General features: G+C 37.5%; 1 protein-coding gene, 2 non-coding genes and 1 pseudogene across 5 annotated transcripts; 2 read left to right on the plus strand and 2 right to left on the minus strand.

Annotated features, from left to right (window-relative positions):
- Positions 1-14,585: 14,585 nt before the first annotated feature.
- LOC148864689 (multicopper oxidase LPR1 homolog 1-like) lies at positions 14,586-17,348 on the plus strand (annotated as a pseudogene).
- A 4,795-nt stretch (positions 17,349-22,143) lies between these two features.
- ELF9 (RNA binding (RRM/RBD/RNP motifs) family protein) lies at positions 22,144-51,884 on the minus strand. 3 transcript variants are annotated; one of them, XM_088977980.1, is made up of 14 exons: positions 51,633-51,884; positions 45,010-45,120; positions 39,077-39,205; positions 38,763-39,007; positions 38,450-38,638; positions 38,036-38,128; positions 37,812-37,850; positions 28,851-28,940; positions 28,655-28,757; positions 28,389-28,469; positions 25,331-25,407; positions 25,094-25,174; positions 23,917-24,008; positions 22,144-22,413 (listed from the first exon to the last, which is right to left on the minus strand). In XM_088977980.1, the coding sequence occupies exons 1-14, from the start codon at positions 51,676-51,678 to the stop codon at positions 22,290-22,292; spliced, it is 1,500 nt and encodes a 499-aa protein (XP_088834106.1). In that variant the 5' UTR covers positions 51,679-51,884; the 3' UTR covers positions 22,144-22,289. The 3 variants fall into 3 exon arrangements, with proteins under 3 accessions (XP_088834106.1, XP_088834107.1, XP_088834108.1); XM_088977981.1 differs by having other exon boundaries at positions 45,010-45,114; positions 51,633-51,881; XM_088977982.1 differs by having other exon boundaries at positions 51,574-51,743.
- Positions 51,885-58,110: 6,226 nt separating this feature from the next.
- Positions 58,111-58,193, plus strand: LOC148864691 (small nucleolar RNA snoR27). The gene has a single exon (XR_016111758.1). It is a non-coding gene; the product is annotated as a small nucleolar RNA snoR27 (small nucleolar RNA).
- Positions 58,194-62,093: 3,900 nt separating this feature from the next.
- On the minus strand, positions 62,094-62,164 carry TRNAG-GCC (transfer RNA glycine (anticodon GCC)). Its single transcript has one exon. It is a non-coding gene; the product is annotated as a tRNA-Gly (tRNA).
- Positions 62,165-72,089: the final 9,925 nt, after the last annotated feature.

Here is a 72,089-nt window from a genome sequence, read left to right on the forward strand (position 1 = left end):
GAACCAAAATCCCATTGATCAACTTTCCCTCCTCTCAAAATCCATAAAAAGAATGCCCCCTAACAGTAATCTTTATTATATATAGAAAATGATTGGGTCCGTTCATCAAGTTTGGCCCATGATATCATAAATGAAATAATACAATATGAAAATTAATAAAGTCTAAAAATACAAATATATCAGCCATTTGTTTGATATCATATATTCAATATTAAACAACTCCTCAGCGGTCTTTATAACTCTTGTAAATTTTCAGAAATGGTCTTTATACCTCCAAAAAAATAATAATAATAATATCTCTGTGTTCTTTATAACTCGCTCAGAACCAATTCAAATATGGATATAGTGTAGGGCTAGATCTTGGGTCAACCCAATCGATTACATGCCCTAATTAAAGCACTCCACATTAATATATATACACATATCTTGACCAGAATACAAATATGAGAAATATGTTCTTTTATGATTTGATATACGACACTATGTACAGCAATAATCAAGAGTATACGTCCTCAAACTGTCTAGTACAATTATCTTAATTCTAGGAGGTGTTAATGAGTTGGATGGACTGGGCTTATAGCACCTAGTATAAAGAGCTTAAACTAGGCCTAGTAGGCCTAGCCTTGTTTGCACCCTAGGTCTGAATTATAGGTCTAGGCCTGGCCCAGGATTCCAAGTATTGGTAACACATGTAAACCTAAGAGGAAGAGGTAGAGGGATAGCAGAGGAAGACGGTCGGGTTAGTCGAAGTCTGTTCAAAGAGTTTGTCTTTTGGTTTTCAGGTCTGGTTGGTGAGGCAAGTCGGATTTTGTTTGACTGGGGCACTCATGCGTGGAAAGGTCTAGGTGTGAAGTGGGGCGTGTCTCAGGTGACTCTGGATCTCCTGTCCAGTCTACCAATATATTACCCCCATGAATTGGGAACATCTCATGCGTAATACTATGTAGGAGGATGAGATGTTCTTCATGTGTGGCTGCAATGTTATGTAGGTAGACGTGGGTGGGAGATCCGGACTCGTCTCAGGCATAGAAGTCGAGTAGGTGTGCAAGAAATTCTCATTTCCATCCCGGACCTATGTAGTATTTCTGTAATCTTTTCATCTTTTTCCTTTTTAGTAACTTTTTTTCAGCTTATTTATCAAAACAAAGAAGAGCCAAAGACTGTTCAGTTGGTCTCAATCAGTTGCTCCAATGTAGAAACAATAATTATTTTAAAAGAACAAAAGGATGAAACTATCCTTACAAGAGAAGATAAAATACATTGATGTACAATGTTGTATAATGTACACAATAATAATAGTATACAATTAGAATCAAATAGACAAAATTAATCATCCTCTTTACACTCCCTCTCAAATTGTTATTGGGGAACAAGCATCAATTTGTCTATAAGAAATATGTGTTTGGCCTGAGTTTTGGTGAATAGATCTTCAAGCTGCATGCCAAAAGAAACGTGGGGAAGAGAAATATGGCCAATAAGGAGAAGATCTCTCACGAAATGATTATCTACTTCTATATTGTTGATATGTTCATGAAAATTTGGTTTGGATGCTATCTTAATTGCACTCATATTGTCAGTAAAGATAGGAATGGAAGAAGAATGACCAATGTCCATATCATGAAGTGGAGTTTTGAGCCAAAATATTTCACTAAAAATAGAGGGCATTGTTTCATACCCTATTTCACTAGATGATTTGGACATAATTTGCTACTTCTTACATTGATGGAATTGCCAAGGAAGCCATACCAACCAGTAATAGAGCAAAATGTGTCAGGAGAACTAGCCCAATTTGCATCAACACATGCTCTAAGTAGAGGAGAATGAGAAAAACAAACCATTAGAGATAATCCCCCTTACATATATAACAAATGGTCCTAAGAACAACAAAAACAACGGGTCAATGAGAAGCTGCAACAAATTGGCTAACAAGCCAAACAACGCAAAAGATATCCAACCCAGTTATAGTTAAATAGATTAGACTACCAACAAGTTGCCGATGCAAAGTAGAATTCGGGAGCAAATCATCATCATCCTAATTTAAGATTGAGTGTTGTCCTACTTAAAATCAGTAAGACAGGCCCATAGTGTCAAGGCCCATAGATTAGACTACCAACAAGTTTCCTCTTTTTCTTCTCATGAATATGTTAGAATATGTTGATTTTCTTTAATTTAACATGAACTTTATGCTTTTCTTATGGAAATTATGGATATTTATTAAAAAAATATGATTATGGAACCTAGGGAACTACCCTAGGATACATGTTTTTACTTGAAAAAAATCCATCACCTAGGTGTCACCTAGGCGACTGTCGCCTAACCTCACCTTGGCGCCCTGAAAACTATGGACAGGCCATTTTTACTAGATTTTGTTGGTTGAAAAAAAAAAAAAAAAAACCTATAAAGAACTTTTACTTTTGAGTTCCAAAAAATAAGCAACTGGACCAAGATCTTTCATTTTAAAATAGCTACAAAGAAGAAGTTATAGATTTGCAACGTCATATTAATCATCCCCTGTGATCAATATATCATCAATATACACCAAAGAGAGTTAATTCTTAGGCTCACTTGAGAGTAAAAGAGAATAGTTAGAAGTACTTCATTGAAAACTAGCTTCAAAATCACTAACTGGAAACCGGCCAATGGAAGATTACGACAATGCCAACGCTGGGAAGGAGAGCACGTCATTTAAATTTGGGCGGAACTTGGCGGGCACTGTCATATGAGAGTCAATAACTCAATATACCTCAATTTGAGGGAGACAAGGGAAGTGGAGCCCACACAGGTTAATCTCTCGCCCATTCCCTTTCCTTAATTCCTATCTCAATTTCAAAATTTGACTTAAAAAATCGAGGTGGAAGGGACGTACGAGTTAGGTGTCAGAAGTGAGTCGTTCTACTAGGCTCATGGGTCACACTCATCAGAGAGGTATGATCTTGTTTTGACAGGCCCGTTAGGGTCGTGGACTCTTGGAACTCCAGTGGGGGCAGGGAAATGGCTATTCGAGAAAGAGAGAAGGCCGGACTCAGAGGGGTGCTTAGTCCTGGTTCCACCAGTTTGGTATCGACTGAAAATGGCCATTGCACCTACATGAGCCAAGTCGCATTCCATTTTAGCTAGAAATTTGAAAACTTAATCATAACTACATGGAATGTGAAGAAAGCTAGGTTAAAGTTAATTTGTAAGACAAATGATGATAGAAGAGTGTGGTACTCGGTGGAAATAGAGAGAAAATTCCTTAGTCCTCAAGAAATGAACACCTTCCCAATTCTAGAAGAGGGAGAATTGGAGCTGATTGTGTTTATTTCAGTGGGGGACAAAAAGGAAAGAACAGTTGAAGGTATAGTGGACGAGGTGTCTAGAACTGTTGAAGCCCGAGTGGAGAAGGACGCTCAGGTGGCAAAGTCTCTGGTCTACATCTCTGGGCAGGGAGAAGTCCACTAGAGTGGTTTTTCAAAAATTTAACGAAGAAGCTGGGAAGACAAGAAAGAGAAGAAGAGCAGATAGCGACGAAGAAGACTTCTGTGGAGGGAGTGAGGGATTCAGGTTTGGGGGAATCCCCGGGAGTAGAAAGTTGCGAAGACTTGTAGATTTTTATGTGGATTCAGCAGTGGTAGCAGATCTAAGAGGAAAAAAGGGATAAAGGGAAAGGAGGAAGAGGTAAGGACAGATGCTAGTCGCGCATAGGCTTGGTTGTTATTTGATCTCTTCAGTTGTTGAGCTTTCAGCCTTTCAGGATGTTTGGAGTTTTTTTTCCTTGAGATTGGTTGGAGTAAGGTGTTCCTGTGTGGCTATAGAGTTTTTTAGTTTTTTGTGCTTGACTCCATTTTAAATCTTTTAAGCCATCCTATTGGCTAGTCTCATTGTATTTTTTTTATCTTTTTATTTTAATAATTTTTTCTTTATCCCTAAAAAAATCACTATACAAAAAGGTTCAAACTAAGACTAAAGAAATTTCTTTAATTTGTACACCAATAGAGATCATCACAATATCACTATACAAAAAGGAAGACATTTTTGACATCAAATAGTAGTAATAGCTAAAAGTAAGTGAACAATAATCATCTTGGAAACATTTACAAATGTCTTATCATAGTCAATTCCATATTCTTATTTGAAACTATGTGTTGCTAATTGTGCCTTATGTTTATCAAGGCTGCCATCTAACTTTAATTCCATTGAATAGACCCAATGGCTTCCAATGATAGAAACATTCAGAGGATGTCAGACAAGGTCCCAAGTGTCATTTTCTAGTAGGGCCTAAATTTTTTAGTCCATGGCCTCTTTTCAATGTTTAACTACTATGGCATGGTGGTAAGAGCAAGCTGTGTTTGTAGAAGATAATACAACAAAGAGAGAGCTATGGTTAGAGAAAACCCATAGTGGTCAGGAAAATGAAAAATATGAGGGGAACGATGTAAGGGAGTAGATGCAGGTGAGATAACAGGGAGGAGAGCTTCCAATGGAGGTGAGTGAAAAAAGATGACCAGTCTTTAGTGTTAAAGGAAGAGCTGTAGGTGTTAAATGAACTAGATTATTCCTGTAATAAACTTATAGTTGTTGACTAAGAGGAAGAGAGGTTGGGCGAACTGAGCTACTTCTAAAAGACCTGCAATGCCATAAATCCCTGAGGGTGAGGTGTGTTCCTGAGGAAGAACTCTCCAATACTTAAGTCGATAAATGGATGGAGAGACAAGGAGGATGGATTGTCGAGGAAAGTGAAAGGACAAGGTGATGGTTGAAAGGGTTCTACAAAATATACATGTACCTTATTCGCAGTGTCTCGTTTACTTAGCGTTTGTTTGGAACTGTTGCTGTTGTTCCAGAAAACAACGCCACATTATCAGCATCATGTAGAAAAAAATAGTGCTTCATGAAATAGCCTTTTGTTTGGAACCATTTTTTCATAGAAATGGTGTTATAAGCCATGCCTTACAAATCGGGAAGGCATGTCTTGGAGCAATGCCAAATTTGACATTTCTTGGAGTTGCAGCTCATTGCTGCCAACAAGGCAGTGATGTGGCAGTGGATAATGGGTAGAAGTACAAAAAACGTTTCTTTGAGCATTGGTACCAAATAGAAAAAGTTGTTGCTTCAGGAAATATTCTACTTTGCAGCAACGATTTCAAACAAAAAAAAATGCATGGTGCTCCAAGCCATATGATGAGGAGTAATTTGGCACAACCTAGTAAATAAAAGTCACGTGAACGCGATTTGCACGTAAGATGACAACTCAGCAAGGGGAGCCTAGTCAGCGCTATGCGGAGCTCGACGTAAAGTCACTAAGGTAATAGCTCACCTTGGCTGCTAATCGAGTATAATAAGAACACATTGGCCTTTTTGTCATTGGAAACCGGCAATAGATAAGAGTAGAGAAAATTGGGAGCTTGACAAGCTAAGGAGAGGTTGGGCGAACTGAGCTACTTCTAAAAGACCTGCAATGCCATAAATCCCTGAGGGTGAGGTGTGTTCCTGAGGAAGAACTCTCCAATACTTAAGTCGATAAATGGATGGAGAGACAAGGAGGATGGATTGTCGAGGAAAGTGAAAGGACAAGGTGATGGTTGAAAGAGTTCTACAAAATATACATGTACCTTATTCGCAGTGTCTCGTTTACTTAGCATTTGTTTGGAACTGTTGTTGTTGTTCCAGAAAACAATGCCACATTATCAGCATCATGTAGAAAAAAATAGTGCTTCAGGAAATAGCCTTTTGTTTGGAACCATTTTTTCATAGAAATGGTGTTATAAGCCATGCCTTACAAATCGGGAAGGCATGTCTTGGAGCAACGCCAAATTTGACATTTCTTGGAGTTGCAACTCATTGCTGCCAACAGGGCAGTGATGTGGCAGTGGATAATGGGTAGAAGTACAGAAAATGTTTCTTTGAGCATTGGTACCAAATAAAAAAAGTTGTTGCTTCAGGAAATATTCTACTTTGCAGCAACGATTTCAAACAAAAAAAAAGGCATGGTGCTCCAAGCCATATGATGAGGAGTAATTTGGCACGACCTGGTAAATAAAAGTCACGTGAACGCGATTTGCACGTAAGATGACAACTCAGCAAGGGGAGCCTAGTCAGCGCTATGCGAAGCTCGACGTAAAGTCACTTCGGTAATAGCTCACCTCGGCTACTAATCGAGTTCGGGGCTTAGGAACCGAAGTGACACATAATAAATCCCAGTAGCTTCTCAACAAACTTCGGATATTGCGGGATCATACCGCATAATGCCAAGACTTATCATCTCCCCGTCCGAATTGGGCGGCGATAATGAAGTTCATTGACTGATACGTTACTCCCCGACTAAAGCGGGAACGGATCTCACCCATTCAGGTTGCAGATCTCGGAATTGTTCCGGAAAACCCGCAATAACTCGGCTATATAAAGGCGACAACTCCTCCATGGTCCAGGTACACACAATTATTTGCATCCAAGCTCTCTAGCACTCAGATTCTAGCTCACAATCACAACATAGTACTAACTTAAGCATCAGAGCGACCTCGCCGGGTTAACCACCCTGGGTGCTCTAATCCTCTATCTTGCAACTTGGTCCAGCTTGCTACATGACTAAGGTCCAGATCATCCTCTATCTAGGAGCTTTCAGATCGTGCACCATCAATTGGCGTCGTCTGTGGGAACACAATCAAAAGGTCATCACAATCTCTTTACAGTTTCAAACTCAGTCCCAACCTCAATGGCATCTTCGAGCCACAACGATAAAGGTAACATGAACATCACATGGGGGCAAGAGTAGCAAATAGTCGCTCCCCAAGGACCCTAGGTGACAAACGGCCAGTTCACCATTCCTCTTACCATATCTGGAGTCCCATCACTATTAGCACCCCACGCTGCCCAACAAGTGAGTGTCCCTCTCCCCCAAGTGAGCACCACATTCTCGGAGCCTTCCGTGATTCCCCTTGGGATTGGATACTCCTAGTTCAGCGACCTCGTCCAGAGTGTCCGAATGATGCAGATTCAAATGCAGCAAATTCATCAGTTCTAGCAATATTACTTTTATCACCAGCATCAGCAGTAGTTCCCACCACTACAACCAAACCAACCGGCGAACAACCAGTGCTAGTCTCCACCTCGCAGGGAGAGAACTTCGCAAGTATTGGCCCCCAATTCGAAATGTACCCCGCCCCGGGGTGTTGTAGGTGACTGACATACCCCCTGCCTCTCGAAGAGAAAGCCCGAGGAATAGACCCGAACCTAGCCAGCCCGAGAGGTGCTATCGGCAAATTTTCCATGTTGAGCACCGATCCGAGGTCCGAGGTGCGGGCTCTAGGAGAGAGCCCTCGGTTCCTCACAGCAACCAGCATCGAACGCATGATGAAGAGGAGGCAGCGAGAAGAATCTCCGAATCAGCTTGCCCTACTATTCGAAGTAAGATCGAAATGCCTAACAACACGGAGGCTGGCAGTACAAATGTCGCTCCACCAAAGAAGCAGCAATGGCGACGTCGCAAGACTCGCCGTTCATCATCAAGAAATGATCCAGCAGCAAAGCCCAACCATCCGGTTAACCAAGGTCGGGAAAGAGAGGAGGTGAGCTCGGTGGCCACAAGAACAATGCCTGCTCTTTTGAGTCAGCCTTCTCCCCTAACACTCGAGCTCCTAGCAGCCCCCATGCCGACAGATTTCAAGGCCCCACCACTAGACAAGTATGATGGGTCAATCGATCCCAATGATCATTTGGACACGTTCCAGTCCCAAATGCACCTCGCCGGGGCCGATGAGGCTTGTATGTGCATGGCTTTCTCCACCACATTCAAAGGAGTAGCTCAGACCTGGTACAAAAACCTGGTGTCGGGTTCCATTGGAAGTTGGGCGCAGTTCGCAAACATGTTCACAACCCACTTCATCACTAGTAAGAAGTGCCCGAAGTCATAGGAGAGCCTTCTGAACGTGGTGCAGAGGGAGAGAGAGTCAATCCACATCTATATCAAACACTTTAACGACACATGCCTACAGATACTGGACCTTGACCCAGCAGTACATCTTACCGCAGCATGCAAAGGCATCACCCATAAAGAATTCAAGTGGCACGTTGTAGCCAACAAACCAAAAAATATCACTGAGTTCCTCTAGTTGGCAGACCAGTTTATCATCACTGAAAAGGAAATAAACTAGAAAATTGACAACCAACTAGGAGAAAAAAGGAAGAGGGAAGAAGAGGGGACGAGCAACAAGAAAAGAAAGAAAAGTAAGTCCCCCAAGCGAAGAAGCAAATCCCCTTCACGAAGTTACAGGTTGGGTCGGCGTTCCAGGACCCCTCTAGTGGAGAGGACGAACTACACCCTTTGAACACAAAGCAAGGAGAGATCCTAATGGCAATAAAGGTTTCCCCTATCATCAGATGGCCACCTAGACTTCGCGGAGACCCAACGACCAAGAACCCGAACGTCTATTGTCACTTTCATTGGGACCACGGTTAAACACAGAAAACTGTAGAAACCTCCGCGATGAAATTGAAGAGTTGATTCGTCATGGATACTTGAAAAAGCACATTCTACACGAAGAAAATGAATGGAGGAACCGACAAGGAGAACGAAAAAAAGGCGCCCCAGAGAGTGTCAGACAGAACGAACAACCACCTCGCCCGCTACCAGAAGAGATGTCGATCCATGGAGTGATTAATATGATCATCTGGGGATCTATTGTAGCGCAGTGCATAGTGGCGGTTGGGAGAACATCATTTCGAGAGCTAGAGCATGAAGTAGAGAAAGATTGAAGAACCGATCTACTTTACCAAGGACGACGCCTACGGGATCCAGTATCCTCATGACGACGCCCTGGTCGTGAAGATGGTCATCAATGACTTTGAAGTAAGGCGAGTATTGGTAAAATCAGGTAGTTCGACAGATATCCTCTTCAAGAAAACCTTTGACAAGCTACAATTACAACAAAGCGACCTAACACCGGCAGACGCCCCACTAGTAGGGCTAAGTGGAGAAGAAGTTAGGCCTATAGGTCGTGTCATAGTACTGGTGGAGGCGGGCATGTGGCCAAATATTGTCTGGTTCAAGCACACATTCCTAGTGGTCACTACCCCATCCCCATACAACGCAATCGTAGTCGGCCTATTACGCATGTTTTACACACAGTAGTGTCAACCTACTACTTTGCAATGAAGTTCCCAATGGATTGTGGAGTGAGAGTTGTATGAGGTGGGGAAATTCATGCCGGGTCAACCACCTGTTGAGTTTGAACCCCTTGTGGTAACCCGCTGTCCCTGCCTCGACCAGCCTTTCCCGAAGCTTCACTAAGGACTTGTACTCCTCAACTGCCTTAACCTTGGCCTCCTCCATCGCCTGAAGTAGTAGTTTGGTTCATTCCTTCACGTGGGCCTTGAGGTTCTCGACCTCCCTCTTCAATGTTGTTTCACGCTCTTCGAACTCCTTCTTTGACATCAGCAAAGTTAGTAGCTCCTTAGCTCGCGCGTCGTTCTTCAGTTGGTTGATTTCGTTGTGAGCTAAGTTCAGTTCGGCGTGGGCATTTCGGACTCCTCAGCTTCAAGAGACCACTTTAGGTTCACCTCTAACTGATAATCCAAGGCGTTGATGAAGGAGTTCACTTGCCAAGAGAAGAAAACGAGTATCAGCATACAAAAAATCTAAGTATAAGACAATTTGAAAGATAAGTTCAAGAACATACCACCATACAGTGTGTGGCCGCTTGGGCCTCGAGCTGAGCAACTGGCAAGTCGGCCCAACGAGCAATTTTCTCAGTGAACACCACATCCTTGCTCTTGAGAAGGCCGAACTTCGGAGTCAAAATGCTGCGAACTGGAGCATTGCTGCCCGAAGAAGTGGCGGTTGTTGGGACGGACTTTGAAGACGTAGCCTCCTCGAGCATGCGGGGTGGGGTGGCCTTGCCCAAGTCCTCCTCGACCAGATCGATTATGGGAGGCTGCTTGGCAATTGGTGTGTGTTTGGGCTCAGGAACGACAACCTCAGTTGTGGTTGCTTTAGTCTCGATGCAAGCCTTTTTTGAGGCTCTCTTCTTTTTCTTCCCCTTCTTCATGCTCCCGAAGAGTTCATCGGCAGGGATGTCGTCCATGGCAGCTGCGATAAAAACGAGCTAAGTCAGATACAGTACCAAAGTAAAATGAATAGAAAAAGTACAGCAAATAACGACCTACCAAGAGGACTTAGGTTGGCCTGCATGAGCTTCTCCTCGGTCACGAAATTTTCAAACTTCAGGCTGAGCCTCGCCCAAGATCAGACCTCCTCAAGTGAGTCGGGAAGGGCCACCCCTCGGTGTTGCAGATCACAAAATAACACATATTCCAGGCTGGGACCTTATTAGGGAGCTTGTGCAACAGTTTGTATCCGAAACGAGGTGACAAGTAGTAAGTTCGCATGTGCTCGGGCAGAATGTAGGATGAGTTTTTCTTAATGTAAAGGATCGAAGAGAAGACGTCGAGGTCAAGGGGACAGTTGTAATCATGGAAAAGAGAAATGGTTCCTACGATATTACGGATAGAGTTTGGGTGTAGCTGGTCTATGGTAATGTTAAAGAATTTAACGATCTCGATTATAAGAGGGTGAAGTGGAAGGCGCAGACCGGCTACGAGCTGCTCCTCAAAGATCACAGTCTCGTTATGATCATGATCCTAAGGAAAGTTGCCTAAGGGGATGCTATATACAAGGTCGTTAGGGAGTTTGTACCGGGCTACTAAGGCTAGGAGCCTGTTCGCCATCATTATCGATGGGCCGAAGTTGTTTGGCAGCCGACCTCGGTGTGAGGTGGAAGCTGATTTACTAGAGGCCTCTCGCTCTCGGTGAGGTGAGTTCACCTCGGTAGGATGAGGATCCACGGTCTGAGCCGAGGTCCCCACCTCAGCCCTAGCGGACTCGCCGCTCTCGTCTAAAAGACTATCTAAGCTAAGGCTAGACATATTAAAGGAAAGGACAACGGAATCAAAAGGAAAAGCAAAGGAAGGTGGACTCACCAAAAGGAAGACCGAAGAAAAGGAGGCAACCTCAGACCTAGAAAAGGCTGATACCGAATTGGAAGACTTGAGTGCGACTTCAAAGATTGTGGATTTGTGGACTTGTGGCGAACAAAATGGGCCCTTTGGCCCCTATTTATAGCCAGTATATCTGGGAATCAACGGTCAAGATCAACACGATCCGATGGCTCCTAAGGAAACCAGTTGCACACCCCCCGAGGTTGAAATCGATTTAGCGCGTGTTTTGACGTCCATGGAGTATATAAACAGCTTGACATCCGCACATACCAAGTACGCGATCTAGGTTACTTCCTGGTTGAACCGAACGGTTGAGTGCGTCTGACCAACGACTCCCCCTCCACATCACCTAGATTTCGTGCCAAATCCACCTAAGCTCGTCGTGAACTCCCCGGGTCGGGTTAGGACCCCTACCACAAGGAGTGGGGGGCAATTGATGAGGAGTAATTTGGCATGATCTGGTAAATAAAAGTCACGTGGACGCGATCTGCATGTAGGATGATAACTCAGCAAGGGGAGCCTAGTCAGCACTATGCAGAGCTCGGAGTAAAGTCACTTCGAAAACAGCTCACCTTGGCTACTAATCGAGTTCGGGGCCTAGGAACTGAAGTGACACATAATAAATCCTAGTAGCTTCCCAACAGACTTCGGATATTGCGGGATCATACCGCATAACGATAAGACTTATCTTCTCCTCATCCAATCGGTGGCGATAATGAAGTTCATTGACTGATGCGTTACTCCCCAACTAAAGTGGGAACGGATCTCGCCCATTCAGGTTGTAGATCTCGGAATTGTTCTAGGACACCCACAATAACTCGGCTATATAAAGGCGTCAACCCCTCCATGGTCCACATACGCGCAATTACTTGCATCCAAGCTCTCTAGCACTCATATTCTAGCTCACAATCACAACATAGTACTGACTTAAGTATCGGAGCGACCTCATCAGGTTAACCGCCCCGGGTGCTCTAGTCCTCTGTCTTACAGCTTGATTCAGCTCGCTACACGAATAAGGTCCAAATCATCCTCCAACTAGGAGCTTCCAGATCACGCACTATCACCATATATCAATAGCACCCTTTTCTCAAAAAACGGTGCTGCAACTACATCATCGATGTCAAACATATACTTATAGTATATGTACCATTCTCCCCATGGAGTTTTAGTCCCATTAGGAAACAACTTTTCGAACCGGCCCAAGAAACCTATGCATGAGGACAATCTTCAATCTCAGCACAATATGGCTAATATGGCTGGCTCTGGTTGGTGGTCAAATTTGGCCTCATCATGTGCCCAAATCCTAACCAATTAATACCCACCCCAAGAACTATGAATAGCTATCAATACTTTAAGGCTTGACCTCGTCCTGACATAGGCATATGGATTTATTGTTTTTATACATAAATTATGCATGCATGTACATAATTTTTTAGGTGTAACATGATTAAGTATGATAATACTGAAGCACCATGTACATAACTTTTCAAATTTGCATGTATAAAATAGTTCTTTAAAGAAGTATGAAAAATACACTATAGGCTCTATTTGTTTGCAATGCAAACACTGAGCTAGATACAAATTTGTGCTTGGTTCAGTTTAGAACACAGGTTGTTTGTAACTATGATTTACACTATATATAACCTAATGCAAAATTAGTTTTGCCTCATTTGCACACATTGGTAGCTTGTGCAAATTTTTCATATAAAAGGCTGATGCAAAACTTGCTTATACCTTCGTCTCTCTCTCACTTTACTTCTGTATAACATAAAGGGGGGATAACATCAGTTTCCTTCTTACCTTATTCCTTCCAAACAAATATCATGTTGTCTCCCTTCTCTTTCATTTAAAGTAGGAAGCACATTGTTTTAGGTGCTGTTTGATAAGTATATTTTGAAAGATATTTTAGAAGATCTAACAGCCAAAAGACAGGTGTGAGCTTTTAAATAAAGATCTTGGCAGCCCATAAACCATTTGGTTGGAGGCATGCCTTTTCGTACAAAGACAAGACTTGAGCAGATGAAAAAGGTGAAAAACTCAATTTCTAGCTTCTCAAAATAAGTTAAAATCAAGCTTCTCGCGTCCTTCAGTGCATAGTCTTTCGGCGGAAAGATCTTTCTCCAACCAAATGGAGGAAGACTGGAACGCAAGCTGACAGACTTCTAAAAAGCTGACAACTCAAGTGGAAAGATGTACCAAACAGGGCCTTTGTAACCAAGATTTACATTCAACCTATTTGCATCCCTATAGATTTACACCAACGCAAACCAAATTTTCACTACAAACAAGTAAAATAATTGGACTAAAGTAGGGCTGGTCATTCTTGGCCCGGCCTGGCCCAGCCCACAAATTTTGGGCTTGGGCCCAGATTTTTGTGTATAGCCCGGCCTGAGCCCAAGCCCATGATATATATGTTTATTATTATATAATAAATATAAAAATTTTACATTTTATTTTAACATATAAATAAATATTTATGAATTAAAATGTATTAACACGTATGCCAACAATTGAGTAAATTCAAGTATGAGCCCTCCTAAACAAAGCCTTATATAGGTGAAGGCAAAACCTTCATTCTCATTCCTTAAGCAATGTAGGATTTGGAAAAATACTGAATGGTTGTTCCAAATCTCACATTGCTCAAAAATGAAAATGAAAATGAAAGTGCTCCTCAAAAGATAGATAATCCAAGCTAATTCAAGACTAATAATTAAATGAGGCTGTGCCATAGGCCTAAAGCCTAGCCAAGCCTAATTTAACTTTGGCTTATGTAACTTTTTTGTATGTATTACATTTACGCATTACTTAATTAAAAGTTTTAAATAAATTAAATTGTATTATTTGATTTCATGGGCTTAAAGTCTTTATAGTTAAGCCTAGAAAGCCTATTAGCCTGACCCAGGCCTGTGTAGAGCTGGAATTGGACTTGCAATCTAGACCCGGGGTGCAGGCCGGGTCGAGCCCGGGCCTAGCTTAAAGCCCTTAGAATTGGTGCTAAGCCTAGCCCGGGCCTGGCCCACGATCAGCCCTAGACTAAAGTAAATCCAGCCCATCTTGCAAATTTGCATCCGTGGCATGTTACATGTCTTTTACGGAGACCGATTCCAAAACTAACCATCATCAGCAAGAAAAGAAATGGTCTTTCTTCTGACGTGAGGTTTCCATAGCTCAAATCTGAATGCATGTCAGTTTTTATGGAGGCGTGATGTAATAGTCAAAACATCAATACGATTGATCGAGCATCTAATTTAATCAAAAAGAAATGGTCTAGCCGTTTTGGTTCTTACGTAAATAAAAGCTTCAACAGTTCCAAACTTGCAATCTCAAGGTTTGTTTTATCAACAAGCTTGTTTAAGCCAATTAATGCAGCCATTACTCTGATGTCTTAATAATTAATTAGAAATGAATGATACTCCATAACTATTAATTATTGTTAAAACAAGGGAGTCGGATGATCCGATACATGCAGTTGTTTTCTTCCTTTTTGCAAATAATTATTTTTAATTTCAACTCCACTTTGACTAAACTGAGTCGCAGCAGGCTAATTTATTTGGATTAGCTTTGCAATGCTGATTTATCCATATTTTGAACAAATCAGATCTCTCTATTCTCAAATGCGGCAAACCAGTGGCCATGCTTGCCATACTTCTCTCTCAATGGTATGTAATTACTAATTAAAGTAGGTATGCTACATCATCATCATATCAGTTTTCTGCTGGGGTTTAGCTAGGCTCCATTTGGCATTCTTCATTTTAAGGATTTTTTCTTTTTGCAGATAAAATGCTGTTTTGAACACTCAGTTTTTAACTGCAAAAAATAGTTAAATCCTTAAAATAAGGAATGCCAAATGCAGCCTTAATTAGGTTTATGAGCACAGTATTTCTATTGGGATCACTCTCTCTCAATTTGATGAGTTTCATGCCTGTGCATCCCTGTTATCGCTAATTCTTTAATCGTACAACTGGGGACTGAATCCTGTAGGCACAATATATGAGCATCTTATAAATATTCTGATAATTGTTAAAAATTATCTTTAATCTATTTGAAGAGATAGGTTTGAAAAATTTTAAAAATATTCATTTACCATGCTTTCTATGAGGTGCCTACCTGACCCGGACTCATACAATTGGATCTAACTATAAGCACACCCTTATTATGTTCATGCATGCATGCATCCTCATCACCATCTAAATCTTATCCTAATTATATTATACGGTATACGGGGGAAGGTTAATTCTATTTTGTCATTTCATTCCGTTTAGTGTGAACGCTTAAATTATTCTTACCATCTCACTTCTTGTCCTTCTCCATTTCCTTCATCCAACCTCTTCACAATAACCTTTTATTTTCTTTTTATTGTTATTATTTTATTATTAAGTTTCCTGACAGGGTTAATGGGTCAATGAATTTTGGTTTTGGGTTTTATAACAAAGTGGGTGGTCAATGGATTTTTATTTTTATTTTTTTTTAATTTAAAATCCCAATAGTGAAGATGATGTTTTGATTTCAAAATCTGAAAATGGATCACAGACAGAATGGACAGCAAAAGAATAGCTATTGGTGGCAGTTATCTTGCTCATAAGCACCATCACTTACCAGGCCAAAGCCAACCCCAAAGCTAAATCCGGGTCGGATAGACTCACCATGGGCATGTTCCCGACGAAATGGGTATGAACCTCTCAAGTCTCAACATGGGTCCCATTGCTGATTTGGTAACAAATCATCAGCCACGTGGAACTCATCACACACTTTATTCCTGATTTACCGTGGAAGATGGAGGTGTATGGCATGCGTTATAGTTACATCTTACATGTTATCTGTGTTCTTTTTCTTGCAGAAATTCCACCGTGATTTACGTCCCACCAATGTGTTCGCGTATGGAGTATCCAAGGACAAAGCCAGCGTGCCCGGTCCAATAATTGAGGCCCGACCGGGAAAACCAACCCATGTGACGTGGGCCAATTACCTTGGCGACACACACCTTTTCAGTTCCACTCCCAAGGGCCGTGCCATCCCAACCGTCGTCCATCTCCACGGTGGGGTTCAGGACCCATAGATCGACGGTCACCCCCTTGCCTGGTTCACCCAAAAATTCAATGACACCGGACCGGCCTTCAAAACCAGAACCTACACCTACAACAACGAACCACCCGCCGGCCCAGGGAACCTCATTTCCCACGATTTTGCTATCGGGTTAGCACGTGTCAACGTTCTCGCCGGCCTCTTTGGCGCTTACGTAGTCCGTGACCCGGATCAAGAAACCAGAACCTTCAACGGCGAATCTATGACCGTAGACCCGACCGGCGACAGGGATGTCATCATAGTTAATGGCAAGGCCTGGCCGTTCTTGAACGTTCAACCACGGAGGTATCGTTTCCGTATCATCAACGTCTCGAACAAACGTTATTTCCGGTTCCATCTCCAGCTGCCAAACCAAAACCAGGCACTCCCTTTCATCCAGTTAGGATCCGACTCGTCCTACCTCCCATCGCCGGTCAGGACAAGCCAGATACTCCTAGCACCGTTCGAGACTGCCGACGTGATAATCGACTTCGCCAACTTGCGCAATAACACCCGAATCCATTTAATCAACGACGCCCCGTACCCGTACCCGAAAGGCAAGAATCAGTTTCACAGGATCATGCAGTTTACAGTTGTGGTTCCCAAAGGTCAGAAGCCACCGACTGTAAACTCCAGGGTTCCTGACTTTCTACCGAACTCCGTGAAGGCAACCAGAGTTGGCGCGAAGACGACGAGATACATCACCATGTACGAGAAGCCGTCGACCAAAGGTGGCAAAAACCCACTTCTCTACATTAACGGGAGAAAGTTTCAGGATCCGGCGACGGAGAAACCCAAAGCTGGTAGCAGCGAGGTGTGGGAAGTGATTAATCTGACCAAGGAAAATCGTCCTCTGCACATACACTTGGCTACGTTTCAGGCAATTAAGGTTGTGAAGCTGGTGAGCAATGTGACTGATTTCAAGGCTTGCATGCTGAAGGACAAGAACGGCAACGCCACCGCCTGCAAAGTGAATAAATATGTAAGCAGGGAAGAGATGGCGATACCCAACTACCAGAAAGCATGGAAGAACACAGTGAATATAGAACCAGGATGCCAGACCACTGTCGTCGTCAAGTTCCCGGACGGCAATAAGCCTTCTCTTAAGAACATTGAAGCTGATACCGGATATGTCTACCATTTCAACGTAAGAGTACTAATTATTACTCTCTGGATATTAATTCCTTCTTTGGCTTATTTGATGCCGGATAATGGTGATCTGACTTATGATTTTGTTTTCTTGTTCATTAACTTTTAATTTGCAGGTTTTGGATGGCGAAAACAGTGCCATGATGCGACCATTGAAGCTGGTCTAAACTCTAAAGAAGATTTATATGCATGCAGGCCAGATGATGAAGAGAGAAGACAGAACAGAACTACCTCTAGCTATATATTTATAAGAACTTTTGTTCTTTTTATGTATTAATTCTACTGTTAAAATTAAAACTTGGTAATAAACGCATGATAATGCCATGGTGTATGTGTGTGTGTGTAAAACATGTAATAAGTGCATTATATAATGCCAAAAGGGATTTAAACAATGCACACTTGCATAAATGTGCAGCCTCACACAAATGGGAATTGGATCGTAGGTGTTGTATAAAAGCAATTAACGGTACCAAACTCAACCATAATATATCACCGATCTAGCTAGATTCTAGAGCATCTGCATCTACATGCTGCCTTCTGGTTAAAGAGATGTTTTTGATCAGTAAAAAGTAAGGTATCAACAGAATTGAAGTTGAGATGGAAGAACCACATGCATCCCCCAATTTTTGTGTTAGTTTAGAGGGAAAGGAAGAATTTGTCAAATAATAATTGAACTACTGATGATACAAGACTAGAAGCTAGTCTGTGAAACATGACAAACAGCTTCAAACCCATTTTTATTAGCCATCATTATACGCCAGGAGAAGAGGAAGGTGATGATCAGAAGGGAATATGTCTTGCACCGGGTTATAAATAGGGCATGTTCCCAAGGATTAGAGGTTCCCACTAGTCACACTTCTGTTATACAAGCGACCAATATTGAAGACATATATATTCTGGGTAAAGAATGGAACTCATGACCAATCAAACTAGAAGATCTGGATGAAGTTGAGGTTTCCACAAGTCTCACATATATAATCAGAGCTGAGAATAGTCCCTCCTCAGACCCCGCATTGGGGGAGCCTCATTCATTGGGCTATTCTGTCATATATATTATCTTGATTGAAAACTATCCATTAGGAGACGGTCTCCACACCATAATGTACTCTCTAGGAAAAGAGGGGATGGGAATATGGGCTGGATTTCTTGCACAAGCGTCCTGATATGGTCATGATCAGTAACCTCACTCACCTTAAGGTTCCTACTCTTTTTATCACCTCACTGGAGGCAAGGATACCCCTTCAAGCCCACGATATCCCCTTCTTTGCTTTAGCCTTTAGTCTTTAAATATTTATTTATCACAACGTTAACCCATAGATTCTTTGGGTCAGTTAAGATGTGCCATAGCAACTTAACAACAGGTGAATAGGTTTTCTTTCATTATATTTAGTCCAAATAAAATCTCTTTGCTTTCCATCAAGGTTATCAGTCACTACGTTTGGAATCTTGAAGGACTCATAATAAATTGGGGAATCAACAAGGATTAGCATACTAGAAAGAAAAAGAGAATTTTATTTTTCCATCTAGCAAGCTTGTTGGTCATTTTTTCTCTAAGACCCTTAAACATTTCTTTTGTGACTCTGCCCTCCAGAATAGAAGCACCCAAATACGAGGTCAATTTTCTCTCAAGAGGGATTTTAATAATTTTAGCCATGATTCTTTGTAATCTATTGGATATATTCTTAGAGAAGGTCAATACAGATTTTGAAAAGTTTGGATGCTGATTTGATGCCATAGCAAAATTATCCAGAATCTCTCTAATCTTTAGACAAGCATTAATGGAGGTTTTAGCAAAAATGAGGCAATCCCTGGCAAATTATAGAATGGGAATATTAAGCCCACCTCTTGAGATTTTACACCCAATTAGCTTTTCCTCCATAATAGATTCTCTTTAAGTCTTGAGGTCAGGGCTTCCATACATAACATAAAAATGTAGGGGGGAAATAGGATATCTTTGTCTAATTCCCTTAGATAGAAAAATTTCTCTTGTAGTGTCATTGATGAGAATATGGAATGAAGCAGATTTAGTGAATTCCATAACCCGAACAATCCACTGATGATGGAAGTCAAATTTAACAAGCATTTTCTCTATAAAATCCTATTTCAATCTTTCATAAGCTTTCTCCGCAGGTCATAATTCACTTTCTTTTTCCTGATATAGTGAAACATTTCATGTGCAATCATAATATTATCAGTAATTTGATGATTAGGAACAAAAGCGCTTTGATAAGGAGATATGATGCCATCCAAATAAGTCTTTTTATGGTTGACCTAGATTTTGGAAATTATTTTATACACCACGTTACACAAACTAATTGGACAGTTATCATTGACCAAATTTGAGTTCTTATTTTTGGGAATGGCAATAATGATTAATGGCTCTATTCATTTTCTCTGAATGGAAAAAAGCCTTCACAACTTTGTAGACAGTCCCCAATCACTAACTAGAATTTAAAGACTAGTGCATTTAATCCATCGGGCTTTGAGGTCTTGGATTGATTGCAGAGTGGTAAATATCTCCTTATTAAACACCTCCATAGATATGTTCTGATTAATTTCACTCGAGACGCAAGGATTAATATCACTAGTAAACTCCTCAATGCCTCTAGTACCTTTGGTTTTAAATCTATCTTCAGAAAAGGTACAAAAATGATCAATAATATTATTTCCCTCATAAATCTAGTTACCAATTTCATCTTTTACTCCAAGGATTCTATTTTTGTTCCTTCGGATTGTAGTGGCAGTATCAAAAAGTTTATTGTTTTTATCACCCAGTTTAAGCCACTCGCTCCATGATTTTTGGACCCAGAAAGACTATCACTCACACTTATAATAGTAGTAAAGATTAGATTTTCTTTGCTTACAAAGTCAGTTCATGATGACTTTGGCAATGTTTAAAATATAGAAATGTACACTTTGGTTTTTTTTCTATTTTTTGGCATATCGTGTAATTTAAAAGATCAGAACTCTATTTTTTTTCATTTATTCTGCCTGAATTTTTCACAATATACATGTCGAGAGGGATTATGATTAACATAAAGAACCCCCCAAAGTCCCTATATTTGGTATTTCAATGGGTTGAAAAACCAATACATATCAATATCGTACAATATACAGCAATATATATACATTGGGATTTTGAACCTTGATTTATGGATGCACAGTAAGATGTTCAAGAGGTTCAATCTATAGTTACAATGTGCTATGACCTTCAGGTGATCCAGATTAATTAGTTCCAACTTCCAAACCAATTGATATTCAATTCAAACCTTTCATCCAATGTGTCAAATCCATCACATGTTGGCATTGGATTTGCGACTGAAGTTGGAAGTAAATATGAGAAGAAATCCAAACTGCTTGTGATCGGCATCCTAAACTTTTCAATTTAACAATTCGACGTAACAACTCGTCAAGCGCAGTCTGGATCAGGTAGGCATAGAATTGTAAACACATTTAATGGTTACTTAAAAAATTTTGACACTTGCCGTTTAAAATACTCCCAGCTAGTGGTGGCCACGAGTCGGGTTTTTTACGAGCTATTTGAGTTCGGCTCGTGAAAAGTTCAACTCGATTCAGTTTAAACTGAGCTTCGAATTAAGCTTGAGCCCGATATATAGACTCCTTTGCTAATCAGGCCTACTACAATAAATAAATAATTTTTAACACACACACACACACACATATATATATATATATATATATATATATAATAAATCAATTTTATTATATATATAATAATATTTTTATTTTTTCTGTATAATAGTAAATAATTTTATAATTCTTATTTTTATATATAAAATAAAAAATTATTTTCATATGTATAACTTTTATTTTTTAGAAAAACCTTGGCTTGCAATCAATCTCAAGCTGAGTCATACCTGAACTTCGAGCTTTTGAACCAAACCGAGCTCGACCTCAAGTCTTTAGCTTAAATCGAACTTGAACCTAACACTATTTCTATGAGCCGAATTCAAATAACCAAATATTCGACAGCTCAAATCGAATCCACCCCTACCCCCAGCCTACCCTTGAAAAGATTAAAAACAACTTTTGACAATTGTCAAATGTTAAGTACTCATTCAACTTGCATACCATGTGCCTACTTAGATCCGGACCCTCGCAAGCGTGCCATGAGTTTGAAGATTTCCATCCTCTAAAACCACATCTTCAGCTAAACCACTTTCTTTGCTACTAAAAAACAACTGTTTCAGTAGCCATGTCGAACCACAATTAGAGATTTCAAAGCATTGAGAAAATTTTCCTTCATTATTTTTTAACATATATACAATACCTACTTTTAATTAGAAAACGCATTATCAAACCCCAAATTTCTATGTTCCGGACAAATAATGGATGAAACCTCTAAAGAATGGTGGAATACGTTCAGCGAAATAGGGAAACAAAAGTATAAATACGACTAATTTTAAGTTCTGAAAACTGTTGCACTAGACTAGCCTGCTTTACCCCCACAGTGACAGATCATCCGCACCAGTTGCTTTACCCGTGTCAGTCACACCAACCGTCTGCTAGCTTGATATACAAGCAGCTATCTCTGCTAGTGCCAGTAGAGCCTATATATATATATAGTATTGGCATGCACAATACATGAAAAATTGCTTATTAACACGAATCAAAGGAGCGATTCTCAGGTAAAAAAAAAGTTTCAAAGATGAGATGATTTTCCATATCTTGAGAGAATTTAAAGAGAATTGCTATTTTCAATTAACATGCATCTAAATATAAAACTAGAAAACTTGACAAATTTCAGTATTTTATTTTATGAAATTCTTTACACCCAAGTGACCAGGTAACCCATTGTTTGCATCCCAAAATTGCCTAGATGCCTTGGCAACTATGTTTCCGATATGTTTCTTACCACATTAATAGTACTAGAGCCAGACGGCGATGGGGGGAACGGGTGAAGCGAAGCGAGGAAACAAGAATTCATGCATGCTATAGGGATTAGAGATGGCACTTTTTGCTTTTGATACATAAATTCAAAATTTATCTAGATCTTTACATCTAACGCTCTAACAAAGGGTGATTTCAATAGAAAAGCATTTTTCAAACTGATTTAATTAGAAGGACATTAAACATTATGGCACAACTCAATCAACTTCAAGTTCGGCACCAAACTGCTCTAATCTAGCAGCATCTTCATCAAGATCACGGACCAAGGCATGGTTTACAGAACCATCATCTTCGCTGGCATGAATCTGCCTACCACCAAACCTGAAGGAAGCAAACAGAAAGAACAAGGAAAGAAGGCAATGAGTCATAAACAAAGAATGTAACAAGGCAACTACAAGCTAATAATGTAAAGGAGATATATCCCTTTCAATGTACCCTGGCAACAGAACCCACTTGGAAGACTTGCATAAAATTTGATGCTGCTTAAATTAATATGAAGCACCAAACCACTTGTTATTTTGATTAATGAATTTCTAACAAATAATATGTTAGTGCGCCTCTAATGGCTAGCTTAGGAATTTTCAATAGCTAGTTTTCAGCCCCCCCTTAAGGATGCAATGATTGGAGAGGGATCTACAAGGCTATCCCTGTTTTGTTAATGGCATTAAATACATAATTGGAAATGGAATCGGGCTGAAATTTTGGATGTGGATTGCTGGTGTGAAGAAAGACCTCTATACGAATTGTTCCCTCAACTCCACTTCGCTAGTACCAGGAAAGCTTCGGTGGTGGATGGGGAATCTGTTACTTGGACTCCAGAATTCAGGAGGAACTCAAATGATTGGGAAATATCATAAGTTTCAGAACAAGGTTCAAAAAATCGATAGGATACGCCCCGTATCGGGTGTACCGTATCGTATTATCTTTTGGGTCCCGAGGTGTTTCAGGACCCCACCCTTTTGTAATAAAAAAACCCATTTTTAGTTCCCCAAAAACCACAGTTCGAAAAAAAAAATGTATTTGTCTTTCTAAGTACCGATACGAGGCGTATCGATACTTTGAACCATCTGTTGGCTTTGCTTCAATCTAAATCTGTTAACCTTCACTCTTGCAAGGGTGTAATTTACTGGACTCCCTCTGCCCAATGTGCCCATTATGCAGGGAAGAGGAAGAGTCATCTAATTACTATTTTGTTCATTGCAGTTTCACATATAAGATGTGGATGTGTTTCTTCAAGGCCATATCATATCAGGGGTGTTTCCCATGCTCTGTTCTGGCTCTGTTACAGTGGTGGAAGGTTGCTGGAATGGGCAGAAAGGGGAGTGACTTTTGGTCCACCATTCCTCTTTCAGTTTTGTGGATGGTGTGGCTGGAAGGGAACTCAAGGGTTTTTTATCAGAAGAGCAGCCGTTTGGAGAGAGTGGTTAATGGAACAGTTGAGATTTTAAGGCATGGCTATCAGCATGTTGCCTTTTCAGGGAGAAGATTTCTCCCCTTCTACCTTAGTCACTCTTAAGATAAGCCTAAGCTCCAGGCTGATGAAAGTATCAATTCACTAGCATATTTCTCATAGCATTGCATGAATTGAATTCTAACCACATGACCTTTTGTGCCAACGCAGGCTTATGTGTTATAAGTTATATCCTAGAGAAATTTATTCTGTGTTTGTAAGCAACATATGCATGCCATTAAGAATTCTTCTATGATGGTAGTCCCAAATTCTGTATGTTCTTACCAATTCTGATAACATCAAGTCATGCCAGATGAGCAAGAAGTTTCAAATGAAATGCATTTTATGTTCATGGCTAAAGGACAAGCACATACCATCTCCCATTCATCAATTCTATGCACTTTTGAGCATCCTTTCTACCCTTAAATTTCACCAGAACAACACCCTGGGGATGGTTCTCGCATACCTGTAAAGAAACAAAAAGAGGAAATAAACAAAATAAATCTTATGCATAAAGTCATGAATTAGTGTTTCAGCATAATAGTACAAATAATTAATCAATGATGATACTAGTAGCCTTGATAAGAAAGCTGACAGTAATTAATACAATAGAATAGAAATGAACAGAAAGGGATAAAGGTAGTGCCAATTTGTTTTCAATACAAGCTTCTTCAGTACAAGAAGATTGCAGCACATCACACTTCGGTTGTTTCGGGAATGGTCAGAGAAGTATTGATTCCAACTAATAGTGAAATTTGAATGAATAGAACATTGAAGCTGATAGTACAAATTTCTCAAAGAAAATTGATGAAAATGCCACAACATAAAAAATGGTGCTTAAGCTAGGGAATTGCCAATTGATCCCAGACAAAACCATCCAATGTTCTCTTATCCATTAGTGAGGAATGGAGAAACAACAAATAATCTATTTCCACATTTCCCATTTTTATTTGGTACTTCAGAATCATTTACACAGTACATTTGGATTTGGTACTTTCTACAATCTACCATGCATGCTTTTTCGGCTTTTAAAATGAAGGGACATGACCAAAGGAACTTTGGGTCAATTTGAGGCAAAAGAAATGCTCATATGTAAGCTTCCCATTCTATTGTTGTTTGTACATAGGCCATATTCATAAACACCTCGGATATGACTTTATTAATACCACTTATTGTCTCAGTATGTTTGGAGCTGGATCCCTTATTGTATGTTTGGACAAAGTGGGGTGAAAAGGAACACTATATTATGTGAGTCAATCCACTCCAAAGAAGTAGTCCTGTGGATGGTGGTGGCTATTGTGCACTCTTGGCTCTCCATCCACAAAGTATACAAGGGAATAGATCTAGCCAATTTACTTTGCATTGAATTCATTTTGTGAAAAGCTGATAATTTTGTTATTGTTTTCTGATTTTCAGGATTGTATGAAACTCCCCTGTATAGTTTCCTACCATACAGGTTTTCATACTTGTAAATGCTTTTAGATTTCAACTAAATCACTTTCATTCTAAAAACCATGTGAGAGAATATGAGACAACTCTTCTTTTACATACTCTGATCAAGTCCACTGGACCAAGTTTTACACATTCTTCTTTAACATCTGCCTCCAGTTCTGAACGAAGATCCGCATCACTCTGCACAGAGAAAGTTGATTTATAATACAACAAAAACAATGCATTGCAGTCAAAGTTGTAGAAGTTTACTGAAACTGAGTAGGCATAATGAAGTCCAAGTTCATTATCAAATTCCTCAAGGTTATGAGACAATTCTTGCAAGGTTTGAATAGCTACCCTCATTTCAGCAGGTGTAAACATGTGACGAAGAACAACAGTAGCTGGAATTGATAGCTTTGCATCATCACGGCCACCTGAACAGAAGAGGAATTAGACAAATGAACTTAAAAATAACAGACCCCACAAACCAAATATAGATGCTAAAGACAGAGAGTAAGCAACAAGACCTGGAAAATTGGGACTGCATATACTTGATGTGAAAATAGGACAAACTGACGATAAATTATGCTCTTAAACTAGATGAATCAAAGAATACATTCAACATGGATTGTTAGCTCCTCAAATAACTAGCAACCAGTTTTCCTGTTTATTCTTCTTGTTACTACCTTTTTCATATGTACAGAGTCAACCTGCATTATATGCAATCAATAAAAACAAGACCACAAATGGAAACAAACTAACATTCAAAAATCACAAGTACGTAAATTGATTTATAGAAAAACACGATGCAGAATGAGATCTCAATGTAGGCTGCATGTACCAAAACTTTTTCTAAAATGAAGTAAAAAAGGAGAGGGATTTAAAAGGGTTGTAAAGCCCATTTTTCCAGGAGAAAAAAAATTGCAATGGATGGACTGAACAATGAAAGGTATCAACAGTGACAGAAATGTGCAATTGGAAATTTAGGATTTAGAAGTAGAGATGCAACAAAAAAATTTAGGGGAACACCAAATAGTGATAAACAAGCTGGTTGAGAGTTTCATACATGTCCTACATAATCCTACATAAAGATTCATCTTACATAAAAACTTTTGTGGTTCCTTTCGTTGGACAAGATATCAATGCAGTACCGTATCTTCACTTACATTCTCTACTGCCTATAGAAAATGGGCCCACTTCTGTCAGCAGTGTTGGTATTTCTTGGATTAGTACAAGGACTATTTCATACATGATAAAAAGCCTAGCCCAAGCACAGCTTTAGCAGGAAGACCCATTTACTTAGGTCATCTGTTGAACATTGTCAAAAGGAATGCAGCAGCTGTACCTTGGACAACAAGAGGATTGTAAAGAATCCATTAGAACCAATATATTATGATTGGCAGGCTTCAGATTTTGACACTATGGTTTCTAAAGGAAACTTCTAGGCACAATTTTTCCTATAGTGTCTCAAGGTAGAAAAGATTACCTTTTTAGTTTTATCTATGTCCATTTCATATAGGTATATGATGTTACAGAATATATGGACTTCTTTAATAGTAAATACTATTTTTTGGCTGTGTACTAAAGTCCGGGTGTTTTATCTTGTCAGGCTTGTCAGGTCAAACTCCTAGACAGACATGGGACTCCAGTTTCCATGCCATTGCCACGCTTTGGTTCTATCACATCAAGTTGGCAATAACCATCATGCATTTTATGTTTATCATAAAGACAGATGCATATATGTAAGCCATACTTGTATATGTTTCATACAGCTTTCTACCCATTCCAACTTTACAATATTACCTTATTCATCAAAAAAAAACTTAATAATATTACCTTTTACCTATCAAGAAAAGCAGGAAAAAAAGAAATTTATTAAAAAGGTAGATGTATTCATGAGAATTTAACAGGTATCACTTTACCAGTAGTGCACACCCCCATACACTAAAAACAGAAGGTCAATGTATAAATAAAATCCACCACCAAAACACTTTAAAGCTTAACCCATAAGGAATGACACAGCATGCACAATAACTAAGGGAAACATCACTTATATCTCTCAGAGAGTCTATCTAGTTCTTCCTACCTGCTCCAACGTCTAGCTAAAGGCACAATATTTCAAAAGGTGGAAAGCCTACTAAATCAAAATGGAGGCCAAGAGGGTTAGAGGGAGAACTCCACAATTGGTTAAACTCCAGATCTGTAAATGCTTGATTATCTACTTTTCTCCCATAGCTCTTGTTAATTTTTCTTGTTATATTTCAATTAGTTCATGTTTATTGTTTGGCATTCTGGGCTTTCAATCAGTAGTCCTGTTAGCTTGATCTCCGTACTCTTAATCTCATTTTCTCCTCTTGGGGTTCCTACTATCAAATTTTATTTTACCATAAATAGGAAGTAATGATTTCAAAAAGGGTAAAGAACAGACTGCCACCCTGTGACATAGCGATGGGGAATTTAGCCCACTGAAATTTGTTTTGTGACAAAATCCCCCTGGATTCCAGCACTTTTCCCCTGCCACTAGCATTCTATCAGTTAACTTCATTCTCGTATGACTGTCACGTGTGGGTTTAAACATTTCTAAAATCCCAAACTACCCTTATGTTATTTTATAAGACCATTTGGCCCCTTTAACTTGGTTATTCTAGAACCCTAACCCTCAGATGCTTCTCTCAACTTTCACTCAGCAAAGTTCATTTTGAGAATGATCTGGTGTGTTGAGACTAGTGATGTAACAATACCAAAAGAGATATTGTTCTTTAGCATGCCATTTTTATTGTTTTGCTACTTTTTAGTGTCAATCCATCGAATTCCAAATTGGCAATTTAGTAATTTTACTTTCATCATCAACCCAAACAAGATGGGCAAAGTGGAGGGATGCATTAAGAGTTTTATCTGATAAGTGAACCACTTAGTTTAAAAAGAAAATTCTATAAAACAGTTGCAAGGTCAGCCAATGTTGGCATGGAGGTCTTGGGCAGTCAAGAAACAACATATCCACAAATGAGGGTGGCAGAAATGCATATGCTGAGGTGGTGGACTCCTAGCACGTCATATCTCTTTGCACCTTTTGTTTTCAGATGGCCAAAGAAGAGGGAAGGATCTTGTGGAAATGTACTAGAGCAGCAATATTATGGACAGGTTGGGAGGAAAGAAATGCTTGAATCTTCAAAAGGGAAAGAACCGCAGAAGTAGCAATGAGTGTATCACTATCAGAGTGGCTCATTGAGCTAAAGCCCTTGGACAGTTTCCCAACTTTACGGTAGATGACATTATAAGAAAGTGTAGAGAGATGGCAAGAACTTCTACTGAAATGAATCTGACTTGCAGCTTATTTAAGCAGATTTGTTATAAGTCAAACAGTTAGCCAATATATATCAACAGAAGATGTTAAATATGTAGGACAAGAACTTACCCCAGCCAAGTATCTTCTCTTCAGCCTTCTTCAATTTCTTTTTCTTTTTCTTGTCTACTTGTTTGGCTATAAATTTATCCCCTGTATAGGACATGTAAGAAAGCTGTTTGGTACAATGTTCCATGATCCCAGTCCTGAAAAACAATTGAAATAACTTTTCTTGCAGTAGAAGATGAACCTAATATTAGTAATACAAAAAAGTTTATGGAAATTATCCAAATCTAATCTAATTTAGCCTCACAGGAGCACTTTTAACAAGAAGTTACCTTTCTGCTCAAACTTAGCTTGGGTTACTGACATAGGAACCTTGCCACCAGGACGGAGAGGTGTCCCATCCAAAATTTGAATAGCAAGAACTACTGAAGGTTCCTAATCAATGGGAAAACAAAACATAAACAAATGTAATAATTTTATTTCCCACCCCCTTCTTTAAAACAAGAAGTTTTATTTAGAAGAAAATACCTTCAAGTATGACACAAGTGCATCCCCTTTTTTCCTTCCTGTTTCCTTGTCAACATAAATCTTCACCCGAGGCTTTTTTGTTTCAGGATCCTAGAAATTTTAATACACCAATCTGTCAGATAACACATGACAAGGTACAAAATTATAAAATCCACAATAATTCTGATAAACACGAAATACATATTGAACTATCCATTTTATGAAAGTAAGGTTTAACCCCACAAGCAGGGATAGCTCAGTTGGGAGAGCATCAGAGAAGATTTGAAGGTTGCATGATCAATCCACACTCACCGCAATGTGAAATTTAAAATATTTTTCATCAAAGTAAGGTTGAACCCATCACTATATCATAATGAAATAAGAATTAGAGGCCTGAGTTGGGCTGTGTCACCCTCTTGGGGAGCCTCGGGAGGAATTATAATGTTGTGGAGAAATGCGGTAGTAGAAGGCAAAGAGGAATTGATAGGTTGATTTACGATCTCAATTAAATTCCGACGGGTGGAGGAAGATTTTGAATGGATCTTGACAAATGTTTATGGACCAGGCCCAGATGGTTTCACCATGGCTTTTTATCAAGACTGTTGGGATGTAATTAAAGATGATCCCGTGGAGGTTTTTAGAGAGTTTGAGGACAAGCATATAATCAGCCATGCAGTTAATGCAACTTTTTTAGCCCTAATTCCTAAAAAATCAGGGGCTTGTCAACCTAGGGATTTCAGACCTATTAGCTTAGTGACTAGGTAGGAGAGATGTGTGTAGAGGAGACAAGCTCAAGGGCGATAGGCAAGGCAAGCCTCAAAGGGTGCCGCATCGCCCAGGCGGGCGCCTAGGCGTCCCCTTGACAACTATGCCACTTATCCACTTGCACCATCTATCTCCAAAACCACAATTGTTGAGCACCTTAAGAAGGAAATCCCAATCCACCAGATCATAGGCCTTTTCAATATCCAATTTGCATACAAACCCTTGACAGCCAGACCTCCTCATCTCCTCTCTCTGTTAAACAAGCTCAAGGGGCCTTTGTGCAAGGTAGACAAATAAATAATCAGATTTTTAATAGCCAATGAGTGTGTAGAGGAGATGAGGAGGTCTTGTAATTAAGGGTTTGTATGCAAATTGGATATTGAAAAGGCCTATGATCCGGTGGATTGGGATTTCCTTCTTGAGGTGTTCAACAATTGTGGTTTTGGAGATAGATGGTGCAAGTGGATAAGTGGCATAGGTGTCAAGGCAACGCCTAGGCGATAAGGCACACTTTGAGTCTCACCTTGACTAATCGCCAAACAGTTTTGTACTATGTATTATAAAATACTTTTTATTCTTTATTTTTTTACATTATAATTATACAATAGGCACTATTAAACTAAATTATTGATTTTGTGTGTTTATATACTAATTTCTTTTTATTATTTTCTTATTTGTTAGGGTTTAATTAATATAAACATTGCTAAATGCTGTTTTGAACCCCCAAAGACTTTAAAACCTAAACCAATAAGTAAGGAAGAACTTAAAATTTTGTCTAATCAACACATTTTCTACTACTACTACACATTTTCTAATCAACACATTTTCTTTTCTTCTTTTCCTATAACAAAAAATAAGAGTTGAGCCCCTATATTTTTTGAATTTTCTTTTCCTTCTTTTTCTTCTCGTGAATATGTTGATTTTCTATACTTCAACATGAACTCTATACTTTTCTTATGAAAATTATGAATAATTCTTAAGGAAATATGGTTATGGTACCTAGGGAACTACCCTAGGATCTATGTTTTCTACATAAAAAAATCCATCGCCTAGGCGACAAGGCGCCCCCTGTCGCCTAGCCTCGCCTTGGCGCCTTGAAAACTATGATAAGTGGATCTCCAAGTTCTTGTCACTACTTGGTTTTAGTTAACGAGGTAGTTAAGGATTTTTTTTTCCAGCTTGTAGAAGCCTTAGACAAAGTGATCCTCTCTCGCCCTTCTTATTCACTCGTGGCTGATGTCTTCAGCAGGTTGATTACAAAAGCCGATAGGATTGAGGCACTAAGTGGTTGGAGGAGGTAGAAATGGTGTGTCAGTGACCCACTTCAGTTTGCTGACGATATCACAACTTTTTGTCAAAAATTTAATTTGCTACTTCCAAAACATTTCTAATTGAAGATTAATATGGACAAGAGTTGTGTGGTGGGTCTCAATTTGGGTTTTGCGGTTAAAGAGTCTATTGCAGATTGCCTAGGTTGTTCTGTTTCCTCCTGGCCACTTAAGTACTTAGGTTTTCCCCTAGGAGCCAACCCAAGGGAGAGTAGATTTCTTTTTTTATTGGAAACGGTAATTTTCATTAAAGATATCAATTAAACACCATACACTATCAACCACTCAAACAATGAGTATTGACCCCAAAACAACTTCAAGAATTACAGTACAGCCCAAAACAAGTTTTCCCTAAAGGTCCCCTGCTTTGCCAATCTATCTGTCACAGAGTTGGTTGACCTCCTTACCCATTTGAAAGTTACTCCAGCTTCCCCTTCCAAGCAGATTATTTCCCTTATTTGCTGTCTAAAATTCCATACACCCAACCTCTTTGTTTGCACCCACCCTATTAACAGTTTAGAATCCCCTTCCACTTCCAATTTCTGAAATCCCCATTGCATTGGCAAATCTCAGGCCTTGTAGGAGAGTCAAAATTTCAGCTCTCAAAGAATCTCCCACTCCTATGGGGCCAGAGTATAGTGCCACCATTCTGCCCTCCCCATCCCTGAAGACTCCCCCATCTCCGAAGGGTCCTAGATTACCTATGGAGCTTCCATCAAAGTTTAATTTTACCCTTTGTTGTGCTGCAGGTGTCCAAAAAGGCTGAAGAACAAACTGTCTGGTTGAAGAGTTTGCCACTGTTGACCAACCCCTTTGTATATCATCCACTGAAAAGTCTTTAAATAAGTCACTAACTTTCAGCCAATGTATGACTTTATTGGCTACGCAGTCAATGATTTGTTCTTTTGATCTTTGTGCCCCTTCGAATAATCTGTTATTCCTTTCCTCCCATAAAGACCAAAGAATGGCTTCTCTTATTTCCCTCCACATCACTTTTCCCCTTTTCTTTGGTAATAGGAAGAAACTTGGGTTGAAGAGACTTGTTACATTCGGGGGAGGGATCCACCTACAACCAAAATAAGGAAGAAAACCAACTCCACACACAAGAAGAAAAGGGACAAGAAAGTAAAAGATGTGTTATTGCCTCACCATTTCCCAAGCAAAGGCAACAAACATAAGGGGAGAGGCAGTGATTCAGCCTCCTTTTTTGTAAATTATCCAGAGTATTGATTTTCTGGAGCACCACCTCCCAACAAAAGGCTCATATCTTGGGGGTACAGGATTACACCAGACTTCCTTTGTAGGAAAGGAGCCTCCTGGGTGCAAGGATTGAAGGAGGGCGGAGAAAAAAGAGGCACAGGTAAAGGAGCTAGAAGGAGACACCGATCAAATCCTATTGTCTTGACAAGGAAGGTCCAGGAATACAGTATTAAGAAGGGAGATAAGACCATCTACTAAGCCCAATTCAGATTCCCTTAACCCTCTCCTTAATCCTAGATCCCAGGAATTTTCATTAACAAGCACTGAAGAAATCACTCTCCCTTTGTTGAGGGACAAGGAATAGATAGGTGGAAATCTGCCTTTGAGAGGAGTGTCCCCAAACCAGATATCCTCCCGGAAGCATACTTTGTTACCCACACAAGCATCATACCTGACCAGTGGAAGGAAAGAAGGTAGCAAGCTGTGAATTGCTTTCCAAGGAGATCCCCGTGTTGCCCTAGGATTGAGACCAGCATCCCATCCGTTGTCTGCCATGCGGCCATGACATGAATGCTTGCAATTACATTATGCCATAAGTTCTCCTGTTCCAAAGGAAACCTCCACAACCATTTACCCAAAAGTGCCTGGTTCCTAAGTTTGATGCTTCCTATCCCTACACCAGACTTGAGATCCAGTGGTTGAAAATTTTGAAAAGAGATTGACTTCATGGAAAAAGAATTACATTTCTTAGATTTCACATCTGCGCCCCACAATGTCCCACAGCACATCCCCACCGTGTATTGGGAACATCTCCCGATGATAATACCAGACCCGATGATGTCATCATCGGGAGATGTTCTCAATACAAGGCAGGGATGTGATGTGGGACGTTGTGGGGTGCAGATCTGAACTCCATCTAGTAAGCTAGGAAAGTGTGTCGGAGTAAGAAAGAAGGTGGTTTGGGTTTATTAGGGAATTTACGAAGTAGGAACTCTGCGTTGTTGGGGAAGTGGTTATGAGATAATTGTGAGTATTCACGAAGTCTTGGAAAATGGTTGGGGTGCTGGCATCTCTCATCAGGCTACTATGGTAACACCCTGTAAAGCTATTCACAGTATCCTTCCTCTTTTCCTCAACTTTGCTTGGTATGACGTTTGTATTGGTGACTCTGTACTCTTTTGGGAGGACATTTGGGTGGGTAATTAGTCTCTAAAGGATCTCTTCCCATCTCTTTAATCTATTTCTTTGGTTAGGAAAGAGGTTGTTTCCAACTTACTCTCCTCACCTATTCTTCCTTTGTCCTTGACTTGGGATTTCGGCTTCAAGAGGGGGTTGAGGGATGATGAGGCCCCTTGTGCTTCTAAACTTTTGCTTCTTCTTGATAGTTCTGTCAAGACCAATATTTTAAAATGCGGAAGCGTGACGCGACACATTCCACTAGTAGAGGCGTGAGGTGTAGTTCAAAACATAAGAGGCGTAAGCTTCCTGAAAACAAGGAGGCATAAGCCTCCTTAAGAGGAAGGGGATGAGGAGGAAGAAGATGAATGAGAACCCCATTTTTCTTTATTTTTAATAAAAATATTTTATATTAAAAAGAATGAAGATGCATAAAACTAGTGGAAAGGGGGAGGGGTCTTGTCCCCTTATCTATTTTTCCCTTCCCTTTCATTCTTAAAAAGAATGAAGTGTGCATGAGGCGGATGAAGTGTACACCTCTAGTATGCCTCATGAAAAATGCGTACGAGGCATACGCCTCTTGCACCTAAGTTGTATGCCTCAGAGATGTCAGTGCCTCTGGCCTACACCTCAGGGCATTTTAGGGGCGCCTCGCCTGGAGGCGTGTACACCTCCCACGCTTGTGAAAACTTTTGGTCCCTTCCAAGCTCGTTAGAAGGCTTTGGTCACCCAGCCCAAAAGGTACCTTTTCTATTTTTCCCTTCCCTTTCATTCTTAAAAAGAATGAAGTGTGCATGAGGCGGATGAAGTGTACACCTCTAGTATGCCTCATGAAAAATGCGTACGAGGCATACGCCTCTTGCACCTAAGTTGTATGCCTCAGAGATGTCAGTGCCTCTGGCCTACACCTCAGGGCATTTTAGGGGCGCCTCGCCTGGAGGCGTGTACACCTCCCACGCTTGTGAAAACTTTTGGTCCCTTCCAAGCTCGTTAGAAGGCTTTGGTCACCCAGCCCAAAAGGTACCTTTTCTTGTGCCTCCTTTTTCAAGGCCCCTTGTTTCCACCCTATACCAAGGGTGTTTCCAATTAAGGAACTTCGGTTTAAGCAGGTGCCACCCAAAATTGCTATTTTTTGTTGGGAAGTGTAACATGGAAAGATAACACTTTGGACAACCTACAAAAGAGAAGACCTTTCTTGTGTTTGTCCCCCAACTAGTGCTTTTTGTGCAAAGCTAGTGGGGAGACTTGCTCTCACTTGTTTCTATCTTGTCCTTTGGTTGCAGCTATTTGGAGTTGGATTTTCTCTTTGTTTGAGTGCAGTGTGTAAGTGGAACCTACCAGTAGTAGTAAGCTTATTATTTTATTTGCTTTATTTGTTTGGCCCACAAAGAGGGGGGAAATTATGTGGAAGAGTATTAGAGCAGCTACCTTTTGGACAATTTGGGAAGAAAGGAACAGCAGAATCTTCCATGAGAAAGAAAAAGTGACTCAGAACTTAAGGAGTGCATTTTAACAAGGGCAAAACATTGGTTGAGAAACTAGTTGCTAGTGGCTAATAGCTCCATAAAAGGAGGTGTTCATCTTACAAAGGATGAACCAATTCCTAACTATAGAATTTGAGATCGAGGATCTTAGAATTCTTGGATACTTTCTAGGAATTGAAGCTGGCTAGATCCATAAAAGGAGGTGTTCATCTCACAAAGGAAGCATGTTTTTGGCTTGTTGAAATAGGAAGGAAAGATGGCTACCAAACTTACTGAAACACCCATTAAGCCCAATCATATGTTGAATGCTGGTAATAGTGATGTCCTTGTAAGGAGGCGAAAGTGGGGAGAGATACTAGGGTCAGATTTTGGAAGGACTGTTGGTGTGGAATGGATTCTTTAAAGAATGAATTCCCGGAGATCGTTGCTGATGCAGTAGATAAGGAGGCAAAAGAGGCTGAATATGTGTAGTTCCAAAATGGGGAACACATTTGGCACCTTCAGTTCAGGAGAGATCTGAATGATTGTGAGATTGAACCATTCGGAAGAGACCACTTCAGAAGCTGTATAGCATGCAAATTGATTGGAATTCAGATGATAGGAGGGTGTGGCCAGAGGATAGTAAGGATCGGTTTACAGTTAAATCTCTTTACAATAAGCTGACCTGAGAGGAAGAGCAGGATTTTCCCTTGAACATAATCTGATGCAAGCTTACCCTCTCAAAAGTAGCTTTTTTTTTTGTCTGGTCAGCCTACCTGTACAAAATCCTCACAAAGGACATCCTGATTAGCAGGGGAATGGTGATTGATGCACCAGAGTGTGTGCTTTGTAACAGAATAGAAGAATCAGGTGATCATCTGTGACTTCATTGCTGCTTCACCCGTAACATTTGGGTGAGAGTGTTTAGTGTTTTTGCTCTTAAGTAGTGCTGTCCAGCTTCAGTCATCCAAGGTCTGATCAGAAAAGGAAAAGCCATCTGGCAAATGGTCCCTGGGGAAGTTTTTTAGTCAGTATGGCATGAAAGAAACTCAAGGCTTTTCCAAAGCAAAGGATGTCATGAGGAAGAAGTTTGGCAGAAAATTGTGAGGAAGCTGTTATCCTAGGAGATTTAGAAGGATCTGCCATTTGTTCTCTTTTGGCATTTGAAAATCTTTTTGTATCCTCAAATGGAATAGTGGTCTAATTTGCTTTGTGCTTTCCCTTTGTACAGCCACTGGTTGTACTTGGTTTTTTGTTTCTAATGAAATGATACCTTATCTCTTCTCCAAAAAAAAAAATAGTGATGTCCTTCCAGATAAAAGAAAGTTTCAAAGACTTGTTCGGAAGTTGTTCTTCCTTTAGTCTAACAAGGCATAACATTTTCTATGCTATTAGTGTTGTCAGTCAATACATGCATCGACCTAGGAACTTTCATATGTATGTCGTCACAAAATACTGTATTATTTAAAAGGTAATCTAAGGCAAGCTGCAACAAATATTGTTTATAATCTTGTGAGCATGATCAAACCAAGCTCATTCAGGCAGACTGACACTTTGTTAGAGACAAGGTTGCTAGTGCAGAGGTTTGTCTTCCATATGTTCAAACTCAAGACCAGCTAGCAGATGTTCTAACTAAAGGAGTTACAAAGCTAAAATTTGAAGTTGTAAGATGGGCATGTGTGATATCTATGTTGAACTTGATGGGGAGTGTAAGCTTTCCCTAATCAGGGATATTTCTATCATTTTCATGTGCCTTTTCTATTTCTATACTAATCAAGGGAATCTTTGTAATTTTATTCATGATAATATATGCTAATAAAGCTGCAACTTGGGCCAGGTTAGCCTGAACCAACCCAAAAAAGCCGGTTGGGTTGGAATTTGGGTTAGGGCTAGGGTTGAAAAGTATGAACCTGACTTAACTTCGGGTTGGGTTAGGATTGAGGCATTGATTAACCCAACCCGAACTTGGCTTAACTTCATATTTGTATGTATAAATATCATATGAACATATATTTATATATGTATGTAAATACTTATGTATATATGAATATATAAATATCATACATATTTTTTTGAGAACAGGTAAAGTATGATTTGAACCTGACTTCAGGTTGGGTTAGGATTGAGGCATTGATTAACCCAACCCAACCCAACCCGAACTTGGCTTAACTTCATATTTGTATGTATAAATATTATATGAACATATATTTATATATGTATGTAAATATTTATGTATATATGAATATATAAATAACATACATATTTTTTTGAGAACAGATAAAGTATGATTTTCATTAAGAGAAATAAAATGCCCTGCACAACTAGAGGCTATAACAGGGAGAACCAGACAAAAAACTAAGCCACTATCCCATCAGCAATTACAAAAAGATTTACATAATCAAAAGGGAACTAAAATCTGAACTGTTCAAGTTAAACTGAGCTGATGACCAAGAAAACAGTTTGCCCACAATTTATGTCTGTATTCTGTATGTATGTATCTATCTAATGTATATTGTATGTCAAAAATTTAAAGGCAAAGTTTTTTCTAAAACATGATAACTATGTTGTTTTACACATAATAATGCTAACATTGAATTAACCTGAACCCTTGAACCTAGGAAATAAGAATATTTGACAAAAGGAAGTAGTGAAGCCAAGCCAACCTGAACCAAACCTGAAGTTTTAGGGTTGGAGTTGGGGATTCAAGTTTCAACAGCTCGGGTTGGGTCAGGATTGACCTAAACCCAACTTGCACTCCTAATGCTAATTCATGGAGCATTGGCCTCACTTTTTCAGGCTTAAACTCTCTCCTCTTTCTCTTTTCTTCTCCTTATTGGTTCTCACCCTTTTTCATTTCTTTTCTTCTTTTTTCTTCATTTCTCCTTGATCTTTTCACTACTAATAAGTAAATTATGCTATAAGATCAACTGTGGAAATGTTTGTTTTTTCACTTCAACTGTTCAACACCCAAAATAGTAGCACCAGTGAAAGAAGACATGGAAAACATTGATGAAAAGTGAAAGAAACAGCAACATAGTTAGCATCCCCACCTCCTTTATGACGCCACATTTAGAAAATACCTCCACTATCTGCAAGTTTACACAAAATTAGTGTTATCCGTCAGCAGAATATAAAATGACCAAATGAAATTAAAAAAAAACAGTAAACTACCAGCTAGAGTTTCATGTTCTCCAGACAGACACTAAAACAATATATCTCTATGTGGCAGCATGGTCAAAGTCTAATTTGAGAAAAGAAGAAAACCATGACTTACTTCTTCAGCAGTAACATCATCAGGCAACCCAGTTATATACACATGTGTATTGACTTTCAAGTCAAACCAACTATCAGGGGGCTTATTAGCTTGCTGTAAAAGAACGAAAAAGGTACCAGCATCACTCATCATCAAATGTTTAGTAGCATACATGGAAAGACTAGACCTGGAAAGTTAACTTGTGAAAAAGACAGCATCATATGTAGGTGATCCAATCAATATATCTTATACACCTCCATCCCCCCCCCCCACAAAAAAAAAAAGAAAAATGTTAAACAAAAGAACTAAATCTGTAGTTCATGGCAATACTACTTCACAAACTATGACAAGGAAGAAACTAACCACAAAGCCCATATTAATGTAATCTAAAGCAAATGAATCAGCAATCACAAAAGAAATAAACTGAAGGAATACCTTCTTCTCTGTCTGCTTGTCAGGTAATTTTCGCTTTACATCAGGTTTTGCATCTACTACCTCAGTGGTACCAGATGCTTCTTCTTCTTTAGAGGGTTCAGAAACCTTTGGTGTTGCAAAGACCTCTTCTTCTTGCAAGTAGATCATATCTTCTACTCCATATTCTTTACCTCTAGAAAACGAATTATCCTAAAATAGAAATATGGTCACTCCCAAAATCTAAGCAACAGTAACAGATAAAAAACCTAACATGGTTGTACAACCACCCTCAAAATATATGTATGTATCTTAATGCAGACATCCAAACACCTACTTGAGGAACCCATGCTCTAAGACCACGGTCCCACTTGTAAGTAGTTCCATCATCATCAGTGAATTCTTCCTCACCATCTGGTGGTGTCTGAGGCCTATCATCAGCATCACCCACCATGTCGTTCAAATGATCAGCATCGCCCACATGACCAGAGGTGCCACAAGCCTTCAATGCCTCGGCTTCAGCCTCTGCCTCTTTTACCTCTTTTTGCCATTTCAGGAATTCATCATCATTGTCTGAGGTCACTGCACAATATACTGCATGGTGAGGAGCTATAAGCCTGGATATTAAACTAGGATGGCAACTCTCTTTACCTGTAGGATCAGGTCCCTGTTGAGAAATGCTTGTAAACAATTCAGGAATCAAGGACAATGGCATCCAATCACTCCTCCCTTCGGACCACAGAAGTGTATTTTCGGAGAGATATCCATTCAAGAAGTGCTCTACCCAGAAAAGGCAAATACAGGTAAGCAGGTAGTTCAATAACTCACTAAACCATTTGAATATGGTATAGATGGAATTTTTGTGCATCAAGGGTGGAACTGTCTACTGGTAGTACAATGAGGTAAGCAAATACTGACAAAAAAATTATTTCATCAATGATCAGATGAAAGGTTTCATTTCCAGTTATCAGAGTATGATGTCACAAGAGTCAAGCCACTGAAAAAGAGGCACCATATAGCAGTCAATTAAAACATATTCCAATATTTTGTATGCACACAAGGATAAAAATAATAATGAAGGTGTCAAAATCTGAAATGAACACAGCACCTACTCAAGCCTGTATTCATCCAAATGCTTTTCCACTGGAAACTAAACAATGACAACATCTACAGTATATTAACCCTCTCAGGCTATCAGGCTCACTTACATGAACCAAATATATGCTTTTTATAGGTAAATATAAATACAAATATAAATATATGCTTTTATTTTGGTAAATGCATGCTAGTTGCTTTATGCAATTGTGTTCTTATATTGTTGGTTTACAGTATATAAAAAGAAATACGGCACATAATAAAAGAAGGCAGTGGATGCTGAATTGCTGATCAAAAACAAAATAAAAGAAGACAGTGGAGGAGTTATTTTAAGTTTTCCTCAGATCAGTGTTGTGCTGGTATGAGTTGTAACAAACAAAAGGGAACACTGAATAGTCAAGGTTGCACTCTATCTCTGAAAAAAAGGGCTATTGCTCCCCATCCACCCTTCCTTTTCTATATGTTCTAAACAAAGATTTTAAATTAAATGTTCTACAGAATTCTTCTATTGCATATTTGTAGTCTACATTAACTTATATATGAGATATCAATATCTAATATTTAGCATGTATCTTTTCTGTGGTCTACTAGACATTGCTTTACCACATTAATAACTCTGCCTTGAAGATGGAGATATTGCCAAAGAAGACAATGGAGAAGAACAGAATAAGGCACATCCAAATTCAGGCAAGGAAAACACAGCCTAAGCAACAAAGGTACATCCTACAATATAACAAACTATGTTATATTGATCCTTCAAAGAAAACATTCTTGATAATGTATAAGGCTTATAGTTGAATTAATGAATAATGATTTGGACAACGGAAATAGAGAGGCTGCCAAGCTCAAAAATGGAGAAGTTTGTACCGATGACTAGATGGATGAAGGTACTGACCATGGAAACGAAAAGGTTTCTGCTGGAAGAAACAGGAGGCCTGGCAACCAAAATCAGAGAAGACAAAAGATTTGTGGTGGTTCTAAGTAAAGAGGCTTCAAGTTGGCTTAAAGGATTCATAGATGGCACAATCTTCACAATTACTGAGTCAGGATGGAAAGTAGAATTAGATCTACAGAGGAAAAAAAATATTATGGAGAAAAAGAATAACAACAGAGGAGATTTCATTCAGTTGAGCGAACTGTTTGGGAATAGCAAGAAACAGATGTTTTGTATTCCAGAAAGAAAACGAAAACAGGGATGGTTGAAGTTTGCAGAAGCTTTAGACGATTACAAACAGAGAAGATGATTAGTGGAAAGGGCAGCAAAATCACCTGCTACTCCATTAGAAGTCTTAGAGGCTAGACAAAAAACTGAAATATACAATGAGAAAGAGAAGACAAAGGATATCAAAGGGATGTGTGGCATTTCCCTTTGCTCAAAATTGATGGAGGAAGGTAGTTTGGAGGAATGGTGAAAGTGGTTAGATTGGCAAAGAAGATGGAAAATTAGGAAGGAGTCCTCCAAGATGTCATGGCAGTGTTTACGTCAATTGAGAAAGCAGCCCTTATCCCATTGAAGACAATGCAGTCAGACTGGACCTGGGGTTAAGCAAGATAAAATCACCAGCATGACCACCCTTGAGGGGAAGGTGATGATTGAACTGGAATTTGGGGTTTAGAAGGGGGGTAAGGGAAAATGAATGTTTGTCATTGATTCTCCTACTTGAAACTTTAAAGAAGGCTTCTTTGGATTCTTCCCTTGAGGATTCTAGAATTTGGTCAACATCTCCCGATGGCCACTTCTTGCTCATCCTTCTTTAAATCCCTTACGGCCTTACCTCGGCCAGCTTTCGAGGGGTGGACTTCCCAATTAAAGAAATTTGGAGTAAGCCCATCCCACTCAAAATTCAAGCTCTCTGCTAGGAAATTTTTCTTGGTAAGGTAAATACGTGTGACATGCTACATAAAAGAAGGCCTTCTGTTTGCCTCTCTCCTCACATGTGCTTCCTTTGTAGGGGTAACAGCAAGACTTTATCTAGAGGTGTAAATTAGGTCATGACGGCACGGCATGGCATGGCCAACGGCAGCCCATGCTTTTGGCAAGCCAGGTTGTGCTTGCTACCTCTGGGATACTTCATAGGCCCAGCCCGACACGGCCCATGGCACAGGCCAAGGCGGGCCTAAGCCATGCCATGTCGTGCTGTGGGCTGGGCTGGTTCACAGGCCAGGCCAAGCCATGAGAGGTACATTTTTTAAAACTTTTGAAAAATAAAATAATGAAAAATTTAAAATAAATTAACAAAATAGACAAATTTTGAAAAAAAATATATCAAAATTTTATATATATATTATTATATAATTATTAATATTATTACATATACATATAAATATGTATATAATTATCCGTGTTGTCGTGTAGTGTCGTGCCAGCCCATGGGCTTGAAAAACCAGGCCTAGCACGACCCATACCTTCATGCCATGCTTGGCACGATCCGCGTGCTGTCATGTTGGGTCATGGGTGGCATGGCCCAATTAATAGCTCTAACTTTATCTCATTTACTTTTCTCCTATCCTTGTTCTGGGAATTTGGGAGCTTTTTTGTTCTCTTTTTGGTTGCAGGTGGGTCCCACCCCAAGATGTGGAAGGTCTCTTCAACCCTAACTTCTTAAGGCAACAAAAGAAAAGGGGGAAAAGTGCTTTTGAGAGCCACTAAGGTAGCAATTTGTTGGGTGGTGTGGAAGGAGAGAAGTAGTCAAATTTTCTTGGAAAAGATTCAAAGTTTGGAAGAGGTGATAGACAGTATAAAAATAGAGGCTGTGTTCTGGGTAAAGACTTTGGGTATTTTCTAAACCTTCTCATTAATTGATTTTTTCGGGGCCTAAACCAAAATAGCACAGCCATCAAGAGCAAAGGACAAAATCAGGATGAATTGGAAACCCCCATAAGGCAACAAAGTAAAATTGAACTATGGCTGGAACCGGGGGGGTGGTTATTAAAAATTTAGATTGGCTACAGAAATTCTTTGAAGGCTGAACTGATGGCTTTGTTGCAAGGCCTCAGGCGCGCCTTTTAAATCACTGGCTCCAATGTCTGGTTGGGGTCATCTTTTTTTATTTTGTATAACTTTTCAAGATCTATGCGTCCAAGGGCTATAGGCGCCTTTGTCCTACTAATCTCGTGTAAAAAAAAAAACCTTTTTTGGCCTCAAATTGCAACTTTTATTTTTTTTATATATCTTTTTAAAGAGCTACACAACAAGGGTAGCCCAAGTCTCCGCTATGACCCATAACCCCCCTCAAATTGCAACTTTTAATATTTTTTACAAATAAAAATTAAAAACATAAATTAAATATAAATTAATGCACATATTACACGTAGAACATAATTGTACATTATTTATTGATAAAATACATGTTTATACATACATATTGCTGGTGTGGCATGGTCTGACTCATTCGACCCGGACAGTCGAACCGGTGACCCACAACCTGGAGGCGAAAACGGTGCAGCCTCTGGGTTGTTTTTTAAAACATGATTCCATGCAAGTAGATATGTTTCATAAGAAAAGCATAGGAGAGGAGATATTTCTGTGCTTTTTCTGTTGATTTTAAATAGTGATCTGTCATATTTGACGTATAGACATACAGATCTAAAGTGCAAGTGGAAAAGAGGAATTCAAGCAAGAAAGAAACAACAGTCCTACACACGTGTACATGCACAAACACACAGTTCTGTAGCATTTGCACATCGATGCACAAGAATAAAACTTTCAGCCAAAGAATAGTTCCAATGAACAGAAGCATGAACCCAAGAGATCAATTCATCCCTCTAACATTTGGTTATCATGCATGTACACAATCAAATTAGGGAAAAGTTACGGTTAAAATATATCCTTATCCAGTTGTGCTGAGAAACAAAAAAGGTGAGATAGCATATGCATAAGTTACAGAAATTCCACACTAAACCCAGTTTTCTCCAAGTTGGCAGTTCATTGCATGCATCAGGAGTTCAAGACCACCCAAAATCATTATCACTTCCTTTGATCAGAACAGCCTAAGATCTCATTAAACATGGAACCTAACGATCTGATTGGCATGTTGCTCCAAATAGCCAAAGGGATACACATGATTCAGAATGGATTCATCCAAGAAATTTTAAATAAGGAAATGATAGTTGGCCTTCTTCAATTAAAGTCTTAGTCCATGAGATGTAGGATACCACCTTGGTTTTCTTGTATTTACCTATATGTTGCCTCTGTCATGGTGTTTTTCTACCAGTGTTTTAAAAGCACAAGGAACATTTTGCGCCTGGCAAGGTGTCCACCTTTATGAAGCAAGGTGCAAAAATAAAATAAAATTAAAAATTAAAAAGAAAAGCCAAAATAATTCAAAATTTTCAAAAAATAATGCAGATTACTAAATTATTAAACCAATTATTAATTAAAAATATAAACTTAAATTTTCAAATAAATGCCTTGAAAAACATATTATCTCAAATTAAAATACATAAACATAACATGTAAAACATATTTAAAATAAAAATTTTTAAATAAAATCAAACATAACATATAAAACATATTCAAGCATGTAAACTCTTAATCTCTTTATTTTTTCCCAATTGCATTACTTCAAATAGCTAATGTAATGTTAAACATTATGCATTCTTGATTCTACGAGTCACCTTCATATCAAACCCCTCAAGGCAAGCCCAAAAAAGACCACATTAGGGTCTTAAATTCTTAATCCCTATAAAATAAAGGTTTTATAACTTTAAGTGTCTTTTAAAAATATCTTTTATTAGGATGAATGAATGAGCAACATTAGCAAATATGGGGTTTTCAGAGCTTCGGTGAGCAAATGAAGCGAGTGAATCAGAGCGGCCCAGCTGCTAAACAAAAAAAAAACAAACAAACAGACAAAAATGCACAGATTTTCAAAAGGCGCACGCCTGGGCTGAAGTGCAAGGCACACCAGGCACACGCCTTTTGAAAATACTCCGCCTGGGACATAGGCAAGGCGCGCATACCCTAAAATGCACATTGCTTGTATGCCTAGGTGCGCCTTTCAAATCACTGGTTTCTACCCTGTGGATGGAACTGGCTTTTTATTATTAAGAGAGTTTGTGATATGAAAACTTTCTTATGATTAATAAAATCTCCATTACCAGTATAGGAAAAAAAGAAAGGAAAGAAATGTGCAGATACATGAGATGGCTAACTATTGGATGATAGGAAGGGAAAAAATGTGTTGCCCTAATAATAACTCACCCTAACAATAATGGTTGTTTATGGTGCCATTTATATCCATAATTACAAGAAATATGTCAAAATAACCACCTCAAGAAAGTAGGTGTTGAGGATCTTGATAGGGTGCTCTTTTGTATTTTTGCTGTTGTTTGGCAAAGGAAGAAGTGGTCTATAAGAGGAAGTGGTTTTGGGTGTTTTTTGGGTTTTATGTCTTGGAGGTTCTTAATCACTGGAGATTGTATCTTATCATAATCTCCTTTTAATAAATTTGTATTTACAATTAAAAAAATAAAGAAGTAGAGCCCACCTTGTAACTCTGAAATTGCATAGGGGCCAACATGTTCTTGATTCTCCCCAAGAATGTACCATCCCACCTCAGGAACATTTTCAGAATCCGCATCTCCACCATTCTCTGAAACTACAAAATCAGGGAAAACATGTTAGTTATCTTTGTTTTATTCCTCATTGCTAGCAATCCACAACAAAGCCAATAACTATAGCATTTTAAAACCAAGGTAGCTATCAGATCTAAAAAGATTAAGAACCTCACTGACTGGTAGCAGTTTATTTTGTGGAGGTTAATTTTCAGGCTTGGTACCACCTCAAAAAGAAAAGAAAGGAAAAAGAGTGGGACGCAAGAAAACAAAATCATGCTTGGCTCAGGTAAAAATAACTGAATTGTCTCCGAGTTCCAGTAAGGATACTGAGGCTACCATTGGTAAGGTGATAAATCAAAAGGCATTTTTTAACAATTAAAAGAAGTTCCCATTATAAACATCCAAAAGGTAACTAAGAAGTTATATTCCCAACAAAGGGTTCCATGTACAACAATATATATATATATATATATATAATAAAAACAAAATGTCAAAAATATAAATTTATATGAAAAAAACTAACCCCGTAAATGTTTTCTTTTTTGCATTAGCATGCTTAAAGCAAAACACAGGTAGAACCCTCATCTGATAGAAAAACTAATGAAGGGGCCAAAGCGATAAACTAAACAAATTAAACAAAAAAAAAAATCTCAGGAATGTGTATAAGTTATGCTTATTTTTCAGTCCCAACGGGACAAGGGATTGAGGGAAGTTTCCAATAGCAGAAATGTTGGCTCTGATTCAAGGTTGAAGGGACATAATAGTGGAGGGAGACTGTCAAGTGGTTATTTGCTGGATGAAAAGTCAAGAACAAATACCTTGGAAATTTAAGGCTTTGGAAAGGCTGGCTGTCTCACTAGGTTCCTCCCTGAATGCCTTGTCCAGTGGGGTCCCTAGAAGCACAAATATGTTGGCAGATTCTTTAGCAAGAGATGGAGTGGGGAGGGATTTTCTGCTTTGGGATTGCCATGGGCCATGTTGTAATTTGTAGAAAAGGAATCTTGGTAGCGTAGTAGGGAAATTGTTTTTGTTTTATTACAATGTTTTTTTTTTGCTCCAAGGGGCTATACAACGGGGGGTAGCCCATCCCCCAACACTGGTGCATGTGGGATTCAATCCCAAGCCTCTGCTACAACCAGCAGGAGGCCTTACCAACCAACCAGTTGGTTGTTCTAATGTTTTTCGCTTAGTGAACAGCTTGATTTGATTAATGAAAATCTTCTGTTATTTATTAAAAAAAAAAAATGAATGTGTATGAGATACAATCAACCCAGGCTATTTGTGATACAAAATTCCACTAATGGTTAGCCATGTGCATGTTGAACCTATCTATGGCAACTGCATCTAATAAAAACCCAATCGCAAGTAGTAAAGGCATTGAGGGAATTTGGGAATATATGGGGTTCTTTTTATGGATAACATGAGTTTTATTAGATGATAAAAGAATGAGTTGATTACATGTGGTACATAGAATGTCATGCATTCTTCTATTGAGGCTGGCACATGTCCCCTCCCCTGGCCTTACATTTAGTCCCCTCTACAAGGTACTCCAATGCCATGCATTCTTCTATTGAGGAGTTCGCTACGAAAGCCTTCGAAGAGTTCAAGAGGAAGAAGAAACTATGAAGAAAAAGGAAAATGGAGGTGGGGAGATGGGATGAAGATGATGATGGTCAGGAGGAGGTATTTGAAGGGGAAGGTTAGGGTCCTATTACCGCTGGGCTCATTTTGCTTGCACCGCAGTCATCTCAATTGTGAAGTTGTTCGATGATATGATCCTAGAGGAGTTGGTCTTCCTTTCTAATAGTCTTGTAGCTGGTGGAGGTTTTGTGTCTCAGCAGTCATCTTCTCTCTCGGGCGATATCTTATCACCTTCCTTCTGTATTCTCCTTTTTTATTTTAATGAAATTTTTATTTTGCTTTTCAAAAAAAAATGAATGAAACAATTATTATGAGATTGTCATTTCTTTCTAAGAGGTTTGATCTCCCTGTTGAGGTTGATGCTTCAGGGAAATCTAAGAGAAAATAGGCTACCTCTTCCCCTGATTGAGAAGATTATATGACATTCAGATCTAAGAAACAACAGATCCTAGGTTGATGAGAACCAATTACATGGAAGAATGGCAGAAATGGAAGAACAGTTCCAACACCCCAAAGCTTCCCAAGAAAAGCTCTATGTGAAGTTGAAAACCATCTTGGGGTGTTTGGACAGATATATAACAAGCCACAGGACAACGAGATGTCTCCCAACAGAGCCCCTCAGCAGCTGCAGCAGCGCCAGTGGCTACACAAGGTGCTAGTAACCATGCTTTTGGTCAGTTCAAGGGTGCTCAAACCCATGTCATGAAAATGGATTTTCCCAAGTTTAATAGGATGACTTAGAGCTAGTGAAGAAAACATTCTTGATGCTTGCTTTTATTGGGACAAAGATTTGTTATCCATACGGACCAGAAGAGTTTAAAATACATCTTAGATTGAAAAAACTCAAGCCAAGTCAGAAAAGGTGGTTTTCCTGTTGGGGTTTGACTGTGGTATGGAACACAAAAAATGAAAGCAAAATTGATTGGCCAGTGCCCTTTTCATAGAAAGGAAGGAGTAATTGAAGGAGAAATTCAAGCAATCTCATCCCAGTGATTTAATAGGCATGCCTGAGGTGCACAGGCAAGGCGCATTTTAGGGGCGCACACCTGGTGTTAAAATTCTGCGCTTTTTGCTTTTTTTTAATGTTGTTCATTCATTCATTCCAATAAAATATCTTCTTAAAAGGCAATTAACGTTATAAAATCATTACTTATGTGAGGAATAAGAATTTAAGACCCTAACATGGATTTATTCAGGCCTGCCTCGAGGGGCGTGGTACAAAGGCAACTCATAGAATCAAGAATGCAATAGGTTTTACATCACATTAGCTACTTGAAGTAATGTAATTGAAAAAAAGAAAAAGAGATTGTGAGTTTTACATGCTTGAAAATGCTTTACATGTTTGCTTTTATTTTAAAATTTTCATTTGAATACAATTTACATGTTATGTTTATGTATTTTAATTTTAGATAATAGGTTTTCTAAAACATTTATTTTAAAGTTTAAGTTTATATTATTTATTAACATTATATTTAATTTTTTTTAATTTTTGCATTTTTAAAATTTTTTTGTTTTTTTTTTAATTTTCTGACTTTTTTATTTTTTAACATTTCTTTTGTATTTTTGCCCCTTGCTTCAAAAGGGCGAGTGCCTTGCCTTGCACCTTGCGCCTCAAGCGCAAATTGGCCCTTGCACTTTTTTTGCACCTTGCACTTTTAAAACACTGTCTCATCCCCACTCCTTCTAACTAAACCCCAAAAACATGCCACCCGTGATGGTTTAATGTGGCACAATTGTTGGTTAGTTTCAGCCCAACATCAAACTTGAGGAGAAAAGTTTTTAAAGAAATGCTCCCTAACTGCTAGGCATTTGGGCTATCAAAACACATCATAACATGAAAATTATTTTCCACTAGCTAAATTACCAAAGGAAGTGAAGAAATGGATCCAAGAATTTGAGGTATGTAAAAGAAATAATGCAAAGAGCATAGCATTATCAGCGGTGTTTTAAAAGTGCAAGGCGGAAAACACACACACACACACAAGGGGCATTTTGTGCCTAAGGCATTAGGCGCAAGGCGAGGTGTGCACCTTTTCAAAGTGAGGCACAAAAATGCAAAAAATGACAAAAATTTCAAAAAATGCAAAAAAAAAATAAAAAACATTAAGCATAGTATTAATTAAAAATATAAACTTAAATTTTAAAATAAATGTTTAAAAAAACAATTATCTCAAACTAAATACATAAACATAATGCATGAAACATATTTAAAATGAAAATTGAAAAATAAAATTAAGCATAACATATAAAACATATTCAAGCATGTAAAACTCTCGATCTCTTTAATTTGTTTCCCAATTGCATTACTTCAAAAAGCTAATGCAATGTCAAACATTATGCATTCCTGATTCTACAAGTCACCTTGTACCAAGCCCTTGAGGCAAGCCCAAACAAGTCCATATCAGAGTATTAAATTCTTAATACATATAAAAAAAAGATTTTATAATTTTAATTTTATTTTAAAAATATCTTGTATTTAAGATGAACGAATGTACTAAGCACTGTCTCAGCTGCTCGACATAAAAAAAAAAACAAAAAACAAAAAACAAAAAACAAAACAAAAAAAAGAGCAAGTTTTCAAAAGGTGCACACTTGGGCTGAAGTGCAAGGTACACCAAGCATGCACCTTCTAAAAGTGTTGTGCCTGGGACCTAGGCGAGGCCGCGAGCTGCATACCATAAAATGCACCTTGCCTATGCGCCATCTTTTAAATCATTGGTTATCAGGTTTGCTCCAACCTCTACCCATTCCTAATAAGATATGGACTAGACACTGATCAAAAAAAAAAGATATGAACAAATATCTCTATGGATTGCAAATAAGGGTTGCCAATTTTAGGCTGAAGGTCAGTCATCCTAGTAGTAGTAGACCAACTCTCTAAGTATAGGCTGTATAGCCATTTTGTAGCATATTCTCACCCCTACAATGGGCAAATGGTGGTTGAAGTATTCATGGACACCATTCACAAGCTCAATGTCATGCCAATGAGCATCATTAGTGATAGTATTCCAGCTTTTACAAGCAACTTCTGGATGGAGTGGTTTAAACTCCAATAGATCTCTTAAAATGAATTAATAACATCCACAAACATATGGGCAGATGAAAGTTCTAAATCGATGCTTACAGACCTACTTGCAATGCTTCACAAGTGACCAACCACAGTCATGGGCACTATGGCTTCCCCTAGACGAATGGTGGTATAATGCCAACTACCACTCCCCCATAAAAACTACACCTTTTCAGGTTGTGTATGGGCTACCAAAACCAACCTTGCTCACCCTTGCACCAGGAAGTCAAGCACCACTACAATGCAGACCGTAGAGGAGAAACTTTTTTTTTTTTGATAGATAGACAGTAGAGGAGAAATTGCAACAGAGATGGTGTTAAAACAACTAAAGGAGAGCCTCAACTGTGCACCAAAGAGAATGAAGAGAATGGATAACAAGGACAGGTTGAAACATGATTTCTAAGTAGGTAACTGGGTCTTCTTGAGACTGCAACTGTACAGACAAAGTTCAGTGTCTATTAGGAATCATAGCCCTTTTAAGGTCATCCATTGCATCAGCAAAGTAGCTTACAAAGTGGAGCTTCCAGTGACCTTTTTTCCATGTATTGTGGCTGAAGAAAAAGAATGTCAGAGATCAATCTGTTACAGGCAAGGTTCAAAGATTTGTCACATATCAGGGGGTCACTGATATGCTAAATCAGAAGGCTTGTCACGTATCAGGGGGTTTGTCACGTATATCACCACTCAAAGGTTTGTCACGTATCGGGGAGTTTGACCTATTTCAGGGGATCTATTTTTGAAAACAAAAACTAAAAAATAAGGATGGGCACAAGGTTCAGAGTACCGATACACCTCTTGCACCGTATCGGGGTGTATCAATACTTTGAACCTTGGTTACAGATGGAATTTTACCCTTGTTGGAAGCAGGAGATATACACACCCATAAACAACAGCTACCTTGGATTGTTGGATGGTGAAGACAGGGAATCAAGCCATTACTAAGGTACTAATTTAGTGGCAAGGAATGCCCCAGCTGATGCCACATGGTAAGAGTTCGAGGGACTAAGCATGCAGTTCCCAGATGCTAGCCTTGAGAACAAGACTAAACCGAAGGGAGGAGGCATGATACAGAACTCCACTAACAGTTAACCACATGCATGTTGAACCCATCTGTGACAGCTGAATGTAACAAAACTCCAATCACATGAGTAGTTTATGCATTTAAGGAATTTGGGAATATATAGGGTAAGTTATTGTAGTAGACTGATGACGGGACAAAAATCACACCATGATGAGTGGTCAATAATGATGCCATGATAAGCTGTCTTGAGTAAGGATGTAATAAGTATTCTAAAGGAGAAGCCCCATTTTAGACCTTGCCATGGTGAGAGACTCTCCTTCAATAGGGCATGACTAAGCCACTAATTTCTCTTAATTGCCTACTCTAAGCACCCAACCAAAGACCTAAGCTGATGATAGGATAAACCCAGGGAAAAAAAAGAAGAAGAAATGTCTAATAGTTCAAAAACTAGACAAAAGACCCTTATCGTCCACAATAGGAGAACAAAACCTAGTTAGGTTAACTCTTATGGAGCTAAACCCAGCCTGGAGATGATAAATTCAATCGAACAGCCCAAAAAAAAAAAATCAAGCACAACCGAAAACAGAACAACGGCCAACTCCGAATATCTATACCTAAAATGGAATTGAATATAATGATAAAAAGTATCATAAAAAACAAGACGCAAAAGCAGAGCCCACCAAAAGAATTCAAACTTTAACTTTATACCCTAGAGATTATCTCCGAAAAATAAATATCTATTGAACATTTGAACCCACTATAAACCTGCAAATAATTGTCGAATCGTCGGAAAATGGAGGTAGAATTCGAAGCAATGGCCAAACCTTTCATCTCATCGTGAAGATGATCCCCTTCGGTCGCAGTAGCCATCAGACGTAGGGACTAGGGAGTGTTGAGAATGTGCGGGAGAGTTCTTCAGTTTCGCGATCTTTCCCACTGTTTATTAACAGCTGACAATCTATTTCGCCGTGTTTCTGAAATGAGCAGCAATGATTTCCTTCTCTTTGGTGCAGCCGTGCAGGATATCAGCTGGTCGGGTCCGGTTAGGGCTGAGTATTAAACTGAGGCAACAGGACATATATATATATATATATATATATATATATATATATATATATATATTATTATATGACCTTACCTAGGCCATTTATCGGATCGGGATCGAATCGGATGTACCTAAATCCGAGTTCGATCCGACATTCGGTCAGGTTTACCGTTTATGAGAAGTAAATTCGAATTCAAATCCGATCGGATTAATCGGATTTCGGATTTCATCCGAATCTGATAAATAATACCCCAAACTGAGGCTTCAACAGTAGTTACAAAATTGTGGAAAAAGAATAAAGGCCACAAAACTCTTCCAAGTCCCCATACCATATCTTTCCTGCATCTTATATTTTTCCCCAAATAAACAAAGCATACCCAAACAGAAATTAAAGTTATTAAAAAAATGGAAATTATTGAAAAAAAAATTGAAGTTAAAAAACATAATATATCCCAAAAAGTTAATAAATCAGTAACTATATAATTGGAACCAAAGACGAAAAAAAGAGTAATAGGTTATTCGATTCATACCATGGTATTGCTGCTGCTTTTCATTATCAGCTTATAATGATATATATAAATTACATAAAAAAAGAATACAGAATTTTTTATTAACTCGGAGAGGAAATGGAAGATTGTAAGTTTCGAACCATGGAAGTATCTACAACACTTCACTATGGGAATATCATACTATGGAAGTAAAGAAAAATTGCCATCTTTCCCGGAGGATTTAGACTTCGTCTTGAAGATATACAAACGAAAAAGATTTACACTTTTACAAGATGCAGCGGCAGCACCACAGATAGGGGTGGCCACGAGTCAAGTTCTTCACGAGCTATTCGAGTTCAGTTCATGAAAAGCTCAGCTTGATTCGGTTTCAACTGAGCTTCAAGCCAAGTTCGAGCCGAATTTACATGCTCATTTATTAATTGAGTTGAACTCGAAGCCTAATAAAGCTTGGCTCATGAGGCTCATGAACCAGCTCGAATAGCTACGTATATACATACATACATATATGCATGCATATAATAATAATAATAATAATAATAATAATAATAATAATAATAATAATAAATTATAGAAAATAATATATAATAAAAATATTATATACAATATTTTTATTTTTATATATAATAATAACTTATTATTATAATTCTTATTTTTTAAATATCAAAAAAAAATATTTCTATATATAACTTTTTTTATTTTTATGAGACATTTTTCTCAAGTTGAGTCGAGCTCAAGCTTATGTATAAATATGTTTTAAATATGTTATATGCATTTTTATATTTAATTTATGTTTTTTAGTTTAGTTTTTAATTTTTTTATTTATAAAAAAGTATTAAAAATTACAATTTGAGGCCAAAATGGGGGTTTTCGGTAAAATAGCGGGGCAAGGTGCCTAAGGACACATAAATCTTGAAAAGTTACCCAAAGTAAAAACAAAAAAAAACACCCCAATCGGACATTGGAGTGCAAAGTTATGGCCTCGAAAAGATTGCATGCATTGAGTGTACCTGCGACCCAATGACCGAATTGAACGGGTTAATGGTCAAATCAGTTAGGTCAAACAGTTCTTGACCAAATCAATTATTTTTGACAGTCTGACGGGTCTTGACTAAACCGGTTGGGTCAATGGCGGGTTGAAAACACTGATCCACATCTACCCAACCTGCCTTTATGCATTCAAGGGTAGGAGCGGGTTGGGTTTGGAATTCACATCTAATTTTCTATTTCTTGTTATATATAAGCAATAAATAAGTAAAATAACACAAACAAACAACAAAGTTTTCAATTATTTGAGTAAGACATTTAAAAAACATGTAAATTATTAATTATCCTTCTCATAAACTTCAAAATATTATTAAATTCAATACTTAATATATGAAGTTTATATGCTTTCCAACAATATGTAGGTTGGGGAAGATCAGGTTTAGCCTAACATTGTACCCTACCCATACCTGTATGGGTTGTAGAATCCCAAAACTCGTTCCCAAACCAAAATCCATCCTTCAACCAAAAATCTGCCCCATCAAGTAGGGTAAAAATTGCTATCCCAAATTGTTTATAATATCCTTTTAGTCAATAAGGCTTTAAATCAAGAAAGAAAAGTTTGGATAAAAAAGAGAGTGTGTGATCTTGTTCCAACTAATATTTGGATGAGAATTAAGTCAATTTTCATCCCCTCATAACCTAAGGAAAATAGAATGATTTGGAGATTTAACTATAAAGGCAAATTCACAAATAAATTTGATTATAATATCAAATGTAGTATGATGATGAATTCAAAAGATGACTTTAACTGGAACTAGTGCTCAACCCATCATGGAAACTTAGGAACATTATTCACGATTGCCTAGAGCTGAATGTGTTGTTGATAAAGGTTTGGCATATATACATCTTTGCAAGGCCAATCAAGCTATTGACTGAATGACTGGCTTGCATATGAAGCTTAAATGAATGTGCAAGGTTTTGTATCTCTTAACCTTTTGTGACCTTTCGTGGTCTTTAGCTTCCAATTGTTCTAGTGATTTGTGGGGACATGCTACCTCCCATATTGTGTAGCCTTTTTAGATTTATTAAAAGAAAAACATAAAGCTAATGTAAGAACACATGCTATGTTTGTTTGATGTTATGCATATGTTTCTATTTGATGTATGGGCAGGCTACATTTGTGTAGCATGTCCTCTCTCCTCCTTAATACCACACAAAAAATAAAGTAGGGTTATATACCTTGTTCATTTGAGAAACTACTTATATATATCCTCAACTTTCAAAAACAATCTATGCATGCCTTTTCAACTAACCCCACATGATATAAACAAGCCTTATGTTAAGAAAACGTTAGAACTGTTTCATATGCCCATTAAACTATTCCAAAAAATCCCAATTTTACCCTCTATCTCCTCTTGTGTTATCATTATTGGTTTTGATATGCGTAAAATTTCTGTTCCATCTTCGACATTGTTCAGTTGATCAGATTCCGGTCAACATGGGGTATGAGATGTTGTTATTACATTTTTTTCTCGTCTTTGTAAGTTTTGGGAGACAAAATCAACTCTTCATCTCTCTCTCATGTGCCTTTTGTGTTTCTTTTATCATCGTTAATGTAGAGAACCAATCTCCACTTATAGAAGAAGAAAGGGAAATGATGACGAGTTCTTATTTTTTTGGTTGATAGATGATTTTCTTTGCTTTGGTTCTTGCTTCTGCTACTCCAAATTAAGAATCTACCAATCCTATCATTTGGTGAAGGTTATTCTCAACAGATAATCCGATGCTCCCTGGAGATGGTAAAATGGTTCATCTCTTTTTTTTTTTTGAAAGCATAGGTATTGAATTTGTATCTCAAGACTTTTACATTTTATTTGTTAAACTTAACCTTGGAATGTTCAACAAGGTATAAATTGGTTTTAAAAATTCAAGTTATATATAAGTGGTTTCTCAAATGTACAGGATATATACAAGTAATTAACCTAGAACAAAATAACTTTCATGGTCTACAAAGTTTAAAATATGAATACAATATGCCACGTATTAGTATCTTAAAGAGGCGATTTAGGATATGCTATCACTGGTACAATACATGTCTAGTTGTGCGTATACATATTAGTATTAGTGTGTATCACACTATATTGGCCAATATGGACCAATACACATTGATACACACTAATATGCATGCATGCATGCATCTCCCATTTAAAAATGAGAATAGTGTGATTCAAAGTTTAATCTCAACACCTAAGCAAATTGTAACCAAACACTTAGAACCACTAAGCCACCTTTTATCTTATGATAGTAAATGAAATAAAATAAAATTTATTAAGTTTTTATTAACACACAATCTAAACAAAGACCATATATTTATGTTCAACAATTCTAACTTAAAATTAATATATATATATATATATATATTAAAAATTAGTATTTAAAATATTAATAAAATAAAAAATCTATCAAAATTACATTTATATAAAAAAATTGATTTTTACTCTAAAGAAATTTATAAAAATAATTATTTTAGTCCTTATAATTCATAAATTTGTACATGATATGTATCTTAAAATTTTAATATATTTTTTATAATTTACTCATTTATATTTTAATTTAGACTAAAAATAACATATTTATTATTTACAAAAATGAAAATTTTGTTTGCAAAATATTCAGGAATATAATATTAAATTGAATATATCCACTAATTTACATTTATATCAAAAATGATTTCTTATTTCATAAAATTTATATAAATAAAAATGTTAATAATGAAATAATTATTTTAATAATTAAAATTTATGAATTTTCATATGATATGAAACTTAGAAAATTTAATGGATTTGATATATTTTAAGTTAAGATTTATATATTTTTATAACTTATCAATTGATATTTTATAATAACATTATTTATTGTTTACAAAAATAAATATATTGTTTATCAAACATTTCAAAATTTAATATTTAGTTGAAATTTTTTAATGTTGAAAAATAAAATAGTAAAATAGAAAATAATTGATATAATAATTACATATGTTTGTGTCTTGTACTTAAATAGAATATAACATAATAATGGCTTTGTACATGTGCTAATTTGTAAAAATCTATATAATACGAGTCTTTGACTCTTGATTAATGGATTATCAACAAAATTGTACGATATCTATGCATTATATTATATTAATTTTAATATATTTCTTCATATATACCATTAAAATATACGTTTTTATGTATTTATACCTTATTTGTAGCTATTTGGACATTAAAGTTAGTTTAATTGATGTATTTATGGAATTTATATGTATTTTTCTAAAGTATCCACGTGTTTTCATATCTTTCGTCTACATTGTAGGCAGGCGAATTTTTAAGCCAAATAAGTGGGCTTAGTTTACATGGTAGCCCTCCCAAGTTAATAAGAGCCTCCATGGGCCCAAGGATACAAGTGTACTAAATCCAATTAGGCCCATGTCTTATTGTGCATGTGTTGGAGTTAACCCTAACTTAACACCCCACTTACATGGGGTTGGCTAGCAAAGTGGGCTGAGGTGGTAGGCCCAATAGATTTGCCTATGAAGAAAGAACTCTCTTTTCATAATTACATTTACAGAAGTTCTCATTCACTCAATTGAGTTGTAATCAACTACAAGCCCTTGCAAGCTTCAACTCTACTTCAACATTAAGAAAGAAGAAAGAAGAAAAGAAGCTTCTTAGTTCTCTACTTTACACTTGGATTCAAGCTCTTCCATGAAGATCAAGCCAGTACAAGAAGACCCTTCTTAGAGAAGCATTATTCATAGTTAATTAAGCATGAAGCCTGTAGTGAAGAAATATGCATCAACTTTTAAAAAAAGCACCAAAATAAAAGTAATCTACATCAACATTTCAGGAAGTATGAAAAATGCACCAATGGCCCTCATCTTCACCTAATTCAATCGTTAATCATATGATACTTACATTATCGAGCAGAATCAAAGAGAGTTTCATCACTTGTATATTCTTTCTTGCAAATTCTTTTTTTTTTTTTGTAATTTGTCTCTATATTTTGTATTAATTTAATACATGAAAGTTGTGTCAACTCGTATTCATACATTTCCAAAACGTATTTGTATATATATCCAAGTTGTCCAATATGATACCCTAATGCCGATATTTTAATCCTTGTATATTCTATTATTAGTTATTTTATCAAATGGCTCCTAAATTTATAATAAAAATGCTTTAAATGCTTATGGCACATCATAATCCAAACTCGTGATGGATGAGGCATTTTATAAATTGAACCCTTTAGGCCCCATTCCAAAATTTGTCAATTTAATTTCCCAACTTTTGTATAAATTCTATACTACTATTAAAATAGGTAATGAGGTATAGATTCTAGAATTTTTTTACTAAAATATCTTTATCGTTGAACCCAGTCTCCCTTTATTATAAGGGTAAATTTCTTAAAGTACCCCCTAAGTTTTAGGAAATTGACAAACTCTATCCCTATTGTTTACATATTGTCTTAAAGTACTCTTAAGTTTTTTGACAATTGACTAAATCCCCTTTGCCACTAACGTTTGTTAATAGAAAGATGAAAAAGATTATTTTACCCACCATTATTCTTTAAATTTTCAAAATAAAACATTTGAATAACACCTCACTGGTCTTCTTTAGATGTCAAGCGACAAGCCATTAATAGAGAGAGTTGTTAGCTTCAGTTCTTCACTTTGCTTTGATTTATATTATTTGTTCCCTTTTTGTTTTTACCCTCTACCTCTTTCTTGGATCTATGATGTCAATGTATTACTGCGTTATCTTCCTGCAATTGCCTTGAAAAAACCATTATCTATATTGAGATCCGAATCAAATCTTTGTATGTCAACTTTGGTTTCTAAATTTTTGTTTATTATCTTGTACATAACTTGAAAAAAGCTTTTCCCCTCAAGCTGAGCTCGTTTTTGATGTTACAACGGCGGAAAGTTTTCTATCAAAACAAATTTCCGCTGATGTGATGTTCAAACAAAGGGAATCGTAGGGTTCCGCTTTTTGATCATGGAAATCGATGTGAGTAGAGGTAGTGAGGGCTTTGTTGCAGACAGGGCAGTAGTATTGGAATTGGAGACAAGTGGAAATGGGCCAGGTCTAAAGTTTCAACATACCGAATCTTTACCTCATAAGATGATCACGATGATGGTACACCCGCATAACATACCAAATCTTTACCTCATAAGATGATCGCGACAATTGTGTACCCACACCATCATAGTTGCCCATTCCCTTCTCCCCTGACTGAGAGCAAGAGCGGTAAAGGTTGTGGGGTGGGGTTAGTGGTCATGGCCCCACCTTCTATAGCAAAAGCAACAACAGGGTCAGATCTATGAACAATATATATGATGTTGTTGTTGCTGGTGGTGGTGGTATTGTTGCTTTAGTGGCAAGGACTCTATAGCCTATTAGCCTTTTAATTCCATTGCTTTCAAATGCCCAGGTTGCTTGGTTTCAAGCCTGCAAACTATTTAAATCTGTAGAACTCGTTGACGCATGGAATCTCTCCTCACTCCCTACTAGTGTTGGTTTCCCTTGTTATTCATTAGTTATTACTACTATTTCGATTAGGTTATGCTTTTGGGAGATGATTCTGTGCCACCACTCTAGCTCATGTGCTTGCTTCCTCTATTTCCAACAAAACAGAACGGTAGGGTTTCTTCTAAACTTCTTATGCCTCCTTTTTCTCTCTAGATAACTACTACACTCATTGGCTAGAAATTCAGAAACATCTAGGCCCTATTCACTTTTTGGTAAGTTATTTATCTAGGTAAATGCAGTTACCTGGATAAGTTTTTCCTAGAAAATACTTATTCGGGTAAGTGCATTTATCCATGTTCTTTTATTTCTCATGTAAATAAGGCAATGACAATTTTAGCCATAAAAATCCATTATTAAAAGGGGTATTTTTGTCCCATTCAAGTGTTGGCAACTTTCCCCCTAGGTGGGAAAGTTATTTACGCATGGGTAAGTGATACCAAGAAAATAAAATTTCTCTAGTCCCCACATAAATTTGAAAAAAGAACATGGGGTTCTTGGTCAATGAGAACCAAAATCCCATTGACCAACTTTCCCCCCTCTCAAAATCCGAAAAAAGAATGCACCCCTAGAGTTAGTTGCCCCTCGGACAAGGACACAACTAATCAAAGAGAACATTATAGCTTGGGTTTTGGCTATAATCTTCATCTTGTTGTTTCTTGAATAGAGTATACCATAGTATATTAGATTCTATATAATAGTTTTTAGAAAATGAAGTAAAAATATCCAATTTATGTATCAATATCCTTGTGCTATAATATTGTTTTCTAGAGCTTCCTTATGTTTTTGTATAACAGCGTTGCTGATATGTACTTGAGCTTCCTTAGATTTCTATTTTCGAATATTGTTTCTATGGGCATCCCTTAGTAGGTAGGCTTGGGATGTTATTGGTGGTGCCATTAGAGTGCATGTTAAACCATCACCTACGATGGAGAAGGCAATGAGTACAATATCATAGATGCTTTGTTGGGTTTTATTTTGAAATTTCATAAAACTTAGGGGTACATTAAGACAATATGTAAATAGTAGATGTAGAGTTGGTCAATTTCCAAAAACTTAGGGGTAGTTTTAGAAATTTTCCCAATATATAATTTCAACCACTAATACTAAATTCATTCCATTCCCTCTTTTTAAGTCCTATATTTAAGGCATTAACTCTTATCGCCTTCCACTAATTCCTATATTTATTGTATATTAAACAAATGAGCTTTATGCATTTTTCTTAACTAAAATACCCCTACTTTTGAATTTGGCCTTTCTCTAATTGTGAGGAAAGAAAATGTAATTCAAACTATTACTTTTCACTTCATTCAATTCCTTCTCATTAAGGTGTTACCCATTCTCCTTCATTAAATCATTTATTTGAAGTATTTTTGTTTCTCACCAGTAAATTCTACTAACTAAATTTATAACCAATAATTTTAATAATATATACAAAATCTATGTGTTCAAACTTCAATCCCAACATGAAAACCAAATCGTTTTTTGTATATAGTTCAACTATCTAGTTCAAATGGATCAACCAATGGTCTCATAGTTAAATAATAATGATGTAATAAATAAAAGCATAGAATTGCAAAAATAGGTACATCTCTAAATTATATATTTATCATGCATGTTAAACAAAAATACATATGATAAATAAGAAATTTTTTTTTTTTTTGTGATGAAAATGAAATACAAAATTTACAACTAACCAAAAAAATAACAAAATCATCTTCCTATTCAAGTAGTAAGCCAAAGGTTCTATCTTTAGGTTTAATTGGTCAACCCAAATTATCATAATTAAATAACAATTAAAAAAAATAGAGACAAAAATTATTAAAAATACAAAAAATATAAAAAACATTTGGGTAAATCTCTAATATTATGTATTATTTCATCGTATTGAACAAAAATAAGTTTGATAAATATGACTTATTTTTATCGAAAATGAAAATAGAATAGAAATTAAACTAGCTCAAAAAGAAAATTATATATATTTCCATCTAATTGGTGGTTTGTAACACATACAAGTGCAAATTGGGTGTGCTCAATCTGATCCTGGACTAACCTAGCACAACTTGCACCCTAACAATCCAATTGTCTAAGTCATTTGTCCTATCAAAGATCCAAAACCCATTGGGTTCGACTATGATATGGAAAAGATATGATATCAGAAAAACAACTTACCAATAATCTGATAAAAAATGTTGTAGCAAATGAGGTGTTATTTATCAAAAGGGAAAATCTATGATACGAAAAAGATATGATATGGAAAGAGTTTTGACCAATCAAAACCCACCCATGAATTTTGATAAATAGCACCTTATTCCCTATCACGTTTATAATTCCAGTTTATTGGTCAGTTATTTTTTGGATATCATATTTTTTCCATATTATAGTCGAACCCAAACCCATTACACAGTCAAAGAACATGAAGTATCATGTGGTAAAGGACTCGAAATGACTACATCATAATGAAAGCATTGTAGTTGACTTAGAGGGTGTTTGGTACAGTGTCATTACCTCAATGTTGCCTTTTGGGTTGATCAATACAAATTTAAGAGACATGTTGCCATATCATATATAGAAGGATATTTTGATTATAAAAAACACGCCTATGCATAAAAACATCAAATTTGGTGTTTTAGGTAGAAATAACAATTTGTATTGACCAATTCAAAATGTTTTCAAAACATTTCAGCTAAAAAAATATTTCTCATACAAATTTGGATGATCAACCCAAAATATAACAACAACACAACACTGTATCGAACACCTCCTTAGTAGTGGTTCCTTATCTGTTGAAGTTGCTGAACTTAATGACTTATTACATACTTTTGTCTCTTGGTAAGTCATTATGAGGTTGGGAGCTCTTAATAGCCATGTTAGGATGATTAATTATTATATTTCTAATAAATATCTAATTATACTATCTATTCTTCTAGTAAAGTTAAAGCAATAAGTTCAAACAGCTCCTTAGGATTCACTCCACCACAATTTGACTGTAGGTATATTGGCAATGACAAGCGTCAACAAGTAACCTAAAAACTCCACCATGTGAAAACTATACCTGCATAAATAATCAACCTCTTAGCAATAAAACAAAAGCTGCATAAACCCGGCCATATGAAGAAGACAAGAACTAAGGAACAGTTTTAAAAAAGAAGCTTCGCACCTTTGCAAACTACCATCTAATGCACCAGCCGGGAATCGAACCCGGGTCTGTACCGTGGCAGGGTACTATTCTACCACTAGACCACTGGTGCTTATTGCTCTCATAATTTTTCTTAGGAACTTAAAGATGATTACAATAGTTTCCACTATAAAATCTATTTATATAGAAAGAAAATGTTTCATGAGTTAAAAAATAAAAAAGGCATTCATATTCGGAAAATATATATAATTAAAGAAAAGAAAAGGAAGAATTAATGAGCATAACAGGTATTGTTTGAAAGTTGAAACGTTTAATGAATATTGATCATTTACAATTAATCATGGATGTCAAGTGGGTTGGCTGAAGTCGTAATTAAACGAGTTAGGCTTTAGTGAGGGCAAAGCCCATTCGGGCAGCTTTTACTGCCTTGCGATCAGAATATCTCTCTGTATGCATTATTGCAAAAGACTGTTAGAATGGTATATGTGGATACAAGTTTGTCTTGATAGAACTCGATTTTTAGACTTGGCAATCGGGTTGGGTGAGTCGGGTTCGGGTTGATTTCAGGTTGGATTGTCAAATGCTAGATCCTAACCTAAATTTTTGGGTTAGGGTTGACCCATGGGTCAATTCGGGTCATCCCAAAAAATAATTGAAATAAAAAAAAATTACATGAAAAATATCAAAATTAAAAGAATTAACCTTAAAATTCCAAATATAAAATAAAAACTTGAACCTTTAACAATTTAAAGAGTAAACAATAAAAAGTAAAGACTAAATAGAAAAAATTAAAGACTGCATACTTCTAACAATGCATTAATAATCTCAATTAGACTTGACAATCGGATTAGCGGGTTGACCCATGACCTAACCCAGTTTTTTCATGTTTGATCGGATCGGGTCATTTTCACATTCGGGTTGCTAAATATGAGACCCTAACCCTATTTTTTTGGGTTGGGTTGGATCGAGTTCACGGGGTGGGTCAACTTTTTGCCAAGTCTACCGATTTCTAATTAAACCCATAAGGACCTGACCTGTAGGATCTTGGGTTTTGGGTCGGATTTGAATTGAGGTCAACTCGTGCCAAAATGGTCAGTTGGCATTGTAGCATTGTTTTTTTGGCAAAAGCCCATAGGCTAGCTCATCCATTCAACAAATTTAGCAAATGACTGCACTGCAAGGTTACTTGTACGTGGATGATGGGAAACTGAAGCTCTGAAGTATCTTCCTACCGTTGGCAATTATAGTATGACATCGCCAAAGAACATTCAGATGGACGTCCAACAACAAATTAAGTAAACAATTTTCTGCGTTACCTCCCTCCCGCCAAAGTTAGAGTATATATAGAGATACCAAGTAGGGGTGAGCAAACGATTTATTCGGTTTAAAACTAGATAGAATAAACCGAATTTTTGGAAATCGAACTAATAAAAGTAGCAACCGAATTAAAATTGAATTTAGGTTAAACCGAAAAAATCGAACCGAAAAATTTTCGATTAAAATCAAAGTGAGATAAAGAGTGAATCTTTAACCAAAAATTATTTCATTCTTTACTCAGTACTGACAGAAAATTGCAGGGAATGAGGGAAGAAGAGAAAGAAAAAAAAAAGAAAACAATAAATACTTGAGATTTCACTTGCCGGTTGCCGTCGTCCACTTGTTGTCGCTTGTCGATGTGGGAGTTTGAGACTTGAGAATGTCAAAAACAATACAGAGGACAGAGGTCAGAGGGAATGGTCGAATGAGAGAAGAAGAAAAAGAAAAAGAATGGTGGAAGACTCGAAGTCAAATGAGACGCTTCAGTTCAGTTGCCGCCGACTTGCCGCTCGCCGTTGCCGGAGTTTGAGTTTACTTCGGAAAGAGGGAAGACGGTCAGACTCAGACGGTTGCCTACCTGGCTTCCTCCCCTTGAGACTCGACAATCGTCAATCGATATGGTTTTGGGTGTTGGCAGGCCTAAAAGGGTTATTAGAATAATTACTAATATACTCTTATAATTAACTGAGTCTCAAATTACCATACCGAAACCGAAAACCAAATATTAAATAACCGAAATTAAAAACCGAAAACAAAAATTCAGTTCGATTATTCGATTTAAGCCGAACTATGCTCACCCCTAATAACAGGGTGGATCGGGTTCGGTATCTTTATTTCCTCGGGGCTGGGTTTTGGATTTGAGGTAGAGAGAATCCGTAGCCATAACTAAAGAATTCAATCATTATTAGCACATCAATAAAATTGGGAGTTTTTTTTTTTTTGAGAAAATAAAATTGGGAGTTGATGGCATCATATATAGCAATCATCCCATTCGTTCAGATATCAAGGGTAATTAAAAATAATTGACAAGGCAATTCATAATTAAGTGAACCATGTTCTAATTTCTCTAAGGAATCATGCAAAGATGGGGCAGTTCTTGATGGAAAATTTAGAGAGAATTAATGGAGGCAAGAACATCACGAGAATAAATAGAAATTAAGAGTTTTGAAATGTGAATTACATCTATAATGCTAACTTCAAATAGAATATGTTGGGGAAGATATATTACAATAGCAGAAATTAATAAAAATACAACCTCAGGATAGCAAGAAAACATTCTCCAAAGTAACAATAAATATAATAGCAAACACCACCAAAAAAAAAAAAAGAACAGTAGAATTTTTACATGAAAAACCCAAAAATTGGGAAAAACCATGGGAGTTATGATTCTATAGAGTCTTCTACTAATTTAAAAATTCATGGGTATAACAATCCGCTCTACTTGAACTTAGAGGTTTAGAAACATCAAGGAAATAATCCTTAACTCACAAAAGAAAGGTGAATTTCAACAAAAATAACAAAATTCAAATCTCACTAAGTTATTGTAACCATGTAATTGAGAGAAGCATATGCAATAACACAAATTTGGGTAATGTTCCTTTTCCCTTGAACAACACTAGAAATTTCATAAAAAATGGACTACAAGACACATCTCATCTTGGCTTTGGGATGAAAATTGAAGTTTTTCTGTTCTCTTTCTCACGAACTTAAAAACCCATAAAATCATCTTTTCTCTCCTTTGACTCTTATATTCATTGGTATCGAATGAAAAATTAAAAGGTTGAACGCCTTTTTTTGGCTTCCATAACATGCCTCCTTTTTGGGGGCATGAAAAAGGTGGGGTGGGCCCCTCATATGGCTGGACCCACACTCAATAATTCTCCCCCTCCGGATCATATAGGGGTTTTAACAAGCTTATAACTTTCTTGAAAAATTCAAAATTGTCTCTAGGGAAGAACTTTGTTAACATATTTGCACCATTTTTATCAATATGAATTTTTCAATATTTAACAACTTCATATCCAATAAATCTCGAATCTAATAGTATATTACATCAATGTATTTGGATCTTGAATGGAAGGTTGGATTTTTGTAGAAATGAATAACACTTTGATTCTATGACACATATCTTTCTTACTTCATGCCTAATTCTTGTAAGAATTTATTTAACCATAGGATTTCCTTGCAAGTTTCAATAGCTACAATATATTCTGCCTCTATGGTGGATAATGCAACAACTTCCCATAGTAGACTTTTGAGTATCAACACTACTAACCATTTTTACATTTGTATACCCATATAACATGACTTTATCATTCTTAAAATATAAGATACTTGAGAAGTACCTCTGAAATACCTAAATATCCATTTTATTGAGAGAAACCAATTAGTTATACATGTATAATGTCTAGTCTTGTATACACTATAATATACATAGCTTCCAACTACTGACGTATAAAACACTTTTTTCATTTTAGTTTTATATTTCTCACTTATATGATACTATTTAGTGTTGAGCTTGAAATGACCTATAAGTGGAGTAGTAATTGGTTTTGCATTGCTCATGTTGAATTTCTTAAAGATTTTTTCAACGTATATTTCTTGAGATCACCATGCTTTCATTTTGTTTGTCTTGAGATATCTTCATACCAAGAATTTACTTAGCCTATTCCAAGTACTTCATTACGAAAGACTTGCTAAACTCCCTTTCCAATTTGTCAATCTTGTTAGAATTATAGCAAAAAAATTAACATATTATCAACATAAAACAAGAAAATAATAAATTCACCATCTAAAAATTTCTATACAAATACACAATGATTTGAAATGGTCCTATATAGCCATGGTCAACCATGAAGAAGTCAAATTTGTTGTATCCTTGCCTTGGTACTTGTTTCAACCCTTACAAGCTTTCCCTTAACCTGCACATTAAATGTTCCTTGTCTTCTTCTTCGAATTCCTTTGGTTTCTCCATATAAATTTTCCTCCAAATCACAATGGATGAAAACAATCTTCATATCAAGCTGTTTGACTTCTAAATTTAGACTTGCAGCTAGTCCAAGTACAACTCGAATAGAAGACATTTTCACAGCAAGAGAAAATATTTTTTCAAAATCGACATTGTTTTTTTGATTAAAACCCTTTACAACCAACATTTCCTTGTATTTTAGTTGTGAGCCACTCTCATCAAATTTTAATTTGTTAACCTACTTGTTTTTGAGTGTCCTTCCCTTTGGTAATTTCACCAAACCATAGGTGTGATTCTTATACAAGGATTTTAGTTCGTCCTGAATTATTTTCAACCACTCATCTTTCTTGTCATGTGACATAACCTCTTGATAAATTTCTGGCTTTTCCCCATCTATCAACATCACATATTCATGAGGAGGATACCTAGTGAGATGTTTCCTCCCTTTGGAAGATCTTTTAAGCTAAACTTATGGAAGTATGATTGGAGGTATCTATTCATTCTGTACTTGTTCTACATTTTCGTTAATAGGGATTTCATCATTAATTGCATCATCTTGTTTATTTGGCACAACTCCTCCATAATCATCATCAATTATGGGTGGAGAAATTGGATCCATGTTAATTGGCACATCAATAGAGGGTTTTGGTTTCTCATTTTTCTCCATATCTTCAATTGTTTGATCTTTAAGGAAAATAACATCTCTACTTTTAATAACTTTTTGTCCACAGGATCCCATAAGCTATACCCAAACTCTTCATTTCCATAACCTAAGAAGATGCACTGTTTAGCATTGTCATCAAGTTTGAATCTATTATCTCTAAGAATACAGACGGATGCCCCATAACCAAACTAGAATATCTCCATTCAAAGAAACTAAGGGAGAAAAGGTTGATGAGGTCAATTGCAATTTTTCATAACCTAACCCCAAAAGAATTTAGGTAACTTAACATAAGAGATCACACGTATAATTCTATTAGTGGTTATTTTATTCATTCTCGTTGCTACTCCATTGTGTTGAGGGGTTTTAAATACACTTTTTCTCAAGCCTGATACCATGGATTTTACAATAATCTTCAAAAGGACTCCTATATTCACCACTATTATCAGTTCAAATGCACTTTAATCTTTTCCGTATTTCTCTACCAACTTTGGCATGAAAATTCCAGAAAACATTCAATACTTGATTCTTGTATTTTAAAGCAAAGGTCCACACTTTTCTAGAATGGTTATCAATGAATGTCACAAAATATAATGCACCAACAAGTGATCTATCTTCATATAACAAACTTCAGTGTGACATTAGGTTAGTGGTTTAAACATTTGGGTCGAATGGATTGATATATGACATCATAAATAAATAATAAGTAATAAAATATTTATAAGATAAAAGTTAGATAAATATTAACAAAAAACCATCGACCACTTTTCAAGCATGTGACTTCTAGAAACAAGGGCAAAGCTTAAGGCTTTTTCAACAACTCAAAGAACTATGGTTTTGGAAGGAAGGAGCATTCCAAGCACTACAATTTCAAATATATCTTAAACAATAAGGCTAGAATATGCACTTGTCGGTTTTAATATACTCATTTTTCATGATGTTAATCCTTTTTTGGTTTTTTCAATGATCTTTAATTAATTATTGTATTTTGAGAAATACATTTTAAATTCTAAGCTTTTGGCTTACACCTACTATTTTATTGGGGTTTGGTGATTAGCAACCACACAAGGATGCAAATTACATAGCAATACTAGACAAAGTCTTTCTTCTCTTTAGATTAAACTTGTTGTAGTCAGAAGGGGTCTGCGCAATTCACTGGTTGCAGTCAAAAGCCAGTTTCAGGTGCAAACAATGTCTTTTGGGGCATGAATGGCCTTCAACCAAGTTTGAAAGCTTAATTCTCTAACACTATCATGGCTCAACCCCCTTTCCCTTCTTTTGCCCAATTTTAATTTGCTCTTATTTCCCTACTTTAAATCTTGTATAATTAAGAAATTAATTATAGTACACCAAAGTCGAAAGAGAAGCTAGCGTTTCAAAACATTCATGGTGCTCAACAACAAAGAAGTTGAAGTGAGCTGAACTTATTGGGATGTAGTGTTTTCAAACCAGTCTTAATTAATATTAAAGTAGCTAAAACTGGTGGTTTAGTGGATGCAAGGCTTTTCCAAGCTTCACCAGCAAACTTGTCCACCGTAACCACTACATCTTTGTAGGAAATAAACCTACAAGAAATTCTCCATCACTCGAGCTTGAAAGAGGTTTTGGGACAACTACGAATCTTCAAATTGTGAATTAAATCCTGCACTCTCTTAATTGGGCTTAAATCTTTTGAGTCGAGCCCAAATGGAACTCAAAGGGACCACCAACCCAACTTCAACTAAGAGCCCACCCTTGAGGGAAAGAGCCAAGGTCCACAACATCTAGGAAATTCGGGTTTTGTGGCGGGTCACAAATCACATGTTGGCCCAAGAATAAGCTTGACCACACAGCAGGTCCCCACTGCCTGCTTAGGATCTACTTGTGTGGTTGGTTCAAAATTTGAACAACCACCACCAGCTTCCTGATGGCGCCAAAACATCCACACCTGATAGTGACACCTCCACTCGGTTGAACATATAAGTATATAACAATAGGAGTTTTCCTCTATTACTAACCAATGAAACAACACCAGCCGTTTGATCCGATGATTCTCGACTAAAAGAAGCTTCCTACCTTTCTTTTGGCCCAGTTTGGCACGTTCTTTCTGTGCAGGCTATTGACTTTTTGGAAGCCTGATAGCTCACATTTTGGTCTTTTTCTGTTTGGTTGGGAAAAGATCTAGCTGCCAAAAGTCGCAGCCCCGAAAGGACGCGGGAAACCCATTTTGGGTTATTTTCAGGAAGCTCTAAATGAAGCTTTTCTCCGTTTTTCCAACTTATCTTCGCACGGAAAGATGCACAGACATACATGCCTTAACCAAGCGGTCTTCAAGATGTTAAGACCTTGATGCAAAAGCTCACATCATCTTTTGGCTATCAGAGATTCTAGAAGATCTTTCAAAAAAGCCTTAACTAAGCGGTTTTCTCTATCGCTTCCTCCCCTAGAAAGCAAAAACTACTTTTCTTGTACCCTTCGGAAATGATCCTCTACTTACCTCCTTTGTGCAAGCATCTTCTTGGTGCCACATTTGTTGGTCGACGCTTCTCTTGACATGATATCATAACCACTAGATCTTCAACCGCCTCTTGAACATGAAAATGAGCTCCCTCCACTACTAGCTCAATGGTTTTAGGGAAATCTGGTACAAAGCTCCCCCAAACTAGAAAATGAGCTAATTTAGTTTATGCCAAGAAAGGTTTGTTGGGTTGATTGCAATGAATCCTCCCAAGGTATCACCTATCTCGTTCAAGGTGGCCCTATTCCAGGAGTGAAGTATTAAGCACATGTTGAATTTGTTTGATCCGTTATTACAACTGTCACTAAAATACATGTAATTAATTATAAATTAGACATTAAATAGAAGAGAATTAATCTTCTTCGAACTATAGTCTTTGTTTTTAGATGGTATCAAGGCACAAAAAGCATTTCTCCTTGATCATGGTTCATTTTTATTTTTGAACTTTTGCTTCAAATTTTTTTGGTTGGAGATTAATGGCAATGCACAGTTTTAGCAATGGTGAAAAGTTCGTTGGTCCAGTGTCACCATTTTACCTCCACTCATCTAATAACTTGGGCACCATTCTTGTTTTGTGTCCTTTAATAGGGGAGAACTACCCTACTTGGAATTGAGCCATGATGAATGCACTATGGGCCAAGAACAAGGTAGGTTTCATTGATGGTCGATCGAAAAATTAGACTCCTAAAAAACCGTTGAGCTACTGGCATGGAAAAAAATGTAGTTCAATGGTTATTCCTTGGATCTTCAATGCTCTGGCTTGAGAACTACACAAGAGCATTGCGTATATGGAGAATGCTTGTGAAATTTGGCTTGACTTAGAGGAAAGATACTCGCAAGAAAACACTCCATGCATCTTTCACTTTAAGTGAGAGTTGATCGTGTTATAGCAAGAAAACTTACCAGTCTCCATCTATTATACCTAGATGAAAGCAATTTGGGATGAGCTTGCAACATATACAATGACTCCAATGTGCTCGTGTGGTGGCACAAGAAAGGAATTCTTGGCAGAAAAGGGGAAAGAACATGTATACCCGTTTCTTCTTGGACTCAGTGATCGATTATTCAATATGATTAGATCAAGTATACTTAGTATGGATCCTCCACCCAACATAGGACATGTTTATGCACTAGTCTCTCAAGAAGAGAAACACTAGGCACTAGCTAACAATCGGACTCCTACCATTGAAGCAACAACACTGCATGTAGCTGGATCATTCATCTGAACAACAAGAATCAGAAAGAACAATCCAAAATTTGATTCGAGCATTGCAAGAAACAGGGGCATTCTAAAGACCGATGCTATGAACTCGTGGGATACCCTACAAATTGGGAAGTGAAGAAGAAAAGTCCAGGGAAGCAAAACATCCTTAATGAACAAGTTGGTGGGTCTAGAAACTCCAAGACACCAACATCGGTTCAAACTGCTATAGTAACTGAAACCTCATCACCAATTCCTGGCCTCAATCTTGAACAATATTTTCAACTTCCTCATTTACTAAATGGAGAAAAGTCAGGAATCTTAACAAATTTTGCTGGTAAGCCTTCCTAGTCTCACTACATTTTGTCATCTAATTCTTAGCTTTTTGACAATGGAGCTTCGAATCATATGGCTTTTGTCAGATTCAACCACCAAACTATTCCTTCCCTTGAGGGAAAACCTCGACCAATACAATTACCAAGTGGAACTCTTTTCCCTCTCCACTCTCAAGGAGATGTTTCCATCATAGATGACTTTATCTTTAAGGATGTGTTATTCATACCAGAATTTCGGCATAGCCTCTTGTCAATCAGTAAGATTACATCATAGCTAAATTATGTTGTTATTTTCTTCCCTACATTTTGTATCTTACATGACTTGATGTCCAAGAAAGTGATTGGGATAGGCAAGATGCCTAATAGCCTCTATCACTTCAGTGCGCCTGTGCCTTTGCCACAAATTTCTCTACATTCCAATCGTGACTCCAATTCCAACCTCTAGAATTCCAGATTTGGACATGCTTCATACAACAAATTGTCTTTAACCCATATTGCTATACCTAGCAATAAATGTTGTGATGTTTGTATGCGAGCAAAGGAAACATGCCTACCATTTTCAATCAGTACCTCTCATTCTAAGTTTCCTTTTGATATCATACATTGTGATATATGGGGGGCTACAGAACCCCATCCCACACTGGTGCTCGTTACTTTCTTACAGTACTTGATGATTTTTCTTGAGCAACTTGGGTATATCTGTTAAAAAGTAAATCTAATGCTTGTGCATTTATTCTTTTCTTCTTTTCAATGGTTAACACCAAGGTTTTAAAAACCGACCCAGAAACGGAACCGTTCTGTCATCGGTTTTTGGGTTAGTGGTTCGATTGTCCGGGTCAAATGGTTCGAGCGGTTTGAGTATTTTAACAATGATATGTCATCTTACCCATTAGATTGGAATATTAGGGTAAGATGCATATAAATATAAAGAGAAAATAAAGATGGAATGAGAGGTATTTGAGAAGTTGTCGGCTGAAAGAGTTTAGAAGAAGAAGAAGAAGAAGAAGAAGGAAGAGGAGGACTTTAAGGTTGTAGCGGCGGTGACTTACAGCAGCGAT

Source organism: Nelumbo lutea, chromosome 3 (assembly GCF_056320005.1).
Source record: "Nelumbo lutea isolate HS-2025 chromosome 3, American lotus-T2T, whole genome shotgun sequence".
Lineage (NCBI taxonomy): Eukaryota > Viridiplantae > Streptophyta > Magnoliopsida > Proteales > Nelumbonaceae > Nelumbo > Nelumbo lutea.

What these genes read in the sequence shown, in the direction of transcription:
- ELF9 (XM_088977980.1), bottom strand. Translation starts at nt 51,678, where the DNA reads ATGGCTACTGCGACCGAAGGGGATCATCTTCACGATGAGATGAAAG. An exon ending in CACTTGTGTCATACTTGAAG is followed by an intron (nt 28,758 to 28,850) that starts GTATTTTCTTCT and finishes CCCATTGATTAG; the next exon opens with GAACCTTCAGTAGTTCTTGC. An exon ending in AGCTAAGTTTGAGCAGAAAG is followed by an intron (nt 28,470 to 28,654) that starts GTAACTTCTTGT and finishes TGTCCTATACAG; the next exon opens with GGGATAAATTTATAGCCAAA.